This window comes from Euprymna scolopes, chromosome 7, assembly GCF_053919585.1.
Source record: "Euprymna scolopes isolate OS-2025 chromosome 7, ASM5391958v1, whole genome shotgun sequence".
NCBI classification, from domain to species: Eukaryota; Metazoa; Mollusca; class Cephalopoda; order Sepiida; family Sepiolidae; genus Euprymna; species Euprymna scolopes.
Window position 1 is genome coordinate 136,346,740 of NC_136488.1, and position 72,089 is coordinate 136,418,828.

General features: G+C 34.6%; 1 protein-coding gene and 1 pseudogene across 1 annotated transcript; both read right to left on the bottom strand.

The window, feature by feature from the left end:
• Positions 1 to 8,503: 8,503 nt before the first annotated feature.
• On the bottom strand, positions 8,504 to 59,339 carry LOC145279985 (phenylalanine--tRNA ligase alpha subunit-like). The gene is made up of 14 exons (XM_080131582.1): positions 59,220 to 59,339; positions 58,927 to 59,134; positions 50,059 to 50,196; positions 48,977 to 49,075; positions 45,445 to 45,563; positions 41,187 to 41,279; positions 39,540 to 39,668; positions 34,400 to 34,515; positions 30,511 to 30,595; positions 28,516 to 28,615; positions 26,733 to 26,901; positions 17,489 to 17,566; positions 13,256 to 13,370; positions 8,504 to 8,898 (listed from the first exon to the last, which is right to left on the bottom strand). The coding sequence occupies exons 2-14, from the start codon at positions 59,062 to 59,064 to the stop codon at positions 8,781 to 8,783; spliced, it is 1,497 nt and encodes a 498-aa protein (XP_079987708.1). The 5' UTR covers positions 59,065 to 59,134; positions 59,220 to 59,339; the 3' UTR covers positions 8,504 to 8,780.
• On the bottom strand, positions 42,543 to 42,659 carry LOC145280410 (5S ribosomal RNA; annotated as a pseudogene).
• Positions 59,340 to 72,089: the final 12,750 nt, after the last annotated feature.

Consider the following 72,089-nt stretch of genomic DNA (forward strand, 5'->3'; position numbering starts at 1 on the left):
ACTTGATTCACCAAGTGGCAATAGACCAGGCCTGGTAGAATACACTTGCTAGAGGATAGTCTCCTTGGAAGTTACTCCATGATTTGGGGGTTCTTCATTATTGTAGTAAAATTCTAAAATTGAAATATTGAATTTCAAGTGAAACCAGTGGTATCTACTGAATTATCATGTCACAGTAATGAATATATCCAAAAATTATGAAAAACGATAAGATAGAAAATCAATTATTAAAAAAAAGAATTTTTTGAAGAAATTAACAATTTTAGCTTTAAAAGGGTGCCAATATTAGCAGGGGAGGTAATTCATTTTTGAAAACTCAAAATATTTAGCAAAAGCAGTGGATTTGTGTGGATGCGCACAGATTCAAAATGTCACAAGACTTTTTTATATTAAAAAAATGTATACACGTTATGTTCATTTTGAATTAATTCCAGAGGGAAAAAAAAACCAAAAAAAAACGCAAAGTATATGTCATGTTCATTTTGTTATTTGTTACCCGTAATAAATCTTGCTTTATTAACATTACAAAGTATGAGTTATTTCCCTTGTTTTTACATCACATGTCACAAAACAAACATGGCTGAAATCATTTTTTTTTTGTTGTTGAAAAAGAAAAGTTTGTGTTCTATGTAATATTCCAGAAACATTTAACTAATGACATGACAATTAATTAGATAACATTGCTTATTGTTGAAATTGACAAAAAAAAAAAAAAAAAGTAGTTATCATTGTTTTTTGTTAAGTGTTGAGATATTATGTTGAGCAAAGATGGCGGGGAAAAAGCAGTGCAGTACGATCCTGAGTGTAATTGCCAGTAACAAAGATGGCGGCGAACTGATTGAATCCAAAATTCGACAATTTTTATAGTAACTTTGGAAGCTTTTCATTAGTTACTCACCATGACTTGTGGTTATAAAAACGATCGTCAAAATCATTGATGTCATATTCCCGTTAGGAGTCAAAAACATTTAACATTTTTTTTTTTTTTTGATGAAAAACCTAATTTTTCAGCTACAATAAAAAAGAACCGAAAAATCTTTATGACGTTGTACATACCTGTGCGAGCCCTTTCTAATCTCGCACAAAAACACGCGTTCACATCTCAAGCCATATTTCTTGTCATATACATACGCGCACACATACACACACATACATATATTCATGTTTGCGTACATACACTCACATTCACATGCATATACACACATGTACTCACATATACGCACACATGGGCAATGTCACTTCCCCATTAAAGGAAATCCACACATGCACAAAAGACCACCAGAAACAATTATAAAAGCAAGAGCAATAAGCTGCTTCCTCCTTTTCCGACTCACCTTCTGATGCTACTAATAGACTAATAAGCTAATAGACAGTATGTACACTTTATACGCTTTCTCTCTCCATGAACTGGATTGACTTTCTCACTCTTTTTTCCCCGTTTGCTTTGGTCCATCAACCAGACAACTCTTCTACAACTCGTGCCTGAGAACAACTCTGCGTAGTTGACTGCTAACATGGCGCGCAGCTTAACTGATGTCAACCCTCTTTCTCTTTCTACATGCTGGACTGCCATTTCTCCTTTCTCTACTCCATTTCCTTTTCTGGTGACCCGAACGTGAGATGAACACACATTTCCTTTTCCTTCTATACCACCAGTCCCGCAACAAACGATGGTGACACCCGCGCGGACATGAACACGTGTTACACCTAAAACATTCATTTTTCAACAGAAAATAAACGACATGTTTATTTTATCCAGCAATTGAGTTTTGTTTCCTTCATTCCATTCGTTTCATTATTTTCTTTTGTAGTGAGTTAGGGTATTTATATTCTGGTCCGCAACATACCCGGCACGGAACAAAGATGTCATATTCTAAAAATCATGTAAATTGACGAAGTATTTTTTTGTATGTAGTAAATTACTTTTTTACGGTTTTAATAGTAAATTGTATCCATTACAAAGCTGATTTTGATCTTGATTATTCAAATTGAATTATCTCCCTCTAATTTATAAAATATGACGGATCAAAACTCTATGCCTCAGTTTGTAATAAAATTTGAAAAATGAAAATACATGTTTTATGTAATATTCCAGAAATGTTTAATTGTGACATGACAATTAAGTAGATAACATTGCTTATTGTTGAAATTGATAAAAACAGTAGTTATTGTTTTTTTTTTGGGGGGGGGGGCACAAAAACTCAATTTTTTGGCTCTCAGATTTAACTTCAGTCTATATAAAACGTTTATATATATATATATATATACAAGCAAACAGTTAATAAAACATGTTAAAAAACACTTTGAAAAAGAGTTAAAAACATATTTAATCTGAAAAGGAAATACTAGATAAGTGGATAGTTCTTAATCCGCGGAGTTTCGAAAAAATACTTTCCTTCTCATCAGAGGGTAGGAATTAGCAAAATGCGGGATCGGGTTTTGTATGCAAAAGTATTTGATGAAACAGCAAGTAAGTCAAAGATCTTACTTGATAACAAAAAAGTGAAGCAGAGGGAATATGGTGAAGAAAAAGGTGATTACACGTGAATGGATAGTCTGGTGGAAGATAAATAATCCAGTGACGGTAAAATCCAAATATATAACTGCAAGAAAGTTAATTGAATTTCCATTTGCACAAGTAAAATCCAAGGAAATCCCGTAATTGGAAGAAGATGGTCCAAAATAGTACAAAGGCAGAAATTCATGGAATAATTCACAAAAATGTGTACAACGGAAAAAAGGAAAAAATTCCAATAATATTTAATAAAAGGAAAATAAGATATGCTTTTCATTCTATATTTCTGTGGAAATATACTTTATTCACTTCTATTTCCTTTTTATAGATCCCAATCCTTATTTAAGAAGTTCAATGTAATTACAGAGTATATAATAAATGAATAACAAAAATGGCGTAATGTAAGCAAACTATAAAGCATTTGCAGCTTCTCTTCCAATTTTTGGATTTTTTAATCATGTCTAAACGCATTTTATTTTCTTTTGGTGGATTGATTGTTGGTATTTCTTCCGATGAGTTAAGGGCAACATAGATTCACTGATTGATGTATAGGAACATGCCTTTTTAATGTAACATGCATTTAAGCAAACCACACACACATCCATGCATACACCTTTTAACCAACGCATCAGTTGTCGCCCTGTCATAACCTCCGCTTTGCACTCTCCATTTCCTCTTCCGTTTTTTTCTCTCTTCTTTCTCTTCTCACTCGTGACATGGAGCTGACAACACGTGTTTGCCTTCAATTCAAACCTCAAATATGAGTGGCACGCAAATTACGTCCACGCCTCGACAGGGCGTTTATCTTTTCTCAAGATAGGTATGAAATTCATATAAACAAACTCTTACACACACAATGAACTTCCAACATATGCTTCGATGAACTCTCGTATACATTCACGCACACATACATGCAACGAAAGTTTATCTATATGCATGCTAGTTTATAAACACACAAACACTCTATAACATTCGTAACCTTTCTGTGTAAATAAATATTCCTTGTACATAAGTAAATATATGATCCTGTTTCAGCGTGTTTCATTTCGATGTCTTAAATGTACTCATGACACGTGCCATTATTGTTGATTGTTTTCTTCATTACGCTGTCCTAGTAACGACAACCTCCAACTACCCAGCTTATCGAACACGCAACCTATTCCCGTAACCGGTTCATATACACAGCCTACAAGGAAGGGATCCAGCTATACAACCGGTATATAAACTGCATGCCATGTCCCCCACAGATATAATAATTAAGTGAATTATTTTGTGCTACAAAAGAGATAAGATCAAGAATTATAAATGTCAACTGAATTAAAGGAATAAATTGTAAGATGGTCAACATCATGAAATTTGGGATATAGATTTTTGTCATTTATTCATTAGATATATATATATATATATATATATAAGATGTATATTTGGTAAAAAAAAAAAAAGAAATGTGCCTAAATCCAAACGTAGATTCCATGAGCAAAGCTTCTTTCTTAGAACTGCACGCCAGTGGAACTCTCTGCCGTTTGCCTGTTTCCCACCTGACTACAACTTGGACGTCTACAAGTCCAACATAAACGAACTCCTGACAAACCGCCCCCTTAAGTAAGACACTCTATCAAAACCCCCAATACTAATGATTACTACAATACTATCTCATTGATTACTGTACACGCAATAACCCTAAGTGGCCTTCGGGCCTTGATAAGTGGTGACCTCCATGTAAAAAAAAAAAAAAGGATAAAAAGTGCTCAATATGTTAATAGAGCTAAAAGTTTTTTTATTATTTCAACCTCAAGTGTATTAACTTAATTCATTACAAGTTGTTTCAATAGATGAGATAAAGATTTTCCGTCCATATCATCACATGATTAAAGTTAAAATAAAATAAAAAGGAAAGATATTGTTTTACATATGGATATTAAAAGCCAGTAGAGTGGAAGTAAGAGATAGAGGGGAGGAGGGAAAAAGGGAAAAGGAAGAGGGGGAAAAACACTAGAGAAAAAAAGAAAAAATATATATAAATTAAGTTAAAATTTTAACTTTATATATAAAACTTGTAATGATTTAAATTAATACACTTGAGGTTGAAATAATAATTTATATATATATATATATATATATATATATATATATATATATATATATATTATATATATATATATATATATATAAAAGCAGCTTTATTAGTGACATGCAAAATAGAAAAAGTTGTTCACACTAAACTGTTGTCCCAGGAAACAGTTTTCTAACATTTTTGTTAGGAACATCATTCACGGAAAATGAGGACTGAAATGGCCAAAAGAAAAAAGAAAAACACCAAGAAAGATGCAGAAACTTGGCCTTTTGTAGGATCAAAGTATAATGTCCGTTCTAATATCGCCCCCTCCCTTTTTTTTCAGAAAGATGGATTTTTCTCCTCTGCATTAAAGCCTGAACGTTCATGGGGAGGTAATCCAGTGTGCCCCTTTTGAGGCGAGCTGGATTCTCTCACTATTAAAAACTGAACTTATGTCTAACTTTGCATTTATGGGGGAAACAAATAATTAAGATCCACTGTGCACTCAGTCACAAAATAACTGCATGAATATGTAACATTTTTTATTTTATTTTCACAAACATAAAAAAAAAAAAAGTACACAGAAAATGTATCATCATTTTTGATTTGTAAAGAAACGAATACTTTTGTCACCTGAAATGTTATCATTAAAGTTTGTTGGTTTTTTGTTTTATTTTGATAAAATTTGAAAATTGTCCCGATATGCAGATCAAAAGAATTAAACGATATTCAAAGAGAAATACGTTTGAAATTGCATAAAACAATATTTGTTTTTTAAACTTTGACGGTAAAAGACTCCTTAATTCAGTTCGATTTTTAGATGGTTGAATAATTTATTTTTTGTCCAAATTGAGGTATTTAAAAAAAAAAAAATTTATTTTTTCTGAACAAAGTCACTTTTTCATTTTGTTGTTTCAACATTCATAATGAAAAAAGAAATGAATAAAAATCATAATCTGGTTTTACTTATCATTAGGGCTATGACAACAGCATATCATTTTCATTGTTTTGACTCTCGAGTATATATCTGACACAGACAAAAATCAACCGAAGACCACATCACTCTACATAAAAACATAGAAGATATCAATGGATATATAACTGATAATCAAAACGAGGAAAAGAATATGCTGTTGTCATAGCCCTACTTATCATACAAGTTTCTGGAATAAATTGACCTTGAAACCATTGTAAAAGGATTCTGTTATGAATTTCTTTTGTAGTTAATTAAAGACTAGTTTATATATATATATATATATATATATATATATATATATATATATATATATATATATATATATGATGGACTCTCCGTTGATTACGGCGTATGAGGTTCCGACGAATTTTGTGTTTAAATCTAGAGTGACATTTAAGACTCTCCAATGAAATGGAACAAAAACCACAGACTGAGCAAGAGTGTTGGGAAAGAGTGTGCGTTGCTCTGACACCCTTTGAAGCTCTATTTCTTTCTCTTATTTCTCGCAGAAAACTTCCTGATTTCAGTGTAAATTACACTCCTCTAAGCCTTATGGTTTGAGGCAGCATTCTCAAAATCAGTGTGAGCGATATTTGCAGCTGCAAGATTACTTTTCGGCTTATCCTTAAAAACACTTTATTGACAATTGTTTGTTCAGATTTAAGAATTTTTTTTTTTTTTTTATGAGATATAAAGTATCAAATATTTTTGAGGAGGTTTCATCAACCGATAATATTCGAGCAAGGTTGAGAAATTCAAATGTATCCGACAGTCATGTCATTGATAGAAACTTATTTTTCACTCAAATTCCTATATATTAGTTTCGGAAGTTTTTCAACCTTTACAACTACAGAAAAAAAAAATTTTAATCCAAAGTCCTTCGCTGAAACACTCCTTTGTTTCAAGTCAATTAATCTTTCTGCAATTACTGTATTATTTTGCTTCCAAGAATTTGTGTTAGTAATGTGTGTGTGTGTGTATATATATATATATATATATAGAGAGAGAGAGAGAGAGAGAGAAAGACACACACACACACACATGTAATGTATGTCTGATAGCTGACCTGGAGGAATATGGTTGTCACATGGTTGGATCGGCTTAAAAAAATAGATGAGTTGAATTGAGGATGTCAACAGATGATGATCTGAAAGAGATTTCCTCTCAAAGTGGGGGGAGGAGGGGGGGCCTCAGACGTGGGACGTGTAAGAACTAGCCACCTAAGTAAAGATCGTTGATCACTCCTCTGCTAGAAGTCATGTCTGGGAGTGAATAAACTATATAAAAATACACAGCGTCTCGGTATCTCTGTTGAAACGTCTTTAGTTACACAGAGTCCTTCTCCCCAAGAATCGCTGAAAATCTTCCAGAGGCTGACCAGCAGAAACCAGGTATGTCTTCGAATAAATGTGTTTATGTTATATGTCGACCCACAGACACTAAAAGAGTTAATTACACACTAAGAAAATGTTAAGAACACATACCGAGACGATCACAGAACGTAAATTAGAGTACAGATAGTGGAGAACCACCATAGACATTTAGTGATACGTACACACATTCAGACAAACCCTTCGTCACATATATATGTAGTATGATCATTCAGTGTGTATACACACTCAAACCTCTCAACGTAACACTAATACAGTAATTGCAGAAAGATTAATTGACTTGAAGCAAAGGAGTGTTCCAACAAAGGACTTTGGATTAAAAAATTTTTTTCTATAGTTTTAAAGGTTAAAAAACTTCCGAGAGTAATATATCTATCTTAAATTTAAAAAAAAGATTAATTTTGAAATGAAAACCTATTTCTGTCATAAGATGTACATCGTGTCACTATTCATGATGTATCCTTATGTCAAGACATGTTAATAATATATTTAAAGAAGACGTTAGCTGGAAGTTAGAGCAAACATGGCTTTATATTTCGTTTAAGTGATAACAATATTGAAGATTGATTATTATTTCATCATAATTAAAATGATTTCCCAACCACCTGACATGAAAATAGAAGGTAAAAAGAAGAGTTTTCGTACAATTAATAATAAAGCTCTGTTCAGTCTTACAACTACCAGAATATTAACAACTGATGCTAATTATGAACAGCAAACTGAAATTACTGCAATTGTCAGACAAGTTAATTATGCTTAGCAAAGGCTCCGCAAGCACAATTTGAAATTGAGAAGGTGAGAAATTGAGGTATATTATTTTCTGATTTTTGGCTTTGTATGGGTTTTATAATAGAGTGGTAAATATTTTAGTTTTGTAAACATCTGTTTGTACCATATACATATGTTCATTTTTTATTCCTGAAAAAAAAAAAAAAAATCATCATGCTAGTTGCCTGATGATTTCCTTAGGGAATCAAACAAACGTTTATGTGTAGCTTATTTGCCATAAATATATTTTCATTTTATGACTAAGTAAGCTCCAACCCAAACCGCAACGAGAAGTCCGCATGACTACAAATTCACTTCACTTTTTTAATTTTAAATACTTGTTTGTCTAGCCACAACAAAGAGGTAAGACAGAATGTAAGCTGAATAAATATATTTTTCAAATGTCGCATCGAAGCTTCCATCTAACTTTAGTCGTATTCCAGAGAAATTGTAACGATATACATAGAGTCAACAGCACAAATAAAATAACCTTTTTCGAACGTTGAACAGAAAAAAAACAAATTTTAATCCTAAAGAGCTCACGTGATTCAACTTGTTCAAATCACACAGACACGATCATGTAAGTAATAATCACAGAGTCTGAAAGTATTATGGTTTATTATAAACATTTAAGGGTGTAAAATACTTAAATAATATCTTATTTTGTTGAGGGAAGTTTGTTTTAATTTCATATAAATGGCTTACAGGATTTTCAATCTGTCGATATACAAGTTAAGAATGATAGCATTGTTTATTAAAAGCTGTCTAATTCTGTGTATTATTAGCAATAACAAAGGTTAACTATGCATAGAATATACTTTTATTGGACAGACCAACATTAGTGCAGTAAAACTGAGAGTCCAACATTAGTTTTGGAATAAAGTTTGCCAGACATTCAGTAAATGTACCTGCATAATGCGTAATACAGCTTATCGTAATAATAATAATATTAATAATAAAAGTAATTAATAATAATAATAGTAACAATATTAATAATAAAAGAGTCTGTTTTGTTAGGAAAAAAATTAGGCTTGTTTTTAAAAAGCAATTACAGTATATAATTAGTATGAATGCTTATGAAAGTTGCTCAATCCCAACTCTGCAAATTGGATTATTGTAGACCATGTTTAACTTGACTTTTGGTCCAATCAAATCACGAATATTGTTGATGCCGTAAAGGATCATCGTGGGTCTGAAATAACAAAGACAATAGTTTTAGTAAAAGATCAAAATAGCACAATTTTTTTTTTTTTTAAAGTTATTAATAATGCCGCTTTTTGGTGCACAGTGTGGGAAGAAATAACAGATGTTCTTTTTTTGTTTTTTTTTTAAATCATAAAATATAAGATTTTATTGAAAACTAGCGGGGGTACCCGGCGTTGCCCGAGTGTTTGTTTCCGGGACGGGGGGGGGGGGGGAGTTTTAAAAAATGTTATGGTAGGTAAGTAGGAAGGATCAAACCTGGAGTCATGAGTAAAAGTAGGAAAATAAAGTGTGAAAAAAAAAAAAAAAAAAAAACATCTGCAACGTTAACAGTTCGGCCACCAAGAAAAGTCCATTCCAGTTGTTTAGGAAAAAAAAAAAACAAAAAAAAAACGACTACGGTAGGTCGGCGCGAACGTGAAAATATAATGTGAATTGTCCAGCACGCTAACCACAGAGCACTGCAGCTTAGTTTAGTGATTTTAAATAACTTCACATGAAAGAACTACGAAGCCAAACCGGTGTTCTCTTCTCAACTGTTCCTTGTGAATGATCCCCAAACGGTGTTAAGTGGTGGCAGGGGGAGGAGGAATTTATTAGAGAGAAAATATTTTACCACTTCCATTGATCTTAACCGATTTTGGCCGTGACTTCTCAGCAGAAAAAGTATAGAAATCTAAGATTATCGAGGAATTTGAGAAATAATAAGCCTATAACACACCTCAGATATTGTTCTGCCGTTTTTGCATATTATATTTGCATGAAATATCTTGATTTTTAATCCTATTAAGGTCAAAATCAGACGCGAAAAAATGAGTTCATTTTATTTATATAGAGATGAGATCATTTTTTTTTTGTCAATTTATTTCAAAAGATTTTCCATTTTATTAAATCAAGTGTGGCATATGATATCTTTCATGTGATGTCCATTTTCGGTGATGCAAATTTTCAAAAACATCTGTTATTTTTGCCCAACCTTGTGTTAATCTTGTCTTAGTGTAGTAAACATCCAGGCTAGGTTCAGTCGGCTTCCTCCACTGATCCCTCCTTAATCACATGCATATCTGGCTGAGACAAGATGATCATAACAATATTAATTTTTAGCAAGAAGGTATCACCATATGTGAGAGAATGGTCTGCAGAAGTGTGACACAATGAGGTATTTTATTGGTGCAATATTATGTTAATTATGAAAAAACTGATTAAAACAAATTCACATCCATAGCCTTGAGCCCCTGGGGTGGGGGCATAGGCCATCCACAACTTGGTAGATGCTTTTGTAGCGAGGAGTTATTTTTTCAGGGTGAGGGTGCTGGCCTCATACCCAAACTTCTCAGAAAGTACATACAGTGCCTAGCCTTCCCAAATCGCTTAACTTTGGTGATCTGGCAAGAACCGGTGTGTCAACATGATTGGCCATACACTTAAAGCAAATTAACGTAAACAGACTTTTCAGGGTGACAAAAATTGCAAAGAATAAAATCTAATTCCAAAATAAGATATTCAAGGCATTAAAATCTTTGATTTGAACCTCATTTAGTTTCTTTGATTGCCCTGTAAACCATTCATCTGTGAGCCAACAATATTGTTAAACTACACGGCCACTTCAAAAAGTTAATGAAGGAGAAATAGTTTGCACTGAATCATTTTATTTGTGTTCAACACAGCAAAGGACATTTGTGCAAAATTTAAAAAAATAAAAGGTAAAGAAAAATCTAGATGATGTACATACCCAGGGTTTGATTAGCCATTAAGCAAAATAAGCATGTGCTTAGGGTACAAAAGGGGGGGGGGGTACAACAGAAATTTTCGAAGCCAAATTTTCAATGGTCCTTCAGTGTTTAATGAAATAATTTGAGCTGGTCAGTTTTGTTCCATTTCAATGGATAAAATTTTGTGTGGTTTATTATGTAATATGCAGCCAATGTGTCATCTAAGATTAGTTCTGACGATTTGGGGAAAGACTTTGCAGTTAAAAAAAAAATTTAAAAAAAAAAAAAAATCAAGAGAAAATTTTTGAAGGTAAGTAAAAGTTGTTTTCTTTTTTAATGCTAGTTTTGATTTATTTCGATGAATGATATATCTTGCGTGGTTTATTGTGTTTGTATTTTGAATGACACAGAACACCAAAGTCTTGCGTGCTTATGTACCCATGAGTGAAAGAAAATATTGTACATCAAAAATCACCTAAATTAATAAAGTAGTTTCATTTTTACATAAAATCAAATTTTGTTGCTAAATGTGCGATAATATAACACCATTTTGAAAACAGGCTGAAGGAGCACGACAAGTAACTCCAAATCTCTGATTCAATCTTGCAAGCTTTTAGAAAGCCATTCTTAATATGGAGAAGGAGTGGGGTGGCCACTGGAAGAACTCAAATTCACTTAAAAATTATTTTCTTTATGAAAATAAAACTACTTGATCAATTTACATTTTGGTGTAAAATATTGTCTTCCCGTGACGTCTATATACATAATACAAATTTTTCTTTACTTTTGTTTCTCCATATGAGGGGTGGGGAGATACTGGTCAATCAACCAGCACATAAGACTAATATAAGAATAGGCAAATTTATTTAAAATAAAAATTATTTTCATAAATCTTTAGATTTTTATAATTTCCTCATTTTCCCTGCAAAATCTTTGCTCATTTTCATTTACATACACGTATCGAGATTATATAATTTTTTTTTTTTTTTTTTTTACATTTTCACACCAGACACAGCACAGTGCCACTTTGCAGGGATACTATGTAGGAAGTTGAGCAGCAAGATGTCCATTCACATTACACTTGAACTTCTGCATGTCAGTACAATTGGGGAAGCAGGAACACAGAAGGGAATTCCAAAGTCTAGCAGTTCTGAGGAAGAAACTATTAGAGTAGAAGGCTTTCTTATATCTGGGGATCTCTACTGTATAGGGGTGGAATTTTGCTGCTTATCAGGTTTGTCGGGGGTATTTATGTCGAGGAGGTAGAAGGGCTTGTAATTCATTGGATCATCCACCATTAAAATACTTGTAAAACAGGCAGAAGGATGCAACATTTCGTCGATGGGACAGAGGTTGAAGCCTAGATGACAGTTCAGAATCTATCAGGTTGGCGATTTTCTTTTGAACCCTGTCTAGAAGCGAAAGACTAGTAGCAGATACACCAGCCCAAATATGACAACAATATTCCATACATGCGCGAATGGTTGTCTTGTAGAGGTATAGGATACTTTCAGGCATAAGTAAATTTTTAGCCCAATAGAGAAGCCCATCTTCCTCACAGCAACCTTGGCAATGCCCTCAATGTATCTGTTCCAACTCATGTTCCCTGTGAACGTTAAGCTTAGGAGTTTGAATGAATTACTTTCAAGTAACGTATCTTTAGCCATGACTATTGTTTGGTAAGGTTTCATGCAATTATTAAAGGAAACAAGCTTAGTCTTGGCAGCAGTGAACATTACCATCCACTTTTACCCCCATTCTCCTATAGAATGGAGGTCTTCCTCTAGGACTTCCACCATTGCCTTGATATGTGTTCATTCGTTTTCCCCTCATGCCTGTTATAGAGCATGGTGTCATCAGCAAATATGCCTATCTCAGAGACAATTTTTGCAGGGAGATCATTTATGAATATTAGGAAAGATAAAGTTCCAAGGATCAACTCCCAAGGTACACCCACGTTTATATCATATTGTTTAGATGTACAACCATCGAGGACAACTTGGATTCTTCTCTTATTTAAGAAAGATTTAATTATGTTAAGTATTCACCCAGTAATACCATAGAATCTGATTTTCATGAAAAGACCACCGTGTCATACCCTGTCAAAAGCCCTCCCCTGACTTATCAAGTGCATGGTATATATGTTCATCAGACGAAGCAGGTCCGATTGATTTTGTTTTATATAATAGAAAAAAAGTGGTAGTAGGCAGACAGGCAATCTCTAACCTGTACCGCGAAGGAGGAAAAGAACATGAATAAAAAATGTGACGTCTTTGCCGTTGTGTCCATCGCCAAAATGGAAGTGGCAAAGGTTTAAATTAAGGCTAGTCAATAGAAAAGAGGGGTGACTTTCAAAAATATCAGCAAAAAAAGTGACCCCTCCTTATAGAAAAGTAGCCAGTTGAGGGTGAAGGAATTAATGTTTTTAGCCAATTTTCGATCTTTGTTGTCCGAAGGGTTGAGCTTCAAAACAATACCAATCTCATGAAAATCCGTCGCCTCTGTCGAAAGTTTTAGGCAGACATACAAACATACATACATTTAAACAGACAGGTGAGATTTATATATATAGATTATATAATCAAGATCAAAATTACGCCCGTTGTTATCACAATGTGTCCGTCGTTTACTTACCTTTCTAGTGAAAGTCCCCATGCAATTACATTCACACCTTCAGGTAAGCCCATCGGAAGCAACATTTCTGGGCGGAAAACTCCAGAATTGCCAATTTCAACCCATTTTTTCAATCCTAAAAAAGAAAAGAAAAAAAAAATGTATCAATTTATAATTAAAACAAAGATCAAATATCTATAGATTAAAAGTTTATAGTTAAATCAAAGCTCAAATTTATAAACTTTGATGAAAGGGATCAAATCAGTTGGGGGGAGGGGGGGAGTAAAAAGGCTGACTGTGCTGTTATACATCTCTTTTTAAAACTCTGCTGAGAATTAAATAACTTGTTGAAGCTCGTCTTCATAGTGAATAGAATATTGGAATAACATTAAGAACATAATATCACGCACCTATTTCATTCTCTATTTTTTTTTTACATTATATCTTTCTTTACATAAAATATGGTATTTGTGTATATCTATATATATCTATATACCTAGAAAGTTGATTCATTTTTTTTTCTCGCTGACATTGATATTAAAAGTCTACTTTTTCTATTGAAAAATCATTAAAACGAATTTCTTAATATACTCAGTCATGGATATGCGACCTTCTACATAAAGGTTAACTAATTTGCATATTCTTTTTGGAAAACGAGCATACATTAATTATTAATTTTTTATTGGTTTTGTTTCACTAAGTTTAATTCTATTTATGCATAGTTTCTATATTGTGCATAGAATTTAGGATGAAAACGTTCGAGCACACTGACATAAGTAACCGTGTCTCTGTGTATGAAATTTCTCTACCAAACTCCTCTTTGATTATTCAGTCTACAGACTGGAAACTTGATATAAAGAGTATTTGGACCTCAGTAACATTTTCACTTTGTTTTTTATCTTGTAAAAACAGCTGCTACGGGGTCAAGATTGAAAACAAAACTGTTGACCTTGGCAGAAGTAAATTGACTAACTCCTGATCATGCATACATATACATTTTTAGCTTGAAGTTGCTTACTTTTTAGCCATCTTTAGCCATCCGGTAATAGCTCAGATAGTAGTGATGACAGTCAAAGGGCAAAATAATGACGAATGCTGAGTGTTTTGGTTTCGATTCCAGCTGATGGCGCTGAAGTCATTTTTAAACTTTTGAAATCAGTGGGTACAATATAATAATCAATAGAGAATAAACTCTTTAATAATAAATATGAAATCTGCAGGAATTAAAATATATTTAAGCATATCTTACGCCCGGGCAACACCGAACAGCCTGCTATTATTTAAATATTTCTATGAATAGGCGTCACTTCTTAATTAGTATCACTCAATAAGTCCCGGGCCTGACTAATAAAATATCAACTTGTGGACAAAATTTAATTTAATTTATCAACATAGTGTATTCTTTCAGAGCAATACACCAATTCCAACAATTTTTTAAAAGTTTGGTGCTTTTTTTTGCAGAGGAATTTGTCTTTGGCTTCAAAATACCTCACTTTATGATATCACAAGGGAGGGAGCAGAAGGAATTTAAAATGCAATTCATGTACAGAGTGGAACAATAAAATTGTCGCCCTAGAAAAGACGACAGGATTCCATTTCCATTTGATGAAAACCAGATTTCTTTTTTTTTGTTGCAGACCATCTTCTAGTTGGCCAGTTGTGTACAAATTCCAAGAGCAATAGCAGCCTTCTACCTTGTCTGAAAGCAACACAATATTCAACGAGCGAGATCGGAGATGTGCCGCTGTACAACACATACTCTCTACTGATCCAAGTTATGACCACAGGACCATTGCCAGCGCCTTCAAAATGCAAATCCAGACAGTTCAATGCTTGAGGGTGTGCCCAGGATGATGAAAGCAAAGTTTCCAGCCATGGTTATGGTCTTTGGTGAGGTTTCGAGTGAGGACCACATCATGCCACCTCACATCTTCGAAGTCGGCTTGAAAGTCAACACCAAAGTGTACCTGGATGTGATGAAGAGTGTGGTGATCTTCAGGTGCAATCAGGTGGCCGCTGGTAGACCCTGGGTGTGGCAGCAGGACTCAGTGTCAGTCCACAAGTGATTGAGGCTGATCAAGTACAAAAAATAGCTGAGAACAAAGCTATCAGCATTCCCTAATCAGTGTGCCTCTGGCAAACAGCAATAAAGTAAACACTCAGAGGAAAGAGGGGTTATGTCTGAGAAAGTGCATCTCTTAGAAGTGAACTGCACCATGTACTATTCCAACAAATGGCTTAATGGTTCAAATCAGCGCTTGAGTAGTCAGAAAGGAAAGGGGAAATATGTACATAGCAAAAGAATGTTGAGCCACATTTGGGCCGGCGCATCTGCTGCTTGTCTCTCACTCCTGGACAGGGTTCAAAAGAGAGTCGCCAACCTGATAGGTCCTGAACCATCATCTAAGCTTCTACCTCTGTCTCATCAATGAAATGTTGCATCCCTCTACCTGTTCTACAAGTATTTTAATGGTGGATGCTCCGACGAACTACAAGCCCTCATACCCGCTTAATATAATTTACCCCGACAAGCAGCAAAATTCCACCCCTACACAGTAGAGATCCCCAGATGTCAGAAAACTCTAATAGTTTCTTCCCCAGAACTGCTAGACTTTAGAATTCCCTTCCAAATTCCTGCTTCCCCAAATGTACTGACATGCGGAAATTCAAATGTAATGTGAACAGACATCTTGCTGCTCAACTCCCTACATAGTATCCCTGCAACTTATGTCCCTGATAGTAGCCCCGTACATCAAAGTGACACTGTGCCTTGTTTGAGGTGAAAATGGATTTAAAAAGAAAAAAAAGGTTTTAAACTGCAATAAAAACAAAAGTACTTTTTGTCTACATAAAGACAGTTGTCTTATATTCAGTTACCTGAATTGATTTTTTCAACAAAATTTAAAAAATAAAGCTGTAGTGTTGTTTTCTTAAGGGCAACAATTATATTGTTCCACCCTATAGTGTAATTGACTTACGATATGATGCATCTTCTTGATACTTTTTCTTTTTTTTTTTTTTTTGCAATTTCTTTTATTTTTTTGGAATTTCTTTTTCTTTTTTTGTTGCAATTTCTTTTTCTTTTTTGTTGCAATTTCTTTTTCTTTTTTGTTGCAATTTCTTTTTTTTTTTTTGCAATTTCTTTTTTTTTTTTTGCAATTTCTTTTTTTTTTTTTTGCAATTTCTTTTTTTTTTTTTTGCAATTTCTTTTTTTTTTTTTGCAATTTCTTTTTTTTTTTTTTTGCAATTTCTTTTTTTTTTTTTGCAATTTCTTTTTTTTTTTTTGCAATTTCTTTTTTTTTTTTTGCAATTTCTTTTTTTTTTTTGCAATTTCTTTTTTTTTTGCAATTTCTTTTTTTTTTTTGCAATTTCTTTCTTTTTTTTGCAATTTCTTTTTTTTTTTTGTTGCAATTTCTTTTTTTTTTTTTGCAATTACAAACGCTCTAATAATGCTATAAAATATTTGCAAATATTTGCATTATTCAGAATGTTGGTTTCATCTTGAGTTTAATTTGCACGTTTTGGCCGATGTAAGCTCCGACCTTCTTCAGATATATCTGGTTGAATTTATTTTAAAAATTCAAAAACAAAATATTTGTTGTTCATGATTCTTCTTTTAAGATAATCGATGAACAAAAATTCCTTGTAGATCCCAAGATACAGAGGCAAAAAAGCTAGCATGCTGATATTTGCATTTTGTGTAGATCTGGACAGCTTTCCCTGCTGTTGTCCACTCAGCTCACTGCCAATTGGACTTCAGAGGTAAAATGATAAATCCATGTTTCATCAATTGTCACATATTGATGCAAAAATTAGTTGTTTCTTTTTTTGTTTTTTTTGTTTGTAAGTGGTGACTCATTTGTTACAAAAAAGAAAAAGAAAAGATGCAAACTATACCGTTGGATGGAAGCAGATTTTCACCTCAAGAATAATGATCTGTATTCGAAAGGGAAGTAACTCCTTTATGGTCTTACTTCAGATAATGTGCATTTTTGGAAAGCAGAGTTATGTCCCTTGCATTTGTCCAGTTAACATTGCGATCATTTAGCGACTACAATAAATTACGTCCTCAGTACTCTTGCTCAGTTTAATTATAAAATAATTATATTTGTTGATATACGCAGAAGCACTTTCATTCAATTTTATTCTGTATATTCGTGCTTTATTACTCCTATTTTCAAACACTCCGAATATATTTTTTAACTGATTTTGGGAAAAAAAAAAAAAAAAAAAAAAAAAACGAAATACACTTACCTTCATGGTAGCTGAAAATCTCCATGCTTGGCTCTGTGTACGGATTATAGGCAGGTTTAAAGCGAATTTTCTGGATGCCTGACAAATAAGTTCAAAAAGTTTTAATTAATGTAATGTTTTTAGTAATACATAAATAGGTCTAGAAGAATTGAACTTTTTTTTTGTTTACTTGCCTCCCCATGAGGACAGAGTTAGACACAAGGTCGGTTTTAAATGTGGGGGGAAGCATACTCCCCAAAAAGGGGCACTCTGGTCAGTAACAAAAATAAAAAATGCATCAGTCATGAAGGATTTCTCCTCCATTAACCGATACAGAAAAAGTGTGGTGCAGCATCTGAAGAACAGATACTACACTTTGATCCTGGCTCCAAAGCCAAGAATAACAAAAAAAAAAAAAGCAAGCCTTTTTTCTATTTATTTGACATTATTGGACATTATTTTTACTAATTTTAACAGTGTCAGTCTCATTTTTATCCAGAATAAACCCCCCATTAAAAATAAAAAAATCTGGATGATATGCATACCTGTAATGAAACAAACACATCATATTACAAAAATCATGTAAATTGATCAAGTAGTTTTATTGTTAAATAAAAAAATAAAACTTTATAAATAACCAAGGAGGGATTGGCTCACATCACCATTTTGAAAACAATCTGAAGAAACAAATGGAGATAACTCAATAATAATTCAAACTTGTAAAATTTTTGTTATAATGTCTAGGAATTCCCATTAATCACTTAAAAATGATTTTTTTGATAAAATAATTTTATTTTGATAAAGTTACATTATTTTTTGGAATAGGCTATTTTTCCTTTTGTCACAGGTACTTACATCACTCCAGACAAGGTATGAAGCCACTTGATGTAAGGAGCTAAAAAGAATGAAAGATGATTAACGCAAAGAAAATAGATGCCTATTGACCCTAATTTTGAAAAAAAAAAAAAAAAAAAAAAAAAAATCAAGATTTTAGGTAGGAGGCAAACAGTCAGCAGAAAGAGTTCCAGAAGCCTGCAGTTCTTGAAAAAATAGCTACTGGAACAGGAAAATTTATGAAAAGATTCCAGAATAGCAAATTGATGAGGACCACTAGATCAATGAGTTTAACAAGCTGAAACAAAAGAAGTAGGTAATGAATCAGATATTTTCTTTTCTGGTGCATCATTCACCCAGGGAGGCTTTCTCTGCAAAGGAACTTTCTAGAAAATATTAAATTCACAAACCGTTAATGAGTTCAAGTGAGGAGAGATGCATTTGATGATGTTAGTTTCTTACAAGGACGTTTCACTGTGCTCTTACATACAACACCTGATATTTTTAAATGGTCACCCATCTGGTAATGGCCAGGTTCAAAGTTGCTTAACTTTGGTTATTGAATGAGAATGATATACCAACATGATTATGCTATACTGTGTTTTAAATTTGTCCTTATATAAATAGGACATATATAATTCAAGTTAGTTGGTTGTTTTTGTTTTACGGCATATCAACCCTTTCCAAGTTATTTAATGCCGAATCCAGTTATTTTGAAGAAAAATTTTTTTAAAAGAATATATTTTTTTGCAAGTCAGTTTCTATTTAACCCATAGTTGGGACCCTAACAGGTACTACTACTCCAGGTTAGAGCGGACCTGGAAACAATGGCAATTAAAGGGTGGCTCCACACTCCCCAAAGCCCGCAAGCTAGGGCTTCACCATTGGATATAGTTTAAGGTCATATCCAGGACTAATTCGAATTAGAGAATTGGAAGGAAGGTGACAAATAAATACATATGTGAATTAAATTGTTGCCGATATCTATGGTTTCTTTGGTTTTCACAACAGAGGGTGGTAGTGGGAATAAGCTCCCTCTCTCTAAAAAAAAAAGTACCCTCATAGCATACGTCTCAAATAGACTAACAACCTAGTCCAGCTCCTCGCCTTCTTGTGTGGTTTAGCTGCTAAGCCTGACGAAGCTGTTTATACTAACTAGAAGAAAGGGCGAAGGTGCATTAAAACCAGTCACTTTAGGTAGGTGTGTTATGTAATGAATGGCTGGAACCATCATACATAACTGAAAAGAAAAAACTTTAATAAAAGATTTAAAAGAGTGGGCATCGAATAATCGATTGTCTACCTGTTGAAAAGAGGAAGGGCTTACGTCATAAACAGAGAAATCGGACAACGATTTTTTTGTTTACAAAACAAATAAACGTGACATTCCTCGTAAGCTCTGGAATTACAGATATTGGCATGAGTGGGTAATTCACGTGTCGCTCGTTGAAGACAAAATCGAATGTTCTTCTGAGGTCAAAACGTGACTTAAGAACACATGTATCAACCGATTGACAGGACGCGTGGATAGAGAAAACAAAGCGACAAAATGCCAATAAAAACGGTGAATCAGCAGAGGAGATAGATAGAGCAGAGAGAGAGAGAAACACGGCATGTGTTGCTGAAGACCGTATTGTCGAAGCGTCATTTTTCCCTCCTCAGAGCACTGTGAGAAAACTGCTAACTGGGAACTTCAGAACCACCAAAAGAAAAAAGACGATTTGTTTTAAATTGTAACTATATTGTAAAATATAATTTTATACAAAAACAAACACAATTGTGACTTACGTCTTTTAATGCATATTTTTAAGTTACAGCTGATCGTTCTAAGTCGTCAATCGCTTTGTTTTCAGGTTCAACGTTGTTATGACATTCTTTCTTGTATAATTTTGAAAATAATTGTAAAAGATGGAACAGCAGTTTTTCACAGATTTCGCTCAGATCCTAGGGGCTGAACTACACAATGTAGGGAAGGCCATTTCGAACTCTCTGAGGGGGGAGGCGTTGTTATCAAAAATAAAACCATTAGACACTAGACGATCGCAGGAATACAGAAGATGGCTAAATGATATAGATAAATACACTAGAATAGTTAGCCAAACAGAGGAAGAAAAATGCCAATTAGCGTTAATTACGACGGCTGGCCAAATAGGACAGTTTGTTTCAGGACTACTAGCCAACAATGAGAGTGTGGCATGGGTAGACTTGAAGCGAGCTCTAGATAATTATTTTGGAGTCCAGGCAGATCCTACCAAGTTTGTTAGGGAGTTAGCAAATATTAAGCAGGGTAGAAGCGAAACTGTGCAGGACTACATGCAGAGGTTAGTGCACTTGGCTATAGGTTCGTATGGTAGTCTAGATACGAACAATGAAGTAATAAAAAGCCAAGTGATAGGTTTCTTCATCGAGGGGCTATATGACAGACAAGTCAAAATCGCTGTCATGAGGGAAGAACCATCGGACCTCAAGGTAGCCTATGAAAAGGCCCTAATCGAGGATCGGTGGCAAAACCGCATAAGAGGCAATGACCGAGAAGAAGAACCTATGGAAATAAATTATAGTGGGCGCCAGAGGAATATAGAAGCGATAAGGAAAAAAAGATTCCCAGAGCCAGATAGGGGGCAGAGGAATTATAGAGGATTTAATAGGGGACCCGGCTTCAAGGCAAGAGAAACAGAGCGCCCTTGGCCGGGGATTAAGTGTTACAATTGCGGCAGAAAAGGCCATATAGCCAGGAACTACACCTTCCCTAAGTCGGGAAACGAGCAGACCCCACTCGCAAGACGCCCAGCGAGAGGAAGAGGGGTGAACAGTCAAAGATCATAGGACATATGGGCGCCGCTAATTGCATCCCTATTAAGATAGAGAAAAATAAGTTTAGGGCTTTAGTAGATACTGGCGCCGAAATTTCTGTAATAAAAAGTACTGTATTAGAAAGTCTCAGAGAGAAGCCTGAGATAAAGAAAATAGAGATGAATTTAAGGACTGCAAACGGGTCACCTCTCATAGTGCAAGGAGTGGCGCGTTTACAAATTAAAGTAGGAAGCCAGTACATTCGACATGATTTTGTAGTGACGAAAAACCTTAAAAGGAACGTCATATTGGGCCGAGACTGGCTCAAGCAAAATAGTGTTAGAATGTACTTTGATTTAGGAGCAATCCGATTAGGCAGCGAGTACATAGCGCTGCAAGAGGAGGCTTATATTTCGAGTATAGTTAGATTAAGGCACAATGTCACCCTGAAACCGCAGCATTTACATGCGTGCACAGCTCGTGCCGAAATGAGAAATGGTCAGGGTTTAGATTACGAAGTAGTGCAGATAGATAAAGGCTTCCTAAGTGATCTAAGTGGTGTATCCGTAGCGAACACGGTAGTTAAAATTAAAGGTAGGAAAAGTTTTCCTTTGCTAATTATGAATAACACGAACCAGACAGTAAAATTAAAGAAAGGTTACAAGATAGGTAGATGTAGAAGAACAGAAGTAGTAATGGCAATATCAAAGCCAAATAAACAAAAGAAGTCGGGAAACAAAAGTAACCTCAACGGCATAAAAGTGCCGGAAGAAATGAGGAAAGTTTTAAATAAAGTCCTGCAACGAAATACTGATTTATTCGTCACAGAGGATAGATATTTAGGCCGGACTGACACAGTAGAGATGAGGATCGATACAGGAAAAAACGATCCCATAAAGAAAAACCCGTATAGAACACCTCTCAAACAACGAGAAGAAGTTAATGTAGCACTAGAGGAAATGCTACAGGCAGGGGTGATAGAAAGGTCAAACAGTCCGTGGAGTTTCCCGATAGTTTTGGTAAAAAAGAAAGACGGAACAAAGAGGTTCTGTGTAGATTTTAGGGCCCTGAATAAGATAACAAAGAAGTATGCCCGAGCGCTACCAGTAATTGATGATATACTGGCCTCGCTTGGGTCAGCAAAATATTTCTCAAAGTTGGACTTGAAATCAGGGTATTGGCAGGTAAAGTTGAACGAAAAAGATAAAGAGAAAACTGCGTTCACCTGTCATAGAGGACTGTTCCAATTTAATGTAATGCCATTCGGACTTGCTAACGCTCCGGGAGTGTTTCAGGAGCTAATGTCCGTAGTGTTACAGGGACAGGAAGAATTCACCGTGCCTTATTTGGATGATATTTTGATATTCTCCAAAACAAAGGAGGAACATGTTAGGCATATAGAAAAGGTGTTAGGTAGTTTACGTAGGCATAATTTAAGGTTAAAGGCGGCGAAGTGTGAGTTTTTCGGCAAGGAAGTGCAATATCTGGGATTCCGAGTAAGTGAGAAAGGTATCCAGCCGGAGGGGGACAAGGTTAAAGCAATTCAGGCAATTGCGACCCCAACCACTGTGAAGCAGGTTAGATCCTTTATAGGCATGACATCCTATTACAGGCGATTTATCAAGGATTTTTCTGTAATCGCCGAACCGTTAATTCGGTTAACTAGGAAGCATGCACGTTTCTGTTGGGACGATGCGTGTCAGTCTGCTTTTAATCGATTGAAATCGAAGCTTGCAGAGATGGTGATGCTGGCATACCCGGACACTAACAAAGGATACAGGTTATACACGGATGCCTCCGATTATGCGATCGGAGCAACCTTGTCTCAAATGGTCTACGACCCGGAGGAGGGTCGGGAGATAGAGAAACCCATTTATTTTCTATCTCATAAGTTGTCTGATACCCAGACTAGATGGTCAACAATAGAGAAAGAAGCATATGCGATTCACTATGCCTTAAACAAGTTGAATCACTACTTGCATAGTGCTACGTTCACCATCTACACGGATCACAGACCATTGGAGTACTTGCTGAAATCTCCGATACAGAATAGGAAGATACAGACGTGGGCATTAAGTATGGCTGGCTATGATTGCACCATACAGTACCTAAAAGGAAAAGATAACGTCTGTGCGGATCTCTTATCCCGTGCGGTAAATGCGAGTCGGGATGAAGACGATCCTCCAGTAGAAATAGATGATAGGAATTACACGGTGAGTGCGATAAACTCGAATCGTTTTGAACCAAGAGAGTTTGTATCGCATAAGGATGACGAAGGCTCACCGGTAGTAAGCGAGCGTCCTACACTATCAGGTTTGGATATGTGTAAAGAACAAGACGCCGATAGTCAGATCGTCGAATTAAAGAAACGGATGAGGAGCGGTAAAACGTCCAAGATGGAAGAAAAAAAGTACATCATAATGGACGATATCGTATATTATTTATCGCAACCCGACGACGATCCTTTAGTTAGATTATATATTCCGTCTCATTTGAGGATGAAGGTATTGAAACAATACCATGATGAGAATGGTCACATGGGTGTGGAGAAAACGTTCCACTCCATTAAACAGAAGTATTTCTGGCCTGGTTTGTTCAAGAAGGTAAACGAACACATAGGGAAGTGCGTCCCATGCCAGACCAGAAATTTGAGGAAGCAACAACCTCAAATGCAGGAGACCGACATGCCTTCTTTTCCTTTTGCTAAGATTGCATTGGATATTTCCGGACCCTATCCGAGGACTTTGTCAGGCAATCAATACATAGTCACGTTCATCGACATGTATAGTGGTTGGCCTGAGGCTTTCGCTGTACCTAATAAAAAGGCAGAAACAGTGGTGCATCTCTTAATTGAGGAAATATTTCCCAGATTTGGTGCACCATTGCAGTTACTTACGGATAACGGACCGGAGAACGTCAATGGGATCATGAAAAGGGCTTTAGAAGAGCTTAATGTTGATCACGTGACCACCTCATTTTACCACCCGCAAAGTAACGGGAAAATAGAAAGATTCCATAGGACGATGCATGACGTACTAGCAAAGAAAATAGGGGACAATGACCGTTCATGGGACATGTACTTAAACCAGATGCTGGCTGCTGTAAGGTTTCATGTCAGCGAAACAACAAAGTACTCCCCCTATTATTTGCTCTATAATAGAGACGTTGTCTTGCCGTTAGACAACATACTGAGGCCGCGTAGAATTTACTACGGGGAAGAGGATCATGAGATCGCTCTGCAGGACATGCATCGGACCTTTACATTAGTCAGGAACAATGTAAAGAGAGCTAGGAAGAAAATGATAGATAGGGCCAACGAGAAAACAAAAGCAGTCGATTTTCAAGTTGGCGACTTAGTTTATTATAAAAATAATAGAAAAAAGGGAAAGCTAGACGTAAGATGGTCTCCATATTACGTAATAATAGAAAAGACGGGGCCAGTCTCGTATAGAATTAGAAGTCAACTGACGGGGGCAGTAACAAAAGCCCATGGGGAACACCTTCGGAAAGCAGAACTGGAGGAATGGGATATCCCCAACAAGCAAGAGGGCTGTAGAAAAACAACCCTGTCAGCACCGGTAGAGGATAGTAGTTCAGATCAAGAATCCTCTAGTGGGGAGGAAGAAAATTATCCCCAACAGAGCAATCGCCATCAACGAGAATCCCCAAGTCAGGAAAACAGGGTCCCGTTGATGGAACGGAAAATAATCACGCGTAGCATGACGGCTGAAAGGGCTAAAGAAGTTGATGAAATATGGAAGGAAGATATATATAACTTAGTGCCCAGGTCGTGCAGAGTTGATTATGATAGTAGGGATCAGCCAACCGTAGCTAGGGCTAGCACGGGGGTTGGGAACTCAGGTTATAATCGAACTGCGGGTCGGGAGCGCGGAACAGGATGTTTGGATTGGTTAAGAAAATTACTCTGTTGATGTTAGGCAACATCCTTATCATAGGGAGTTCGGAGTTGCCACCAATATTTAGGATCCTGGCGTTCTGGTCGAAATTTTTGTACTATATGCTGCCCACATTTTAAACAAGTCATTAAAATGTAAGACTCGTATTTAGTTAATTAGTAATATTAATTAAAGAGCCGAGGTAGTGGAGAATATTGGACAAATCGACCACTTCGGTAAAATTGGTAAATTTGCAGCGTATATTTTGCTGTTAAGTGCGGCCGATGCACTTATACCGAAGAAGACCTTATGCTTTTCTTGTTGATGTTTATTTTTATTTTTTTTTTTTTTTTCTAAGTTAAACGGAAAAAAAAAAATACAGTAAAAGAGATGAAAAAAAATTGTGACATTAAAAAAAAAAAACATTATTGGAAATGTCGATGGACCGATAAGACGATTGAAAAAAAAAAAAAAAAAAAAAAAAAAAAAAAGAAAAAAAATGGTTAATGGAGGGGTGTTATGTAATGAATGGCTGGAACCATCATACATAACTGAAAAGAAAAAACTTTAATAAAAGATTTAAAAGAGTGGGCATCGAATAATCGATTGTCTACCTGTTGAAAAGAGGAAGGGCTTACGTCATAAACAGAGAAATCGGACGACGATTTTTTTGTTTACAAAACAAATAAACGTGACATTCCTCGTAAGCTCTGGAATTACAGATATTGGCATGAGTGGGTAATTCACGTGTCGCTCGTTGAAGACAAAATCGAATGTTCTTCTGAGGTCAAAACGTGACTTAAGAACACATGTATCAACCGATTGACAGGACGCGTGGATAGAGAAAACAAAGCGACAAAATGCCAATAAAAACGGTGAATCAGCAGAGGAGATAGATAGAGCAGAGAGAGAGAGAAACACGGCATGTGTTGCTGAAGACCGTATTGTCGAAGCGTCATTTTTCCCTCCTCAGAGCACTGTGAGAAAACTGCTAACTGGGAACTTCAGAACCACCAAAAGAAAAAAGACGATTTGTTTTAAATTGTAACTATATTGTAAAATATAATTTTATACAAAAACAAACACAATTGTGACTTACGTCTTTTAATGCATATTTTTAAGTTACAGCTGATCGTTCTAAGTCGTCAATCGCTTTGTTTTCAGGTTCAACGTTGTTATGACATTTTTGACAATTGACGAGAGGCACGATAAGGAAAAAGTGCCAGTCTAAGGTGAGATAACTCACTAGTCTTAACTCGTTGTCATCACAACCGCTTAGTAAACAAGTGAACCTGCGGACGATCGACGTAACTAAAACTGCTATGTACCGCAGCCAGGGAGTCCTACGCACTATTACGATTTCCCAACCTGGGAGCCACACAATAATACAACAGGTGGGGCTTGTCAACTTTGGGTGGTAGCTCATCTAGAAGGCAAATCCAATTCAAAACCTCTGCTGCTTTCAAGAGAAAGGCTAAGGGAGTAAACTCTGACAGAAAATCCAGAGACAGAGTCCCCAAAGCGGCCTGGCTTCATATTGCCATCACCAGCAACTCCTGCAGCACAATTAGAGCCAAGCTGTATCGATTCTGTTCTTCCTTTGGATCCTCTGGCTTTGCAGAGAGGAGGGGGGATTGCTGCATGAGCAACAGCTATCCTCTCATATTACGAAACGGACTGTTGCCAGCAAACAAGTATCTATTAAAAAAAAAAAAAAAAAAGGAAAAAAGAAATCTATTTACCAAGTTTTTTAAAGAATTCATGGATCACTCCCATGAGATCACCGAGAGTCAGGTCATAATCTGCGACGACACCTTCAATTTGATGAAATTCTGCCAGATGAGTGGCGTCTAGCGTTTCATTACGGAATACACGATCAATAGAAAAATATCGGACAGGTTTAAAAGGTTTCTGAAAAAGAAATAAAAAAAGACGGTATTAAACTTTACAAAAAAAAAAAAAAAAAATTAGAAGTTTTATTTTATAATCAAAGAAAAGTTTTCAAAACTTATAAAAAATTTTAAAAAATCATTGACAGGTTTAAGAAACAGTGAATTCTCTTTATGTGAACAAATTCTTGATAAGCTTTCCCCTTAAGTAATCCAATTTACCAAATTTCCATTACTAACAATTACTACAACATGTTCCCCTTGACCACCGTACACTCATTATCCCTTAGCCTCGAGTGGCCTCCAGGCCTTGATAAGTGGTGACTACTTTGGAGAAAAAAAAAATTACATCTGGAAGCATATTGAGAGAAAAACATTAATAAAGTTAAAAAATGATAATTAGCTGAATCAAGGCATGTTTGAAAAATAAACATACCGAGTATGCGGGCTTCCCCTCCCCGAGGGAAAAATTTACTTTCACTATGTTTGGGCAAAATTTTTTAAAAATTCCAAGGCATAGTAATTGAGAAAAGTGCAAACAAATAAACGAATGAACGATTTTGGAACAATTTTATACGTATAATGGCCCCTAGGAAGGCAACCAGAGTTATCCCGGAAAATCCATTCTGGCAAAAATTTACTTTCACCATGGCTAATGTCTATGCAAAATTTTTTTAAAATCCAAGGCGTGGTTATTGAGAAAAGTACGAACAGACGAACGAGCGTGAATTACTAGGTTCCATCTCTCATTTGTTGAGGAACCAATAAATAAATAATAAAAATGAATAAATAATCAAAAATATATAAATCATAAAAATAAATTAAAGAAAAATAAATAAAGAAAAATAAATTAAATAAAGAAAAATAAATTAAAGAAAGAAAAATAAATTAAATTTAAAAAAATAAAGAAAAATACATTAAATAAAGAAAAATAAACAAAAATACATAAACAAAAATAAATTAAAGAAAAATAAATAAAGAAAAATAAATAAAGAAAAATAAATTGAAGAAAAATAAATAAAGAAAATAAAGAAAAATAAAGAAAAATAAATTAAAGAAAAATAAAGAAAGAAAAATAAATTGAAGAAAAATAAAGAAACAAAAATAAATTAAAGAAAAATAAATAAAGAAAAATAAATAAAGAAAAATAAATTGAAGAAAAATAAATAAAGAAAATAAAGAAAAATAAAGAAAAATAAATTAAAGAAAAATAAAGAAAGAAAAATAAAGAAAATAAAGAAAAATAAATAAAGAAAAATAAAGAAAAATAAATTAAATAAAGAAAAATAAATTAAATAAAGAAAAATAAAGAAAGATAAATTAACGAAAAATAAAGAAAATAAAGAAAAATAAAATAAAGAAAAATAAAGAAAGAAAAATAAAGAAAATAAAGAAAAATAAATAAAGAAAAATACGTAAAGATAAATTAAATAAAGAAAAATAAAGAAAAATAAATTAAATAAAGAAAAATAAATTAAATAAAGAAAAATAAAGAAAGATAAATTAAATAAAGAAAAATAAAGAAAAATAAAAAAATTAACAACTAAAAAAAACAACACATATAGGCATAAGGCTTACCAAATCAAGTTATTAATACTGGTGCATCATGTAATTGCCACATTTTTGTTTTACTAACCTGTTGAGCCAATTTGTACAACATTCTTGCACTCACAGCTGTTGTATGCGTCCGCATTATATTCTTACTAGCCTCTTCTCTCTTCCAATCGTATTTATATCTAACAAGAAAGAAAATGTACAAATCAGTCCCCTGAGGATACAAGTATTTCTTTAAAAAATATCAATGTCTGATGATGGCGGCTAGAAAAATTATTCATACTGGTGCAGATTAAGAACTAGATTTTCGAAAATGTCAAACAGGATTAGACCGGAAACTTTTATAAATAGCCAGAATATGCTGAGCGCTGGTTAAGTTAATCAGCCAATTTTTTTTTTATTCAACTTTCACCCCAAACAAGGCACAGTGCCACTTTGAAGTAGAGGCCTATTATTGGGGACATAAGTTGCAGGGACATTATGAAGGGAGATGAGCAGCAAGATGTCTGTTCACATTGCACTTGAACTTCTGCATGTCAGTACAGTTGGGAAAGTAGAATCCTGGAAGAGATTTCTAAAGTCTAGCAGTTCTAGAGAAGAAACTATTAGAGTAGAAGGCTTTCTTACACCTAGGGATCTCTACTGTGAAGGGGTGGGATTTTGCTGATTGTCGGGTTTGTTGGAGGTATTTACGTTGAGGGGGTACAAGTGCTTGTAGTTCGTCAGAGCAATTCACCATTAAAATACTTGTAGAACAGGCAGAGGGATGCAACATTTTGTCGATGGGACAGAGGCTGAACCTGAGATGTCAGTTCAAGATCTATCAGGTTGGTGATTCTCTTTTGACGCCTAGAAAGCGACAACAAACGCGATTAGCCAACGAGAAGTCTCATAAGCAGACAACTTTTGATAAATTTAAAAAAACAATTTAGTTTTTAATTTTAATCATGGAGCGGCACACAGCAAGGAATCTAATTATGCTGGACAAGTCATACAATACTGTACACAGACCTAACAGCATTGGAAATGAGGTGCCGGACATGTGGTAGGATGTGCGTCCTAAGAAACCAAGCTTCTCTTAGCAATGGTTTTGGTTGGAGATGTGCATGTGCGCGCGCAATGCAGAAAATCGACCTCTTTTAGTAGTAAGACCATCTAAGAAAAAAAAAAAAATTAAAAAAGTAAACATTAAAACTTAAACTTACCCACAAAAAATAAACTTTTTTTTTTTTTTTTACATGGGGGTCACCACTTATCAAGGCCCGAAGGCCACTCAGGGATAAGGGTTATTGCATGTACAGTAATCAATGAGATAGTATTGTAGTAATCATTAGTATTGGGGGTTTTGATAGAGTGTCTTACTTAAGGAGGCGGTTTGTCAGGAGTTTGTTTATGTTGGACTTGAAGACGTCCAAGTTGTAGTCAGGTGGGAAACAGGCAAGCGGCAGAGAGTTCCATTGGCGTGCAGTTCTTAGAAAGAAACTTTGCTCATGGAATCTACGTTTGGATTTAGGCACAGATAAAGAGTGGAGAAAATTATTGACAGTAGTTTCAGCCAGACGGGTGTTTCTCGTGAAAGATTGGCGAGGGGGGGGGGCGAGGGATTGGAGCTCAGACGAGCACCTGCCATGGAAATAGCGATAAAACAAAGACAGGCTTGCAACGTCTCTTCTGTGGGAGAGAGGTTGCAGGAAAGAGAAAAGGGCATCCCCCACTAAACCCCGAAGTCTATTTTGTACTCTGTCAAGGCAGGATAGGCTGTTTTTAGCAGCTTCTGCCCAGATGTGGCAGCAGTACTCCATCTTTGGACGTACTTGGCTTTTATAAAGATAAAGAATTGCATCAGAAGTGAGATATCTTTTTCCAAAGTTATATCAATTATACAATTTGTAGGCATGCTGTGAAGTAATAAAAATAATATGGTACAGGACCAAAAGTTATTATAGAAATAATAAGCAAATTATAGGAAACAATTATAGGAAACAATTATAAGAAACAATTAGTATGCAAGATGATAGATAGGGCAATGGGGAGGGATTTTTTTTTTTTTTTTAATGGACAGAAGTAAATTACCCACCCCTGAGATCCATAACCACCTTCAGCATGAACTTTCTTCACACGTTCTAAATAATCCTCAGGAAATTTAGTAGCATTCATGGGTTCTGAAAATAAATAAATTAAAAATAAAACAAAATAAATTTAAAAACAAATTATTTTATCTTACGTAAATAAAGATTTTATCTGTCCGTCCGTCACAAATTTTTTTAAAAGTAATAAATACACTGTAGAATTTGTTCCATTTTGATATCAAAGATTTTAACTACTTTCAGAAATGGAGAATACTGCATTTATATTAAACTAGCAAGGAGATCTAACGTTGCCTGGATTTGAATCATGATCAATGAATGTTTCATCCTCCCATATTTTTACTGTCACCGAAATCGGTGAAATCTATTTTAAAGTCAAATCGATTAATTACCTGTTCTAGTTGAGGACCTAGTGCGGTTCACCAGAAGGAAGTTTCACATGCCTCCCCACACTGACTTAGTTCAAAATACATTATAGTCTACATTGTACTGTAGAGAACCTACTGTTGATTTTATCAAATTATTTTTATATATAAGCTCTTGATTGGTTGGTTGGTTGGTTTTGTTTTACGGCATATCAACCTTTTTCAGGTTATTTAATGCCGAATCTAGTGATTTTAAGGAACAATTTTTTAATGGAGTATATTTGTTTTTTAAGTCGGATTCTATTTAACCCATAGTTGGGACCCTAACAGGTACTACCACTTCGAGTCAGAGTGAACCTGGGAGCAATGGCAATTAATGGGTGGCTCCACACTCCCCAAGGCCCGCAAGCTGGGGCCTCACCATCGGATATAGTTTTAGGTCATATCCAGGACCTATAAGCTCTTGAATTAAAGTTTAAAATGCAAAAGTCAAAAATAAGGGTTTAATTGTGTTCTAAACAGATACATTCATTTCGAATGTGTGGTAATAAAACTTCTCAAATACACTTGTAGAAGGTGTTAACATTGGTCAAAATCGTCTGCTCCTTTTTTCATCAGATTATTTCAATATTTGACTTTTGCATTTTAAACTTCAAACTGGAACTTAATTCCAGCCGTTATATATAAAAATGATTTTATAAAGTTGTACAGTGCAATGTGGACTACAATATATTTTGGCTTACGTCACTGTGGGAAGACATGTGAACTTCCTCCCAGTGCATTGCGATTGGTCCCCAACTACAGCAGGCAATCAATCGATTTGATTTTACAATGGGCAATTTCACCAGCTTTGATGACAATAAAAATATAGGAGTGTGAAACATTCGTTAATCATCATCCTGGGCAACGTCTGGTCTTCCTGCTAGTTACAGATGTGGCCGAGCAGAGTCTTCAAATCAACATCCATATCATTTTGGTTTCTATAACAACGAATCTTCGTTTTATCTTCCTCATTATTAGTAAGCACTCCGAGTTATGAATCTTTGACTTTAGATGGTCACTAATCTTGCGGTCATAAATGATGCTGGTTCTGATGTGTCATTTGAGTCATTGATACACATGATATGTCGCCATCTTCGCCGAGTGTTAGATAGCTAGGGTCAGGCACACCCTTAACAATGAAAATAAATCATCCTGGTTATTGTACTCTGAAGCAATTGAATCAATTGTCAACATGGACTGAACAAGACAGATTGTTTTGGTGAGACAATACAATGATAATAAAAGCAAAAATTATATTAAAAAGTCACTGTAAACTAATGTGATACTATAAAGTGTAACTGAGTGACTAAATGCTGAATGGGGGGAAGGCACTAGACAATGAATAGGAAGCATCTTACAAAAAACAAAGAGATGGGAAGTAGCAAACAATGAATCTGTAGGCATTTTAGATTTGACAATGACAATAGAAACCTACAGAACAGATAACACAGGAAAGGGTAGCTTCCGGTAGCTGGGGTAGGGAGGGACTTCAGATACCGACACAGAGAAGACAGTTGACATCGAGCTGCCAGTTGCGATGGATGGGAGCTGGTAGCGACAACGGTTGGACAGTTTTTAGAGCTAACTGCGAAATAGAGAGAGAGAGAGAGAGAGACGGACGAACTGGGACTGACAGATGAACGTAACATCGATAGAACGGGAAGAAGACACACACTCACAAGTCCAACCATCAAATATATGTGAAACATTGGTGTCTGTGTTTTTCCTGTGTGTTGTACTTTATTCGTTTATTTTGCGGACCCACATGTGTTCCCACTGACAGTCGCCAGTGAGAAAATGACAATCCGGCCATAAGAATAGTTGAACAAAAAATCCACGACACACTACATTGGGGATCGGCGATCTGTCGAGGGCTACACATGCGGTGTCACACTAATAAAAACGAGGAAGGCTGGACGAAATGATCAGTTGTCATTTTGAACTTGAACGAGGGTGATCGCATTCCAACTGATGACAACCCCACCTCCTCCCCAGATGACTGTCACAATAAAGCCGGCTGATTTTATAAACCAGAGTTTTGTTATTTTTTATTCACTACAACATAACATGAGTATGAAGCAGGGATAGTTGACGCTGTACTGGACTTGTTGCAAGTTGGATTCACTCTTTGTGGCAAGCAGAACATTGTCCACATGCATGAGTGTCAAGCGAAAGAGCCGATGTAATTCTTTGGTGATGGCATCCATAATAAACATGAATAGCAACAAAGAGAAGGCTAACTGTGATGGGATTTTCCTAAGACACAACAGCATTCGTTCACACCAGACTCTTCGAAAAGTCATAAAGTAGTCTGATCCAGCAATCAGCTCCATGAGGGGCATTATGGTGTCGCATGTGCACCAGATTACCTTGTGTCGCACACAGCAGAAAGTCGTTTCCAGATCCAGGAAGGCAAAATGCAGCAGTTTTGACCCATTGCCATGCTTTTTCATCAATAGCTGCGCTGCATGGATGGAGTCGGTTGTCACACACTTATTTCGCGTTATCGTGACCATCTCTCATATTCTGACAATAAAGTTTGGTTTATCTGTTTAATGACAGGTCAACTCTTTTTCAGTTATTTAATAGCAAAACAGTACTTCGGTATCCTCATTAAATTCAGTTTAACGTTCATTTTACGTACTGGCATGTGTTGGACAGCTTTTAGAAATTGACTTCCAAACTAACCTATCTTTATCCACATTGTTATTTATCTCTCCTTATCACCTCCCCCCATGTTTTCCTTGGTTTTCTCCTATGGGCCGATACTGCTACCTAAATTATTCTACATCTACTAACCAAGAAACTCTTATCCATTCTTTCAATATGACCATACCATCAGAGTCTCCTGTTCTGCTCATATCTCCCTATATTGTCCAGATTTAGTCTTCCTCTGAGCTCATAAGATCCGAGTTTGTCTTTAAGGCATTATACATTTATATCATTCTTATATCATTTCTTTCCATGCAACACATGTCCTCAACTCTTACTGGTGATCACACTGTCTAACACATGCTTGATAGATTCTTCTCTCAGTCATGTGGTAACACTCTGCTGGTTAGTAATGGCAAACGTTCACTGAACATTCTTCATCCACTCCTAATTCACACCTATTTTACTGTGCAACGCAATAATATCACCAAGGTAACGAAATACTTATTGCAAACAATTCATTAAGTAGCAAATTATGGTGGACAAATACTTTGATATGAGGTCATAATAAAATATCTCTGACTTGCGTCTTGTAATATACGCAGAAGTTTTGTTGACCCATCGCTTTTTCTGGTTTCTTCTTAATAACAGTGGTTAGGTTTATTTTTTTTAAATTGAAATCACTCCATAGCCGAGGGTAAATTACATTACATAGTGCATAAATGATTACAGGCCCGAAATGAGTTGAACGTTGCATAAACATGTCAACATCCATTATGTCAAGCATCCTCTTCCCCGCCTCAAATAAAAAAAAGCTTACTAGAAATGAAGAAGGTGTCATGAGCGTCTCGTGCGGGATGTTGCTGAGGTTGGAACAAAGCATCAAAATTCCAAAAGCTGCTTTCTACAAAATTATTGGTTGGCATTTCAGAAAATCTGAAGAAAAGAGAAAAAAGAAAACAATAAAAATTTATAACATTCTGAATTACCTCCTCTTAGCATAATTTTTTCAGTAACATTCGCAACAGCATTTCAAAAACACACACACACACATATATATATATATATAAATGTTTAGAGGTACAGAATTTAAATACATTTTTTAAATATAATTGGCGGAAGTCTCTCGAGAGCTCTTTCAGCTATCATCTTATCAGGAGAAAATCGATAGCGTAAAAATAATAATACTATGTCGAAAGTAAAGAGTTCTGATGGGGAACTATTGAATGTGCCAAAAATTACGGGGACCCTAAAATAAAGTTTATTAACGTTTAAAAAACGATTAAAATATTGGCACAACAAGGAAAAAATGGGATAAAAGATTCAAAGTTCCCCAAAGAGACACAACGCGTTAGATGTTTCTTTCTGCCGGCAAAAAGAAGGTTTCCGCACCGCAATAGAGACAGACTCCAAAATCTTTAAATGGTTTCTGGAGTCCGCTCTATGTAGCACCTCAAACCATTCAATTTTATATCTATTGGCACAGCACGGGTTGTCAACCAAATGCTGACCAATAGTAGAGTCCAAGGCTGCAGATGTTGTCAATCTCCTGGTAGTCTCCCTCCTTCTGCAGCCTTGGACTCTGCTATTGGCCAGCATTTGGTTGACAACCCGTGCTGTGCCAATAGATATAAAATTGAATGGTTCAAGGTGCTACATAGAGCGGACTTCAGAAACCATTTAAAGATTTTGGAGTCTGTCTCTATTCAAATGGACTCTATCAGAGTCCATTTTTTGTAGGCTGTTTTTGAACCCAGTCAATGACGGGTACTTTTGCTAGCATATATATATATATATATATATACATATATATATATATAAACGGCCAATTTAAATCAAAATTGAAACAACAGCATAGAGAGTTGATCTACATTTCTTATCGCTTGAAAATAAAAGATGCCCATGAAAATATTTGAGGAATATACCATTTACAGTCAAGTTAAATAAATACTTATTGAAGATTATTGAACTCTTTGAATTCTTTATCATTATCTATTTATTCATTTGTTTACAACGACTGAATAATTCCTGCATTGATAAGCCTTCAAACACACAATTTTTTATCCGATAAACAATGCTTCAAGCAAACTACGACATTCTTCTTACTAAAAATATATAACACTAGCACTACATGCTTGAATATATTTTAATTCATACAGATTTTATATTTATTATTACAGATTGACTATTATTATTACTATTGAATATTATATTGTACCTAATATATAGTAATGATTTCAAAAGTTAAAAAGAGAAATGACTTGGATGTCATCAGCTGGAATCGAAATAAAAACATTTAGCATTCCAGCTGCGTTACCTACCGTTTCAGCTAACCCGACAAATAACTAAAGATTTAAAATTAAAATAATTCTAGCCATGATTGAATTTGCGCATATGTAAAATTAATAAAAACATGTCGCAAGTTGAAATTAACATTTTGCATTTCAACTTGCCGACATATTTCTGTACGCGTTATTCATCCATCCAAACAAAGATTTTACTTGTTATAAACCATCCTTGGTGAATGATTACTATTTTCTATTAATTTCAGTGTTATGTGACCAGTAGTTTAAGAGTTTATCGGTTAAACACACACGCATACATGCATACATACATACATCTACTGTTTTATTTACATAAATTATTATTTCTACAAGAAACAAAAATATATGTGCCCTCCAGATGCCAATATCTAATCGTTTTTTATGGCTTTCTCATAAATTATAAAAGAAGTTGGTAGTTTGTTTAAAAATAGAAATCAACAGATATGTCTGTCGTGAGCCTACATGCGTTCACATAAGTTGAAATTTCACCTTGAGAGAACTTGTCATGTTCAAAGATCATGTAAGATATGGGGCTTCATTGGCTACAATATGGGCCACATAGCAAGTCTCCATGATGAATAGAACTGAAGTTATCACCAAAAGTGTGATATTTCCTCTTACTTTGATCTATATAAACTTAAATCAGTTCTAAATTATACGATGAACAATATTTTGAGTTGGTTTAGTGATCTGGATGCAAACAAAAATAGTTACAAATTCGACCAAATACAGTTCACTTAGTACTTCCTACAATGTAGGAGAAACATGTTTTACTGTTGACTGGACGCAATATTGAATATTCACTCAAGACAAAGAACATAAGTAAATATATAGAAAAAAAGCTACCAAGTTCAGTAACTCCAACTTTAACAATAACCTCCTTGGCAAAGGTATTAATAATAGACTATATAATACTACTAAAACTGTGAATATTGTTTGTTTGTCTCCATGCACACTGGATGACATCACAAAATGACATCAAACATGCATAAAAAATAATATAATCCATCAAACCAGAGCGAGAGAGAGAGAGAGAGAGAGAGAGAGAGCGGTAAACAATCCTTTATGATGTTTTATCGAGAGCCTTTAGGTCATGGGTCATCCACTTGATTGTTAGTTGTGTTTGTTTATTCACGTGTACATTTGATGATGTCACAAAGAGAAGATTCTATTGCTTCAAAGAGAGAGAGGAGATAACCGTGCACAGTGGATTACATACTCCATCAAACCAGAAAACAAGTGATGGAAGTTTATTTAATAGCATGTCATCTAGATAAACCATCTACAACTCCAGGTGAGGAGGGCGGAGGGGTCTAGTATACTACTAAAAGCTTGTGAATCTTGTTTATATGCAGTAGCCAAGCACACTGGATGATGATCACAAAAGATGCAAAATATAAATCAAGGGCAAATGATAACAGTAGAGGAAGTGAAAGATCAATAATTAAAGGAAAGATGGAGGACGTTATAAAACAACCATGCTTCATCTTCTCTGGCATCATTTATTTTCATGTAAATATATTTACTTACCTTCTCTTCAGGAAGTTAGCTATGGTCAGGCACCATTTCAAAAAGCTAGCAGACTAGGAATAGTGCACTCTGACCTACAAAACATGCCTGAACAGCCCTGTCAGCATTCTCTAGTAGGGGCACCTCTGGCAATTAGCAATGAACTAACCTCTTCTCAAAGAGGGTGAAACTCCTTAGACTTACCAGAACCATAATTCAATCGAATAAAACAAATGATTCTTTTATATATATGTAGAGATACTGACCTAATACACCTGTGATACGATGGTCAACCTGCAGCTGTTAAAAAAGTAGGAAAACAAATAATGGACAGAAATTTGTTCTTAACATAGACAAGCAGAGGTAGGGGTGTGACGAGTGACCAGGTGACCAATTGTAGAGAACAATGGACTGGGAATCAAACAGTGCACCTGTGGGTATTTTGGAGGAAGGGCTACCGCAAGTCATGGTGATGACAAAGCTGGACATAATGGCAGTCAGTGAGTTTTACAACAGTCAGGAGTTGGGACTTTATGGAATTCAGAGTTGAGAGTTCAGTTAAACTTTGACTACAGTTGGAGACGGATCGTGACTTCGGCCAGGTCGAAAAAGCTTTGAGAGATAGAGAAATGAACTGATGGCAACAGACAAATCCCACCTTGACAGAATGTGGACGAAAACCTTAGCATGTAGAAACACACACCCAGAGTCTAACCAGCATATATGTGAAGCATCAGAGTTTTTTGTGTTTTGTTTTATTTTTCTACTTGTGGACCTTTATGCGTCTCCATCAATGGTTGCCAATGTTAAAAAGATGATGACAACACGGCCAGAACAAGAACGATGAAGATGAAGGGAAATCCATGGAACTTGATTCTGGGATTGGCGGCTTGCAAATTATTTTGATTGATTTATGATAGACTTAATGTTAAAAAAAAAGAAAAATTTTAATTTGGAATTATAAAAAAAAAGTCAATGTGGCATAGAGGACCAAATAAAGACTCACTATTAAAAAGTTGATTTCTAGGATATTCGGGTCTGGTATGAATGAATATCACAGTTAAAATTGTAGCTGGTAAGTAGTACTTATGATATTAAGATCTTCATTATCCTATATATTCCCTATTTTTTTCACTAGTTGGCATTCTTTACATCGAGATGGAGGGGGTATTGATTGAAGTAGGTGTCGAATATCTATCTTCTATCTATATATATAAAAGGCAAAATGTGCATGCGTTAGTGTGGGTGTTTGTATGTCTCGCGAAAAATTTCGACAGAGGCCACAAATTTTCGCCAGATAGGTATCATTTTCAAGCTCGAACCTTCGGCCGACAAATATCGAAAAATTGGCTAAAAACATTAATTTCTTCACACTCAACCAGACGCTTTTTTACAGGGAGGGTAGCAAAAAATCCTTCCTTCATGACAAGATAACGATATACGTATGCGCCAATGACAGCGTCCATTGAATTAGTTTAAATATTAAAAAAAAAAAACGACCCAATTTCAGCGACCCTTTCTTAGCTCAGTTGGTTAAAGAGCAACGTCATTATCTAAAGGTTGCGAGTTCAAATCGTGATGTAGGATATCCTTTTTTTTTTTACCGATTTTTTTAACAACGTTTAACATCATCCACTTCACACACACCTCGATTGTTTTTCGATTATTGAAACAGTTCATTCTTTCTTTTTCCATCACGTATGCTGTTTTTCAGATTTTCTAAAGAAGTTTATCATCGTTTTTTTTAATTGTTTTGATTCAAACCCCCCCCCTCAACCCACACTGTGTTCACTGTTTTTGTTTAACATCGTTTTTTTTTAAATATTGAAACAGCCCATTTTGCTTTCATTTAACCCCTCCCTAACACACACACCTCCAAACACCCAGGCAGTGCCGGACACCCCTGCTAGTGTAACATAAAAAAAAAAAAAAATGGCCGTCACTTTACAGTATTAAATAAAACATGGGAATATAAAGGTCTTAATATCATAGCGATTAAGTGCTGGCGACAAATTTAACTGTAATATCCGTTCATACCATATCTGAATACCTCTAAAAACTTTTCAAAGGTGAGTCTTCATTTGGTCATCTAAGCCGCAATGACCAAAAAAAAAGAAAAATGCTTACCCCATTTCCAAAAAAATGGTCATATACTGAGCTCGAACTTTGAGGAGCGGATGAAGATGGCCTGACTGAGGCATAATTCCAAGAGCATTAAAATTATAAGGTTTGAATTCTTTATTTTTCCAAGAGCCACTGAAAAATAAATGAAGAAATGAAAAAAGAACAACAAAAACATTCAGAGTAATTATGACCAAGTTAATAGATGCCAGAAGATGACGAATGGAAGAAGAATCTAAACTCACAATAATAATTATACAAAATGTCATGAAAATGATTGGCATAATTTTGGGATTATGTTCTATATGCAAATCATAGCCTATTTATGTAAGGGTGCTTTTTGTAATAACACTCCATTAGTAATCTATTTCCTTTACAGTTCGTATAGGATAGTTCTATTCACGTCACTCAAACCAATTGAAGAGAATTGAAATTTTATGTAAAAAGTAAACATTTTAGCATTTGCAACTTCCATGTTCTATAAAAACCACCTTTCATTCCTGGATAATGTTGAGTACGTCTTTTAGCAAGCCATAAATGACATCATCATAATCATATTCAGTTTAACGTCCATTTTACATGCTGGCATATGTTGGATGGCTTTTAGAAATTGACTCGAAAACTAATCCGATTCTTAAAGTTCTGAATTTTTTAGATGATGGCTAATTGTTTATCTTACTTGTATTGATTGGACTATTGTTCTCATCTTGAGTGTAATCTGTGCATCGTTTCAGTCGGATTGTCCTTCGGCCATTTTCAGGCATGTTGGTTGCCATCTTGGAAAAGAAAGGAGGAAAAGGTACTGACTCCGTAGATATTTTCGTATTCTGTGAGTTAACTTTTCTCTTTTCTTTTTCCAAACAAGTGACATGCCTGAAGATGGTCGAAGGCCAAACCAACCAAAACGTTGCAAAAGTACACTCAAGATGAGAACAATAGTTCAATCAAGACCAGTAATATAATGCTATCCTTATTAAAAAAAAACGAACAAAAAAAACTACTTTATTGCAAATAGTGATTAATTTTATACAATGCCAAAGTTGTTAAATTTCTGCTTATTTCAAAATTTTCTAAAAAAAAAAAAAAAAGTATATATATATATATATATATATATAAGCTGTGTATAGTTTTTTTGTACATTAATGTTTTTTTTTATTTTGTTGAGTAAATCTCCACAGTTCTTTATGATAGTAACCATTAGTGGAGTGAAGATAGCATAACACACAAAATCGCACGAGTCATATCAAATATCTGTACTTCACTAATAGGCACTATCAGCACCTTCCACATAAAGAACTCTCAAGATTTACTCAACAAAATAAAAAACACTATATATATATATATATATATATATATATATATATACTCTTCATTTGTTTTTACATAAGCAGTGCTATGTTGCTACACAGTCATGACCATGTTTCAGTCAGTTAGCTACAAGTAACTAGAGACCTCTTCAGGCAATACAGCTTATACAAAATCAAAGTTTGCTTATGTAAAAACAAATAAAGCGTATACCCTGCTCTACTTTGGTATTGAGCACTCTTGTATTAACTTTGTTACACTTCATTGGTTACTTAGTCACTGGAAAACAATAATCTCAGATTATATATATATAAAGTGAGAGGTAGAGATAGATGTAAAAATTCTCACGTTGAAAGCATTTCATCTGTCAAATCTTTTTCTGGTTCTGGAATCGTCAGACTAAAATTTGGACCCTTTCTTAGAACATATATTGTCACTTTCCTGGGAGAAAAAAAAAATTACCATGTACAAAAGATGCAAAAATTAAATATATCAGTTTAAATAAAAACAAAGCATGAATTTACTTGAAAAGAAATAGCTTAACTACTTTCTTGAAGTTATATGAGCATATTAAAACAACCTGACAATTAAATAATTTCATTTATCATTTTTAATTCTAAAAAGAAGCTGAAAAAAAGAAAAAGATTCAGACAAAGGTTTATTTCATTGTGAAATTAGTTATGCCATTTGTAAAGCACAATTGGTGGCAATTTGTCCATGAATTCTTTAGCTGTTAACGTTTAACAGAAATTTTTAATTTTTTTGTTAATTTATATTTAATTTTTATTTGTATTTTTAAAATTTATCTTACATTTCCATGCAAACTAAACCCTGCTAAGCCGAGTTACGAATATTGGGTAATTGATTTAATTCCTATATACAGAGTTACCAAATTCTACATATTTGAAACAACATGTGAAGAAGTACTAAAAATAGCAGACAATCCTGGTTAAATCTTGTATTTGGTGCGAGATTAGTAACCTAATTAGTTATCTAATATTGGCCTGAAATTCCAGAAGCACAGAAAAACACCTTCAATAGAACAGAGCACAACCTGTTGGGCAGACTACCACTCAAAGGTGCAATACTATAGTTAGGTGGAAGGTAGGCATATTTTCTGCTATATCTATAAGTTTGAGATTATTCTTACTGCTGGTTTGCAAGATACGAGCAACTTTTAACCCTTATACATTTTCCTCATTTTTCGCCAGGAAAGCTAGGCATGAGAGCAAGTTAACATGGGAGGTTTGGGTCTGGTAAGGTTAATACCTTACCTAAACGTAAAATCCACCCATCCAAAGATGGTGTACTCTTAGTCAGTCTCATGAGTAAAAAAAAACGTAATCAACTCCAATATATAAAGATAATACACTTACAACACAAATTTTCCAGCATCCTTGGTTACAGAGCTTTGAGGATTAACACGGATTTCCAGGCACACTTTGTTCAACACATTTGTTGATGCAATCCGTTTTATCTTAATAATAATTCATCAACATGACATTAGTTATACACATGAAGGGCTCCTTCAGTCTTTGACAGACTATGGATACTCACAAAGGGGTGCCTGCGCATGAAATTTTTGTGGCCGGAGGTGCACAATCTCCAATCACACCTCTCCTGAGTCGACATTTTTAAATACCAGTGGCAAGTGAAGTGTATGTACAGGATGACTGGAAACAAAATGCCGAGATAAGCAGAGAACACATACAGCACCTAGAATTTCTAAATGGTCACCCATCTGGTACTAACCAGGCTCAACATTGCTTAACTTTGGTGATCTGATGAGAACCGGTGTGTCAGCGCGATTATGCCGTATATCGCTTTACACATACCATCTATCTAAACCACCAGACATTGCAGAAACTTAAACAGCATTTGAATTTTTATTTCATAGAAATAGACCACTGCGACTTGAATTTGCTCGTAAAGCCATAACTAGCAAAAATAATAAAAAGACATAGTCTCAAAATAAAAAAGTGGCTACCACCAGTAGGTGCAGTCTAAACAAATTGATGAGAGCCATTTGTTAGGTACCAAATAAACTAGTCTAGCAGCAATGGGATTATCAAGTTTGGTGTGTGTGACTTTTGCCTGAATTAAAAAAAAAAAAAAAAAAAATGCCACATCCTCAGTTTCTGGAAAATGGCTGAATTTGAACCCTAACCCAATTAAGCAATAATTAGCTAAAAAGGCGATAGGCGATTAACAAAATTATTTGATAACGTATTATTAGAAGGACGAAATACAGACCGTGTCATCTTTTTAACTGTTGCTAGGGCTGATATATCAGCTCTGCAGAATTGGAAGGGTTAAATTGAAGGGAAGTATATCATTTTTTTTTAATTTAATCTCTCATCATTAAAAAAATTGAAGTTTTTTGTTTCTTACTTTAATAATAATTCATCAACACACACACACACCTAACGCACTAATTATACACCTACCATGTATCTTAACCACCAAGAATTGCTAGAAACTTAAATTAAGTGTAAGTGAATGATCGAAAATAAACCACAACTGCTACTTGAATTTGTCTGATGTCCTAACTATGGTTAAAGTTAAACAATAGAAGATATAATCTATATATATAAAAGCGAAAATGTGTGTATGTATGTTGGCTTTTTGTGTATGTCCAACAAAGGCTTTTTTCAGAGAAGCACTCGGTCAGCTCACAACTTCTTAAAACTTTTTATATCACATAGAAATCATAATATCTCCGAGTTAACAACGGAGCTCGCCTGTCCATTTAATTTGCTCAACTTCAGGAAGATAAATATTCAACAGTTTTCGCTCGCCGCATGTGGATTAGGCTTTTTCCTATAATAAAAGCGACACTAATTCTGGCGGTATTTTTCCAGCTATCGCCGGAAATGTCCAAAAGCAATCAGCTTTGATCAATGTGGAAATATTTTCCTTATATCAGACAATTGCTATTCAAATTGGACAAGGGGAGCTGGTCCCCCCCGCCCAACATCTTCGGAAAATAAAAAAAAAAGCGTTCTCGCAGTAAATGAAATACGACCCCGCAGTCAAAGTTGACCTCATTAAGTCATTAAAACGTGCACCTACCAAATCTAAGTAATCAAATAAATTCAAACATGTTTCCGTTAGTATCTCGCGGTGGCCCAATTGTTAACGTCGCACTTTTTTTTTTCACACTTTAATTTCCAACTTCGCCTCAAGGGTTCGAGTTCGATCCTCATACTCACCTACCAAAACTTTTTTTAATTTTAACCCCCCCCCCCCCCCGGAGTTTTGATTTACCTCCAAACACCCAGGCAATGCCGGGTACCCCCCGCTAGTCACAAAATAAAAGGAGACTATCACCAGCAGGTGTAGTGTAAGCCAATTTATGACACACTATACACAGAAACATCCGTTGGCTGATCAGTAAACTCATCTGGCTGCAGTAGGATTATAAAGTTCTTTTGTGATTTAGTCTAGACTAGCATTGGAGGCTTTGCCTAGTCATAAAATACGCTTAATAGCGTGAAAGAATGAGAGTTCATATAGAAACATTGTTTTAATTTGAATAAAATAAAATATGCATCAAATGCGTTTGAAAGCCAAATACAACGTAATATTAGGAAAATAAACAAATATTTTACTTGTTTGAAATTTATCACAAATATATACGCTTAAATATGATATTTCATATATATTATTATAGAGTTGTGATTTCAAAAGTGAAAAAAAAAGTATTTGGGTGCCGTTAGCGAGAATCAAAACCGAAAAACCAGAAGCAAAACTTTAGCATTCAAAGTTGGTGACGTTACCACTGTATCAACGTGACACGCATATGGACCGATTAAAAATTACAAATAAATTAAGATGAATGTACAAAATGCATAACGATTTTTTTTAATTTTGACCCATTTTTTACCCTTTAAAAACTATTTTAACCAGCTAAAGACCCAGAAAAGAACGGTCAATAAAAAATCTAATCATTTGAGGCCCCTTGCGCTGCTCTGCGATGTTTAGTCTCGGAAGAGATAGAGTTTGAAAATATGGAGACAGACAGACAGACATACTGAGTTTTATAAATTAGATTAAAATATATGCTAGGTTATCAACTTCTGGAAAATCATTGCTATACTCTTATGACATTTGGGCAATATAGCTTTGAAAATCTCTACACACTTACAAAGTGGATGCTTCTTCATTATTAGAGTGAAATTCAAAAACTAACGGTATATACTTAATTTGTGTCAAAGTAATGAACATATCCAAAAATGAGGAAAAACGATAAGATAGAAAATTATTAATGAAAGTTTTTGAAGGCGATAAACGATAATTGAGTTTTGCTAAATTGGCCTAATATTTTTAGTTTCAGAAAATAAATACCTCCCTTATTTCAATTCAAGCTATGTTTTTTAGCAGAACTCAATTTTCACTACTTTTATTCAAAAAACTATTTTCATGAACAATTTATTTTCTATCTTATAGTTATTCAAAATATTTGGATGTGTTCATTATTTCAAAAAGACAAATAAGAAAATATTAATGGTTTTATTTGAAATTCAAGATTTCGATTTTTGAATTTCACTCATATAACGAAGAAGCACCCAAAGTCATTATGAAAATAACAAGATTATCTACTTACACTTCAGTTACCAATTTTCTTTTCTTGTAGTCTTTGAATTGAGAATCTGAAAGCTTCGTTATTGTGCCATTTTGTAACTGCTTTAAGGTTTCTTGTACACTGTCCGTTATTTCTTCAACCTGAAACAGAAAATGAATTTTTTCCAATAATTTAAGCAAAGATGCTAAAATGCTAAGATTATGTTTCAGAAATTTTAGTTAAGGTTTGATAATCTGTTTAATTTCGACTACTATTCTCATCTTAGTTGTTATATTCATAATTATAAATAAAATTTCGACTACTATTCTCATCTTAGTTGTTATATTCATAATTATAAATAAAATTTCGACTACTATTCTCATCTTAGTTGTTATATTCATAATTATAAATAGTATATTAGAACATCAGTAAAAAATAATATGCTTGCGAAGTGTAAAAATAATAAATAGTGAAGTAGAAAATAATACGACAAACAAGTACATGTAGAAATCAAGGCCTTTGTACATTATGTCTAAGTGAGAAACTTTGAATTCTAAACTTTAAAGATCAAAATCTATTAAATTATAGAAGTGAAATAACAAACAACTGTATACACAGAATAAACTTTTCTTTTAGATAACAACACATAAGAAAAATAAAATAAACTTATTATTAATAAAAATAGATAAACTCAACTATCAATTCAACAAATTCACAAAAGGAAAAGATGCGTCACCCTATAAAAAACAGAACAATAGAATAGATGTCAGACAAATCTTTGTCTGAGTGAAGCCCAGCCATTGGCCAACGAAAACAATATATATTCCCATAACTTATGATATAAGTAGTAATGCTAAATTTTTAAAAATAAAATTAGATTTAAAGTTCCCAAAATTCATACTAAAATTTTCAACATCAACCTATGGTACAATGTTTTAACATATGGATCAATAATCAATTTGAAGTGATGGTCTTTTCTTTTTTTTTTTACATGGAAGTAACCACTTATCAAGGCCTAGAAGCCACTCAGGGATAAGGGTTATTGCGTGTACAGTAATCAATGGGACAATATCGTAGTAATCGTTAGTAATGGAGATTTGATAAAGTGTCTTACTTAAGGGGGGGCGGTTTATCAGGAATTTGTTTATGTTGGACTTGAAGACATCCAAGTTGTAGTCAGGTAGGAAACAGGCAAACGGAAGAGAGTTCCACAGGCGTGCACTTCTAAGAAAGAAGCTTTGTTCATGGAATCTACGTTTTGATTTAGTCACAGATAAAGAATGGGGAAAATTATTGACAGTGGTTTCAGCTAGACGAGTGTTTTTCGTGAAAGATTGGCAAGGGGAGGACCAGAGATTGGAGCTCGGACGAGCACTTCCCATAGAAATAACGATAAAACAAAGACAGGCTGTTCGATCTTTATTACAAGTAACAATAATAAAGAATAGCAGAGTCTATTGCTGACAGAATGAGAACCATTGCTCCCATAGATTATATAAATGGTTCATGTTTCTGAATTTTTTAGACGAGGATTGATAATTGTATCACTCCGACTAGTGTTCTCATCTTGTGTGTTATTTTTATGTTTTGGCCGATGTAACCTTCAACCTTCTTCAGAAGTACAAACTAAGGAATCTGCATGGAATTTCAGCTCGAACCATTTATTTAATCCACGGAATGAGATTATGCTATCCTGTGGATTACATAAAGTGTTGGGTTCGAGACTCCTAACAAACGGTTCCCCAGTTCGATACAAAACACCTGATGAAGGCCGGAGGGCAAAACGGCCGAAACGTTGTGACTATAACAACCAAGATGAGGAAGGAAGTCCGACAATAAATAAATAAAGTGTTCCGTTCGGAATTCTGTGCGTGTTCACTCATTTGACAGAAAGATATCTGCGTGTGACAAGATAAACGTCAAGATCAAAGTCTACATCGGACAAAACATAAAAATAAAACTCAAGATAAGAACATTCATCCACATAATCCAATAAAGGGTTTGGTGCGTATTCTCTCCTGATGACCCGATATTATCTGGAGGATGCTATGAAATAAGAAAAGAAAGAAATGTTTCATCCAATGCCAATAGGCGCAGGTGAAACGTGAACTAATTCTGCGGAATCTTTCAGGTTTTTTTTAATGGCTGGAAATACTTGATGCTTCGCCAAGAGTATTTTTTATCATGACGCCATCACTAGATGGGTTGCCTACCACGGCTTAAGAGAGGTTCATCTAGCCTCAAGAGAAAGCTAGACTATGCCAGTTTCCCAACCTGGTATTTTTATCTCACAGTACATACAGCGCCTCGCCTTTCCAAATGGTCACCTATCTGGTACTGGCTAGGCTCAACATTGCTTAACTTTGGTGTGTTTACGTGATTGTTCTGTATTATGAAATAATCCCCGCCCCCTAAAAAAAAACATGATTATTATACAAGTCTACGAGTGAATAAACTAATAAATGAAATGAAATAACCCAAGACAAAAATAAAAACGATAAACACGATTCTATACAAGTTTACGAGAAAAAGAAAAACTAAAAAGGAAGCTCCTGAAATGACCTGTTTTCTCTCTTGATAACGGACATTAACTGCAAGCCAAAATGGATTACTTCAAACGTGAAAATAGCTGATAAGCATCATTATATACAAACTTACAAGGCAAGCTGCTTTTCTTTTTTTTTTTTCAAAACACAATATCTTCTGTTGTTTGCTTGCTTCATGGTAAGTTTCTGCTACTATTCTGGTAATAATTTTTATTCTCCATATAAATTCATGAGTTCAAAAAGATGCATTTAAAGAAGACCGAAAGTTACGTTGTGAAAATAAAAACCAAGATGAGAATATTAGTTCAAATAATATATATTCAATGAAATTTTTTAGAATGTTTGTAAAAAAAAAAAAAAAAAATTTTTTAAATAAATACTAAGAATAAGCAAATTTTGAAGCTTACTTAGAATTATATTTATTTAAAAAACAAAGCTACAGAAAAATCTGTATGATATACAAAGATGTCATATTCCAAAAGTTATGTAAATTGATCTAGTAGCTTTTGTGTAACTAAGAAAATCAAATTTTACGATGAAGCGAAAAAATAGGGCTTTGATCGGACATTTTGAATAAATAAAAGACGATATTTGAATTATAGAGGTCAAAGTCAGCCTAATAATGAAAGCAATTTAGCATTATAACCATAAAAAAATATATGAATTTTGATTTTCTTAGTTTAAAAATATTTGATCAATTTATGTGACTTTTGGAATATGGAATCGTTGTTCTGTGATGATTACATATATTATAAAGATTTGTGTTTTTGTTTTTTTAATTAAGTGTAATTTTTAATAAGCACCCCAATTTTTACTGGTTATGCAAAAATCAGCTGCTAGTGACCCCAATTCACAGGAAGACAATTTTTATAATTTCCTATAAAACATTCGACATTTAAACAAGTCATCAAATTTGACACAAGACCATTTCATATTCGACACAAGAATAAAAAAAAATATTTTCATTAAAATTAATTAGCATTTTTCTCTACTCATCCAAGAATAAAAAAATAAACACAAATATTTACCTTGCGTAAGACTTTAGCGGCTCCATCACTTTTATCGATTGTAATCCAACCAGCAGACATGGCTTTATTAAAACCAATTTTGGCATTTGGCACATTTTTCTGGCAATAGAATATGGACGTAAAAATATGTGGTTAGAATTTTAATAAGATTCTTTATGGACTAAAATATTTTTATTTTGTAATGGTTTAATGGAGGAAAAAGTTTCAAACTAAAAAAAATTATTATTTTTTCTAAATAGCATCAAAGAAAATTCATTAACTTTTTTTCTGCTTTTTCACAATCAAATATACTTAGTGTGGAAACTTTAGAGAAAAAGATAGAGAGCAACCTTGCATTGCCTAAAATCATAAAAATCTAAATACAGGGTCCTTTTTATAGAGGCAGTCAACTTTAAAATTAACAACTCGATTTTCTTTAATTGCAGATTTAGCAACTATCAGGGTACTTGTTTAGTTTAATCAAGACATTAAAAAATGAAAATATTGAAAAAAATTATATTTTACATACCCATTATAGAATTAAGTTCTCATAAGAAAATTTCACTTAATTTGATGAAGTAGTTCTTTTTTTTTTTTACAGCAAAAAAACAATTTATGACAGCAATGTCGATGTAGTAATGTCCCGACTTAATCTATAATATAAATCTCACCTGTCTGTTTAAATGTATGTATGTATGTTTGCTTAAAATTTTCATGATCGGTATCATTTTGAAGATCGACCCTTTTGGACGACAAATATCGAAAAATTGGCCAAAAACATTAATTCCTTTACCCTCAACTGGGCACTTTTCTACGGGGAGGGGGTCACTTTTTCCACCAATATTTTCGACAGAACAGCAAACACGTCACTTTTTTCACATTCTTTTCCTCCTTCGCAATATGGGTTCGAGCCTGCTTACCTGCCTGCCTACTACCACTTTTTTTTTTTTTTTGCTCAACACACACCTCTAAACACCAGGGCAAAGTTTAATGCAGACATACAAACATACATACAAACATACATTCATTCGTTCATTCATTCATACATACATACATTTAAACAGACAGGTGAGATTTATATTATAGATGAAAATTAACTTTACCATAATCTCTGACTGCAATATTCCTTCTTCAGGAATTGAATTAAAGATCAAAGCTTCATGGCTTCCAGAATCTGCAACTGCTCGGCCTTCTTTTGTCAATTCCAACTTGGAAGAAACTTTTTGCTCTGCATCAATAATCTGTTAAAAAAAGACAAAAATGAGAATGAAATAATTCAAACTTGTAGAAATAATTACATATTCAAAAATTGACATAATAATTATGATAGTTTCTGCTCTATGAAACAGGTACTGTCAAGAATTGAACATTTTAACATGCCTAAAAAAATAAACGGCAAGATGAACAACATTAAATTTAAAACACTAGTTTTTTTCATAGTATTTTCAAGTTAAATCCAGTTTTCACCATATTTTTGTTCATTAAATTGTTAGGTTATTCGCTAAATTAACTTTTTAAATTTAAGTAAAAAAATGGAAGATTCCAATTTCTTTTCATGTCGTATGTCAGACTTTATAAATTGCATAATATGATGGGAGTCTTCTCAGTGCTTGTTAAGATAGTGTCGATGGATCGATTTTTTTAAAATATGTGGTTTTAAGCAAAAACAACAGTACTTAATTAATCGTCATGTTGAAAATAGTAATATATCCAAAAATTATGAAAATTCATCAAGTAGAACAACTGCTAGTGTTTTTAATAAAAAGTTTATCGCTATCATCTAAAACAGTATGTCTACCATTACAATGGTGTAAAGGGAGATAAGTCAGTTTATAAAAAAAAAAAAAAGATATTCAAACGACAAAAACAGTAAATTATTTAAATTAAATTAAATTATTTTCATCAAGATTTAAAAAAAGAAAAAAAAAAAAAACAAGCAACAGAAACAAATTTCAGTTCTATTTTCGTAAATATATATAAAAATATTTTTGTCCCCTGTATTCACAATCCCCAAGGTGTTTACATTTATGGAAAATGTGATTTCCCCCAATTTTTCATAAAATTTACTTTCAACTATAAATAATTTCCTACTCAATGAATTTTCGTGATTTTTTGATATATCACTATTTTCGACATGACAAGTAAGTACTGTTGTCTTTGCTTAAAACCACATATTTAAAAAGTTTGGATCTGTCGCCTATCTTAACAAGCAGCGTCTTATCTAAAACAACATATCAAAATTAGTGATTAAACTTAGTGTATCTTCATATAAAAGTGTAGATTATTTTCAATGATGACCTCGAAGGAAGATTAAATCTGGATACTATAAGGTTTGGTCGTTTTGTTTTACGGCATACCAATCCTTTTCAAGTTATTTAATGGAGAATTTAGTAATTTGTGAGAAAGTTTTTATGCTTCAAGTTCTTTATAATTTGAAATATTTATTTATGGTGTTTGGTTTGGTTGTTTTGTAGGGAAAAATTGTTTTTGCCTTTGACTTTGCAGAACATGATTGCGTTTTGCAAAGGGAATGAAAAAAATAAGAATATTTTGTGCATTTTAGTTCAGGAAACCAGTATCTTCAGACAGCCTAATATGATAGCAGCACTAGACAGTATACAGAGATGTATGCAAAACAGGAGGCTTCGATAGTATGGTCACATTGCTCTCTGTCTACTCCACTTGCTCTTCTTTTAACTACATGCTAGTTACATCCATCCAACAACTGGATAGTGTCCTAACAATTTGCCACAGATAGAAAATTACTCGTCCACTAATTTCTCCTCCTATCTCCGGGATCTTGTTGTCTCGTCTGAATGTTAGCTTTCCCATCTTTCTTTTCATTAGTTTATAACCAAGTGCTATTTCTTCGTCCAGAGATTCTGGCGATTTTTCTATCAGTCTAAATTCTTTCAAATGTTCCACAACTTCTTTTGTTGACGTCTTCGTTACATCCACCATTACATCATCGAAGTACGAATTAGTCACTTCTTTAGTTTTACTTCCTTTCTTCAACACCGTTTTTAAAATAGCTGCCATAACCTCCAGCGCAACATTCAGTTTGAATCGAAATCGTGTTAGGCAATAATTTTTTTCCTTTATAGCCGAACAACTGGTATTACTATAGTTTCTTTGCTACATGTAGCTGCCAGTAGGCGGACTTAAAGTCCACAATCATAGTTCTTTCCACCAACCGTCTCCATTTCCTCATCTTTTCATCACACACAGTTACTATACTGCTCTATATAACACACCACAAAACAGTTCAATTCTAACACTGGCTTGACTTTCCGTTTTGTGGCTTGAAACACTGCCATCAATGGTAACACACCTTTTCCTAAAAGAATACTTTCCACCACCTTCTCAAACTGAGATTTTCTCACTTTTTTTTTTTTTTTTTTTTTTTTTTACACGGTGGTCACCACTTATCAAGGCCCAGAAGCCACTCATGGATAAGGGTTATTGCAAGTACAGTACGTTAGTGTGGAGATTTGATGAAGTGTTTACTTAAGGGGGCAGTTCATTAGGAATTTAGGAATTTACATTGAATTCTTATATGTCACTATTTCGTAACACTGGAGGCTCACCCTTCCATTTCTCTCCATCGAAATTTGCCTCAAAGTTTTTATCCTCAATTCTACAAACATCCGACTGATGAGCAGCTATGGCACAGTGTACATCTCCAAACTTTACCTCAGTTTTCTCTATAGTTACACTTCCCATCTAATATCCATTTCAAATGTGCTGAATCTCTGGCAAGTGTCATTTGAAGTAGAGCATGAATAGATATGAAAATGCTGGTTTCTTACCCCACCCCGTCCGTCAACACGTTACTATTTATAAAAAAACATGCTTGTCTAAGTAGCGAGCTATGTCACGTGATGACCGTTTTCTTTTCAAAAATGAAAACGCTGCATTTTTATTTCAAGCAAAATCAATTCCTATTTGCAGCCGCGAAAGACGTCTTATATAGCAGTTAACTTATGAATTTTGTAATATTTCTTTTCTAGATGCAAGTGCTAATATTATATTTATTTCAGTTTTTAATCCTTATTTTATTTCATTGTTTTATTAATTGTGTAAATGGTTTACTCGTGGAAAGATGTGCCAAATCTATCTTTTTTTTTTTTTTTTTTTTTTACATGGGGGTCACCACTTATCAAGGCCCGAAGGCCACTCAGGGATAAGGGTTATTGCGTGAGATAGTATTGTAGCATTCATTAGTATTGGGGGTTTTGATAGAGTGTCTTACTTAAGGGGGCGGTTTGTCAGGAGTTTGTTTATGTTGGACTTGAAGATGTCCAAGTTGTAGTCAGGTGGGAAACAGGCAAGCAGCAGAGAGTTCCACTGGCATGCAGTTCTAAGAAAGAAGCTTTACTCATGGAATCTACGTTTGGATTTAGGCACAGATAAAGAGTTCATTTGGAATATATATCTTATTTTATTTTTTTTTTTTTGTCATAGATTTTTCTTGTCCATAAATGTTTATATTTTCCAAGTTGATAGCATAACAGATTTTGCAATTGTTTTCATTTTCAGTTGGCAAGAGGGGAATCTTTCACCTAACTCCCTCTTAAACACACCAAATGGGCTTTTATTAAGTACAATACTTAATTTTTTTTTTTTTTTAGACAATGCATTGTGGATGCGTTATCAGCAGCTCCCGTTACTCTCGCTTCTCTTTATTTGTCCCTCAGTCCTCATTTTTAATGAGTGATTTTTCTGACAAAGGGAAAAGAAAAAGCTGTTTTCTAGGTTGGCAGTATTTTGCGTGAACAACCGCCAGGAATGTCGGAATTTTTCTGTTTCTATGTCTATCCTTGTAGTCATGTCACTAGTAAGGGTGCTGGAGGTAAACGTTTTATCTGGGCTGACATTATCCACCTGATAGTCAGGGACCCGAACCTTTGATTAAACACTAAGGAGGCTCTCCTATCAGCAGGTGCAAAGTACTGGGGCTGCTATATTGCGATTTGGTGAATGGATTCTGGACCATGCAGTAGCTTCTGGTGGGGCCTCTCGATGCCATATTAGTGGGTAATTGTTACGGCTTTACCTTTTCATGTGCTACAAAAAAAAAAAAAAAAATTCTTCATTTCTATTTCTCTCTTACTTTCCCTCTCTGCATCCCTCTGCCTGTTTTACAAGTATTTTAATAGTGGATGCTTCAACAAACTAAAAGAACTTATACCCCCCCTTTCGACGTAAATACCACAACAAACTCGACAATCAGCTAATTCCCATCCCTACACAGTAGAGATCTCTAGATGTAAGCAGGCCTTCTACTATAATAGTTTCTTTCCCAGAACTGCTAGATTTTCGAATTCCCTTCCAGGTTCCTGCTTCCCCAACTGTACTGACATGCAGAAGTTCAAGTTTAATGTGAACAGACATCTTGCTGCTCCACTCCCTACATAGTATCCCTGCAACTTATGTCCCTGATAGTAGCTCTTTGTTTGCAGTGAAAATGTAATAAAAAAAATTAAATTAAAAAAATTATTTTTGTCTGCACAGGTCTTTACACTCTGCACACAAACAGGTTTGTACTAATTTTTTTAGTGCTTAATTACAGAAAAGCAACTTACTTTGCCTCTGGCAGCATTTCAGACCACAGTTTTACAATCCACAGAGGTACGAAAAGTCTTCAAAAAACAAATGTATAACAAATATCTCATCTCTCTCATCTCTGTCGTCTTTCAGGATGCTTCAGAAAGAACGCAGAGGTGTAGTTCCTGTTCGAGTGGCCATCAGGAGTTCCTCAACTGGTCTCCATGCATCCCAGCATTATGTGAAGCGCAATACACAGCCTCTCCATAGCGAATGATTGTGCGTGATGAAGAGCCATCTCCATAGCGAATGATTGTGCGTGATGAAGAGCCATATCCTTCTCAAGGTTACCCTGTTATTATGGTTAGGCATAAACAGAACACGGCGGATACAGAGGAGTAAACATGAGTAATCAATCCTGCTATTCCATATGTAACAGTAGTTCCAGTTGCACTCACCGACAAACTGATGTTGTGGATCTGAGAACCAGATGGCTTTGCAGATGATCAGATTAAATTGGCAATGGGAAAGCGCACAAACTCTACTTAGCAGAGAACTGCGGAACTGCATGTGGCGCAGCGCCCCATGCTTTTATGCAATGCGCAAGCGAAACTTCACTATAACAAATAAATGTTATCAAAGGTATAATAAGTTACTCTTCTACCTATCTGGAAAATATCTTAGTGGTTTTACTTACTTTAAAACGTTTATTCAGTTTGAAAAACATATAGTGTCGAGCATTAGGTAAGAAAAAGAAAAATGGCAGTTGATTTACACATAGATATTTAAAGTTTTGATAATGACTTAAAAATAAAAATTATACAAAATACTGCGAGAAATCCACCCAAATATCACGTTAACATTTACTGAGTGAGTTTCTAACAGTATTTTGTTTTATTTTTAAGTCATTTTCAAATATTTAGGTGTCAATTTGCGACCATTTTTCTTGTTCTTGTCTTATGCTAGACACTATATGTTTTTCAAGCCTAATAAACATGTTTTTCCAGATAGGCAGAAGAGTAACTTATCTTGCCTTTGCTAAAATTTATTTGTTATATTTTTTTCATTTTGGAGCACTTTTACAAATTTTTGTGGCGGATACAAATTTCTGACGAAAATTGACGTTTATAAACCAAAAACGTACCATGCTTTATTTGTTCTCAGAATTTTCAAGGGCACCACTATTGTAGTAAAGAACCAGAACATTTATTTAACATAGTTTTAAATCACGTTTTGATTTAGTCTTTTCTTCTTAATCAACTCAGTGGATTTATTATTTATTTTTTTGGAGTTTTTGACAAATCGATTTTTTAAATATGTCGTCTTAAGCAAAAACAATATTATGTACTTAATTGTTATGTTAAAAATTGTAATATATTCAAAAATTACAAAAATTCAATATAGTGTTTGTAGTAAACTAGCATTTCAGCCCGGCGTTACCCGAGTGTATGTTGAGCAAAAAAAAAAAACGGTCAATTTTTTTTAACTTTGACCCCTATTATGACCCCTTAACATTTGTTTTGGGCTCAAATCAAGTTATTAAGTTAGATCCATGTCCAAGGAACCTATATCTAAGATTTCAAGTGTTTAGACCCAAAATTTGGCAGAGGAGTTTGGTAGAGTTCTCAGAGGTCAAATCGTTGAACTTTGACTCTTTAACAGCAAAATTTCTGGCTGAAAACCGATTACAAAGATTTTCCCAAATCTCAGTACCCTGTATATCAAATTTCGAGTCTGTAGACTGAAAATTGACAGAGATATTGTGTAGGGAAATGTACACAGACATACACACACACACTTTCACAGATATATAGATAAAGTCTATCGCTATAGACAACAAATATTGCAGCCATGAACAAGTCATTTAAAATAAGCATTCCGAGTTATGTTCCCTGTGTGTTAACTTTTCACAGTTTACTTTATAAGGTCTAAGAAAAATGCAATTTTACCCAATTTTCTATAAAAATTACTTCCCCGATATAAATCTCACCTGCCTGTTTAAATGTATATATGTATTTTTGTACATCTGCCTAAAACTTTCGACAGAGATGACAGATTTTCACGAGAGTGGTATCATTTTGAAGCTCGACCCTTTGGATGACAAATATCGAGGAATTGACTTAAAACATTAATTCCTTCACCCTCAACTGGGCACTTTTCTACAGGAAGAGGGGGTCGCTTTTTTCGACAATATTTTCGAAAAAGTCATCCCTTTTTTTCGACTGACTGATTAGCCTCAATTTAAACCTTCGCCACTTCTGGTTTGGCAATGGACACAACGGCAAAGACGTCACGTTTTATTTTTTCACATTCTTTTCCTCCTTCGCCGTAAGGGTTTGAGCCTGCCTGCCTACTACCACTTTTATTTTTTTGCTAAACACACACCTCCAAACACCCAGGCAACGCCAAGCACCCAGGCTAGTTTAAATAATTTCCTACTCAATGAATTTTCATAATTTTTGGATATATTACTATTTTCGGCATGACAATTAAGTATGTAATATTGTTTTTGCTTCAAACGACATATTAAAAAATCGTTCTCAACTATCTTAACAGGCTCCTTTTTTTTTTTTCAAACGTGACATGGGTGATCTTTTTTTAGTCCTTATTAAGATAGAGTTGACAAACTGATGTTTGAAATATGTGGTTTTAAGCGAAAACAACAGTACTTACTTGTCATGTCGAAAATAGTAATATATCCAAAAATTATGAAAATCCAGAGTAGAACAACCGCTACTGTGTTTTTAGTAAAAAAAAAAAAGGGGGGGTACTTTTATAGTTTATCACCGAAAATGGAGACAGCATTTTTTTAGGGCACCTCTCGTTAAAATCAGAGGGGGAAATCAGTATTTTAAACTATGACCGAAGTAGGAAATAACAAAAAAAAATTACACGATTGTTTTAAAATTATATTTTCTGACGCAGACTTTTCAATAAATGTCTTTACAATTATTTGGTTTTCAAATGGCGCTCGCCCAGTTTAAATAATTATGAATATGTCATTTTCATTTTCTGTTTTTAATAATAAAAATATGTATACGTTGTAAGAAATTCTGCAGGAATAAGCAGGCTCCTCATTGGTCAGTTTGTCTACTCACGATTTTGTTTGAACTTACCAGATTGGTTGTACTTACTAACTGCCGAAGCTATTCTTGGCGCTAAATTTATCTTTTCAGCCCGGCAGTTTTCCCAGACACAACAGGTCGGAATGGACGTACGAAAACTCACTCGAGGCTTGTACCCTCAAAACCCCTTTGTCCCATTGAGACGTATTAAAGTCCTAATGTGAGGCGAAATGTTATCATTTGCAAACACCAATGCCCTTATGTTGGGCAAAATATTATATTCATTGCACACTGTTGTGCTCTGTGAATTGATTGACTTTCATCATTACTTATAATGTCTCTCAGTGACGAAATTAAGGTCTACATTTTGACCTGTCATTTGTCTGCCATTCAGACAGTTATATACAGTGAACTCCACGAGGACTGCCAGACTAGCAGCATCCATCTTTGGAAGGCATCACTTAACTCATCGACCTGTTGCCGCTTTTCTTCGACAGCAGAGTACTGTATCCAGCATTATATGAAGATGAACTATGAACTATTACCCTTTCCGGGTGTTACCAGCCCAGCTCGGCAGATAGCTAAAGATGGCACATCTTTTGCAATTTGGATCTTTTTACTTTAATAAAATTTACGCTGAAGTTTAAAGATGAGCCTGTTGTGATTTCTGATTGTTTTCTTTCATTTTGCCAAGGGCAAAACCGAGGTGAGAGAATATCTCACAACGTTTCATGAAAAACTTTCCCGTTTTCATTAATTAAATCGAAACATTTCCAATTAAACAATTACGGATATATGTTCTCTTTCACTTTCTTTATTTACTTTTTTTCATAGTTCTTTCCGGAAGTAAGTATATCTAGTTATATTTTTTTCGTTGTTATTTATTTCATACTTCGGTCATAGTTAAAAATACTGATTTCTCCCTCTGATTCTAATGACAGGTGCCCGAAAAAAATTGGCGTCTCCATTTTCGGCGATAAACTGTAGAAGTATCAAAAAAAAAAAAAAAGTCTATAGCTATTGGCTACAACAAAACGCCAGTCATTAAAATGGTGAAAAGGGAGATAAGTATGTCCCTGGTATTCGCAATCTTCAAGGTATTTACACATGTAGGGAAATTTTTCGCGATTTTTGGATATATTACTATTTTCGACATTACAGTTAAGTACGTACTGTTGTTATTTGCTTAAAACAACATTTTTAAAAATCAATCTGTCGACTCTATGTAATAAACACACATTTAAAGCGATGCGAAAAGTATTGCATCATCTCGCTAGACAACAACAGATTGAACACAAATGCATTAATAAATTTAGAAATAAATAAATTGGAAAAAAAAAAAAAAGAAAGAAAACTTACACCTTCATGGATTTGTAAACTTTTTACGGCTCCAACGATCTTTTGGTGAGTTTCATCCCATTTTTCGGCAAGAAACAACGTGTCGGCGTCTTCGTTGTTTTCTAGATGCGACAAGATACGTTCCCGTATATCTCCCATGATGACAAGTTAATTAACGATTAAATGTGCGGGGAATTTAAGGATTTTCAACTTCCAACGGTTTTATTTTCTGAAAATTATAGAAACAAATAGAAATAAATAGACATTCAATAAGATAAAGACGAGCAAACGAATTAAATCTTTACAATACTCACACGTCATGTGGAAACGAAACTCGTTCTACCAAGGATTGTTTTTAAACCGGTGTCATTCGAAGAAATTCCCTTAAAAATATTCTTCCTATTAAGAAATCATTGAGTTGTCCTTCCCACAGCAGCAAGTTTAGACATGAAGTTGCTTTAATGTGCGGGTTAAAAGCTATCAAACTAGGTGGGAACAGATTATACACTTTGAATTATTTATTTGCAAATAAAAGATTATTTTTGGTCCCCCCGACAAAGGGAGGGTGGACCTGTAAATTCACCCTTGTCCGTTCGTCCGTTTGTCCGCACTTTTCTCAATAACTACGTTTTGAAAGTTTTTTAAATTTTGCACAAACATTAAATATGATATGAATAAAAAAAAAAATAAAAAAAGTAACAGTTCGGATTTTCCGAGAAAACACCGGTTGCCTCCCCCCCCCCCCCGGGGTGCCTTTCACGTTAAAATGGTTAAAATTGACACTTTTGTGCTTATTAAAAAAACTGATGCCTTGGATTTTTATAAAACTTTCCGAAAAGTTGTAACTAATTGATTTTTATATAATTTTGTTTGTTAATACTTCATGATAACTCTTGGTTGTGCCCCAGGGGCTCTTTTAGGGCTAATAAAAACACTCCATTTTTGGGACTATTTTACCATATTTGTTCAAATTTTTCTGTGTATGTCTATTTAGCAGTTTTGCATGGTGCTGAACTCAAATTTAGATATGTTAAGGCCTTGGGAATTTTGGGGGGCTAAATGGGGGGGGTAAACTGTGAATGGATAGGCACAGTGATCATCTTCTGTCTATCCAACTCTAGTTAAGAATTTAGGTAATAATGGCATTGTAACGTTACTCACATTTACACACGGGACTCACACGTAGGCAGTCTACGTCGCAAGGAACATAGGACAAGTAATAACTCGACTCTTATTTTTTTTTTTTTTTGTAACAGCGACATTTATTTCTTCATTCTCCCTCCATACATGATCTTTCATTATGGCTGTGACATCATCCACGTCTCTATCGTGATCGTCTTCTTCTCTTGGACCTCTGTCCTCTCGAACGTCGTCTTGAACGTCATCATCTGTCTATATGCACATTCCTTTTTTATAGTCTTTTTCTTACAGCGACGTCATTTCACATCTGCACTCTGTTACAGCACAGGTAAAATGGCACAATCAAAAATGACACAGTACAAATGGCAGAAGTAAATGAATAGGAAATAATTGCATACGGAAAAAGATAGAGGTGAAAATTCCACAATAAGTAAATAATAGATAAAGGGAAAACATTTAAAAAGTTTGTAAAATTAAAAAGAAAATTGTATTCATATTTAAAAGTTAAAAATAAAATGTAACCCCAAATCCTGAATTCTAAATATGCCCATAGGTTTATTTATTATGTTCGTCCTTTATTTATATGAGAATAAAGACAAATTCCCCCAAAACCAGAGGTGCATAATTTACTACGTCACAGACCGCATTTAATTCTTGGCCGCCATCTTGGTTACTGATCTGAACTACGCCGCCATCTTTGTTCAACACAATATCTCAGAACTTAAGAGGTTAACTACGCCACAGACCACATTTGATTCTTGGCCGCCATCTTGGTTACTGATCTGAACTACGCCGCCATCTTTGTTCAACACAATATCTCAGAACTTAAGAGGTTAACTACGCCACGGATCACATTTGATTCTTGGCCGCCATCTTGGTTACTGATCTGAACTACGCCGCCATCTTGGTTACTGATCCGAACTACGCCGCCATCTCTGTTCAACACAATATCTCAGAACTTAAGAGGTTAACTACGCCACGGACCACGTTTGATTCTCGGCCGCCATCTTGGTTACTGATCTGAACTACGCCGCCATCTTGGTTACTAATCTGAACTACGCGGTCATCTTTGTTCAACACAATGTCTCAAAACTTAACAGGAAAACATTTAAAAAGTTTGTAAAATTAAAAAGAAAATTATATTTATATTTAAAAGTTAAAAATAAAATGTAACCCCAATCCTGAAGTCTAAATATGCCCCTGGGTTTATTTATTATGTTTGTGCTTTATTTATATAAACAACAACTAGTAATATAGAATGAAATACTTAAAACTGGTCAGGTTGCATGATTGGGATCACCTCAGAAAAAAGGTTAGAAATCACTGCTCTATATTATTGCTTTGTGCCATTTTTTTTTTCAGTAATCCATTTGTGTCATTTTTATCTGTGCCATTATTATTGTACACTCTTAACTAGACACATTCTTACCTATTTGTCCAAGCACTATTCCGTTCATTCTTTGACCATCACTTTCACTTCAGCAATCACCACGATACCGCATTCACACTTCTTGAGGAAAACAATCTAAAAATCTCCGTCGATAATGCCAATTTCATAAAAGCAACCTTGAATTTTTGGGCGACAGTGTGAGTACTGAAAGACTTAACCCAGCAGCCCAGAAAGTTGAAGATATAAAAAAAAAAAAACTTCCCAGAACCAACAGACTCCAAAGCACGCTGATGATTCCTTGGAAATGGTGAATTTTTACAGAAAATTAATCTCACAGACTGTAGATGTGCTACTGCCTTTGATTGAAGCCATTAAACACAATCCTGCAACTAAAAATTTGAATTAGGCTCACCTGAAAAAGAAGCATTTGCCAAAATAAAAGACATCGTTGCTGAGATATCTGCATTGGCAAACTCTGATCCAAATGCCACACAATACCACCTGGTTACTGATAACTCCAACCATATTGTAGCATTGCACCAAATAATAGATGGGCATCAATCTCTATCAGGTTCTACTCATGAAAGCTAGCAGAGAACCAAAAGTATTACTCCACCTTCAACAGAGAACTACCCACAACATATCAGGCAGTCCTGCATTTTAGACCACAAATAGAAGGTAGAAATGTTACCATGTTCTCCGGCCATAATCTACTGTCCTTAGCAACTCCAATTTTTAAATGTTTGATTCAAATCGCAATTTAATCTCTGCATTTCATAACGACGACAATTTCCCAAAATCTGACTCTTAAATCTTTACTTAAAATTTTCGATAGCACAACAACAATTTTCACAAAGTCTGACTCTCAAATTCTTATTCAGGATTCTCCCTAGCAAGACGACAATTAAAATAAGTTTGATTTGAATTGTAATTATGGCGAAAGTAATGCAAAACATGACTTACACAATATCTATCTTGTCAGGTGACAGAATCAAGCAAGGAAAGAGAAAAGAAAAACTTTCGTCTATAGACGGCTTATTAATATGCATGTGGCATTCATTTTTATATGAGGACAATGAATGGTGTGAAAAAAAAATGAATTTTTTGCAGTTTTTTGTTTTTGTTTCTTTATTCAAAAATGTAAATTACAACATATATATAGATATAGATATGTAACGATGTGCACAAAAAATATAAATTCCATACCATTTTGTAAATCACCCTTTTAAATCCATTGTACATTAATTTTGGCCACGTTCTTAACACGTTAAAATGTAACTTTCTTTTTACACATGAGACATTTCACTATTTCAAGTAATTTAAATGTAATTTGAACTGAAGTGTATAAAAGAATCCAGCTTTTAAACGAAACAGTAATCAAAAACTGCCTGAGGACGACTGAAGAAAATCAGTTGAAAGTACTTGCAAAAAAAAAACAAAAAAATAGATGGACAAAAATGACTACAGAATTTTCTTACACAAATTCGACCGAGACATAAGAATGGTTATTAGAAAAATGGAAAAATTACAAAAAAAGATCATTAAGCAAAAACACTCTGTGTTATTTTACAATATAAACAATGTCTGAATATATATTTATATATTCATCTTTTTTCTAACGATTTCGTAATTGTTGGTGGTCAAGGCAGAAAGGTTAAGTTTTTCGAATCTCCTATCATAAGTCACCATTTTAGGGTTAGTAATGCTTTTAGGGCACACCCTAATAAAATAAATAATTTGATACAAGCTTCTGAAATGACAAACGCAACAACTTCATAAAATGTCACAGAAAAGGTTTATTGAGGAGAATGTGGTATTTTCCTTGTAGAAAGCTGGACTCCGGCACCTGGTATTATCGCGGTACTTATTCCAGTGGAATCGTCGATACCGTAGAGATAACACCGAGGTGGAGAGAGAGAGAGAGAGAGAGAGAGAGAGAGAGAGAGAGAGAGAGAGAAGAAGAAGAAAAGGAGGTCCGTTCCGTTTGGAGTCCCTCTGCGTAAGAATGAGTTGTTTTCCTTCAAACCGGATGCTGGCCGATCTCCTTTGGGGATAGGAAGTATCAATGCGCCGTACCCCTGACTGGTCAAGATGTGGCCGAATAGCACAGGGGAGAGGCATTTATTCGAGGAAGAAAAAGGTCCCATTTGTTTCTGCTACAGATCCAACAGCCCTTGCAACAATTCGAGTAGCCAGTATCTTAACTCTTTCCAGATGCTGGATATCACGTATTAGATATGGGGAAGAGACCTGGATACCATACTCTCTAAAATTGGCTGGTAGAGGAAGGCATGAAGACTTTTATTTAATCGAATTGCTGTTAGAATATTCACTGGCAATAACTATTGAACACTATTGTTTGATATTTTTTAGCGGCTGTTTGTTTAATGTTTTGTTTATAGAAATGTTACTATATTTTTTTTTTTTTTCAAATTGAAATCCATTTTTGGTTTTAGAAGAAGAGAAAAAGTCTTGTTTCTAAACAAAATGGCAATCGTCAATGAGAGAAGCTTTGAATTGTAAAAGCCAAGATGAAAATGAGGAATAAGGTTTTCCGTTTGGGTAGTCGATCTGCACGAGTGTCGGATTGTAAAAGTTTGTAGACGGAGAACAAATTGCTTCTCGTGTTGCACATGAAAAAATCATGTGCGGGAATGCTGAAAGGTTCAATACTTTTATGGAGCAATTCTGGTTTCTGATTGGTTACTAGCAGAATGTGGCTCCATTTGATTGGTCAGTTCCTATCACCATTGTCTATAACCTTCCAACTTTCTGTAATCATACCTTTCATTATATTCTTTGGAATTATGAGGATGAGTCTCCTGGCTATTTCAGTTGCTTGTGTAGAAAGTACCAGATAGAAATCAGTTCTTGACAATCAATCTGAAAAGTGCAGGGCCAAGAACTGGCTCGGTACCTGTCAGACTGAGGTACACCGCCTGGGCATTAACTATGAGGTCCACTCTCCCAGGCCTTGCCACCTGGCTTTTGGGTGAGTTAAATTTATTGCTTGCTGCCTGAGGCGCCCTGACCGGGGGATACCAACAGGGATGCCCACGTAATTTTTGCTAGGCAAGAGTGTCCTTGCTTTCGGAGAGTTTGCTTGACATCCCCACTTTCCTGGCCTTGTGTCACATCTTGCTGAGGTAGACAGCAAATAAATATCTTCGGGTTTGTATTACTATGCACATAGATTCGAAAAAGTTGTCAAAAAGCAAATATATAACAAATAAATGCAATCAAAGGCGAGATAAGTTACTTTGCTACCTAACTGGATAATTTTTTAGTGTTTTTATTAAATGTAACATGTTTATTCAGTTCGAAAAACATACAGTGTTTACCGATGTATTGGAAAATTTTAAATGGCGCCGGACTCTCTGTTGAACAAGGTAAGTTGGGAAAACGAGTTAAAAATAAAAAAATTATACAAAATACTGTTATAAACCTACTGAATATATGTCAGCCTATGTCACGGTAACATATATGGAGCGATTAAGGAAAAAATATTAAGGAAAATGTTTGAATGCGGAGACTAATTGTTATAGCCCTGTTAAAAGCTTATAGGGAAAACAGAACGTTGGAAGAAGTTAACAGCATGTATTACAAAAACATACAAATTGGTGGGTAGGTTGTATAACGAACAACCTAGGATGGTCCACTGGATATCGACTTCCACCTTATGGCTTGGTCTTTCAGTATTTATTGAGTGTTAAATAGTCTATGAGTAGGTAACACAGGTTAGTTCCACCACAAAAATTACAATTACTGATTCCAGTTCAAATTCTGATTCTTTATTAAAATTTTTACATATCTAGTAAATAAAATGTCCACCAACTCAGAAACTAAGCCCTTTTTTAGCCTCTGGCTCATAGCCTATAGCTATAGAGTTGTTTTTAGGGGTTGAGGTTGAATTACTGTAAATATCCGTTTAATATGTACATATCTATCTATATATCTATAAAAGTGAAAATGTGTGTGTGTGTGTGTGTGTGTGTGTGTGTGTGTGTGTGTGTGTGTGTGTATGTGTATACGTTTCCATACCAAATAACTCTGTCAATTTTTGGTCTAGAGATTCGAGATTTGACATAAGGAGTATTGAGATTTGGGAAAATCTTTTTAATCGGTTTTGAGCAAGAAATATGGCTGTCAAGTAGTCACAGTCCAACGATTTGCCCTTTGAAAACTCTAGCAAACTCCTCCGCCAATTTTGGGTCTAAACACTTGAAATTTTAAATGTAGGTTACTTGGACATGGATCAAACTTTTTTTTAACTAAATAAACCAATTCCCACAAAAAAATAATGGGAAAATAGGCTTTATGGTTAGGTATGAGGTTTTAATAGGAGTAAAAACAAAGAGAAAAGTCGACATGACACATGACATCACGAATATCAGGGTTGTTAGAAACAAGAGTTTTCAGATCAGTCTGTCTATGAGATGTGCATGGGACAGATCACTAATAATGCTGTAATAACTGAAAGGAAAACTTTGATAATTGCCAAGAGCAAAATGCCACACTAAGATCTAATTTATCACATTTGAGCTAGTTCTATATTTAGAACTAGCATGACCTGTTAACCAGCGTTGCCCAGTGGTAGCATCCCCCTTGCCCGGCATGTAAAAAAATTAAAGCACGGTTGGTGTTGGTGTTGTAGTCAAACCACCAACCTCCTCATGTTAAGAACTGCAATCGGAATGGACACCCTCAACCTACCTATGTTAAGAATGGCTTTCGCAACAGACACCCCATTTTGTGAGTGTGGGTGTAACGTAAGGTATGTAATAATAAAAAACAATAAATTTAGCTTTGTGACCTATTTGGGTAAAAAATTAATAACAAAACATTCAATAATAGTTATAATAGATGAAAGTATGCACAAACAGTTTTAAACTTCATTTCGCATTATGACGTATTTGTGCGGAAAAGTTCGCTTATGGCATTATCCATTGCACCATAAGTCCTGTCTGTATGCTTTTCTGTAAAGTCTGAGGAGGCTACATAACGGCCAAAAAACGGTTGGGTAGCTGAAACAATAATGTAACTAAACAGAAAATAAAACGGTAATAAAAATAAAACTCATATTTGCTCTACAACAGTATTGAGCACTTTCTTCAGGTTTTTATCAATTACCATTTCTACTATATATATATATATATATATATATATATATATATATATATATATATATATATTACTGTAGATATCTAAGCATTCTAAAAGCTAAAATTACCACCATTTAATAAGCTTTGATATTTTAACTTATTAAAATACAAATTAGAATAAAATTAAAATACAAATTAATAATTTATTTAGTTCAATCAGTAAATATATATTAAAAAAAATCCACTTGTATTAGCAGCTCTGTTACATCTTGACTAATTGCAAAACTTTCAGAAGCTGTCGATAAACCATCAGTTTCAGTGTGGTTGGTTGGTTGGTTGGTTGCTTTTGTTTTACGGCATATCAACCCTTTTCAGGTTATTTAATGCCGAATCCAAAGATTTTGAAGAAAAAGTTTTTAATAGAATATATTTGTTGTTTTCAAGTCGGTTTCTATTTAACCCATAGTTGGAACCCTAACAGGTACTACCAATCCAGGTCAGAGTGGACGTGGGAGCAATGGCAATTAAAGGGTCTATCTCACAGAAGAGATGTTGCGAGTTTGTCTCTGTTTATCGTTATTTTCATGGAAAGTGTTTGACTGAGCTTCAATGTATGGTCCACCCTCGCCAAACTTTCACAAGAAACACTTGTCTAGCTGAAAACACTATCAATAATTCCCCCAACTCTTTATCTGTGCCTAAACCTAAACATAGATTCCATGATCAAAGGTTCTTTCTTAGAACTGCACGCCTGTGGAATTGTCTTCCGTTTTCCTGCTTTCCAGCTGTCTATAATATGGTTGTCTTCAAGTCTAACGTGAACAAGTTTCTGATGAGCCGTTCCACTTAAGTTAGCAAATTTACCGAACTTCCATTACTATCGATTACTATATTGTCCTTTTGACTGCTGTACACTCTTTAACCCTTATCCTTGAGTGGCCTATCGGCCTTGATAAGTGGTGACGCCTATGTTAAAAAAAAAAAAAAAGTTTTGTACCATAAAACACTTATTTAAATATTTTCAATTATATGATACGTATCACTGAAGTCGTCGTTTTTTAAAAATGTGTCACATGACCCACTTAGACATCAAAATATAAAAGTTTTCAAGATCTGTGATGGGACTCAGCCAGTTCGTACCGGTTCATGTGAACCGGTGCTTAAAATATTATGAGTTCGGCGAACCGGTTGTTAAAACTACGTAAACCCCTATTCATAACAACATTATAGTAGATTCTATATTCTTATTAGCATTTTCTTAGAACCTGTTCTTAAAAAATTTGAATCCCACCACTGTTCAAGATATTGCTTTTTTCCTTTCTACAGAAAGTTTTAGGATTTTATCTGAACCCATAAACGTTTGGTCTACTTTTTATATAGACAACACATTTTGCCTCTTCATCAATCAAACAGAGGCAAAGAAATTCTTCGCTTTACTCAATAGCATGTATCCAGTGTTAGAATATTCTCATGAAGAAGAGTGTGATTCCACTGTAGCTTTCCTCAAAATACCTTACATCAATCACACTATAATGAAAAAGGTCCAAGGCTGAGGAAGCTCAAAAAGAAGCTTTATTTTACTGAGAACTAAGCAGGGAACAAGTCACTACAAATCTACAGTTTTATTTAAAGAAAGAAGGAAAAAGGAAAGACAATTCAAGGGAAGTTACTCACTTCTGGTCTCCAGGTATAAGCGGAAGTTAAAGAGTTCTTTCTTTTTCTTTCAGCACGTTTCAAATGGAGATAATATTAGTAAGATTTTAGGGGTTTTTTTATCACTTTTATCTCAAATTAATTGTACCTATCTGATGTTGTCTGGAGCAGAATGAAGTAATTTTATCTTTTTAAAAATTTTATTTGTTTATGCCCTTTTTTAATCTTATTTAAAAAAAAAATAATAAAATTTAGTTAGAAGGTAGATAACACCTACTATATTCTTCAATTTAAAAGAAGAGTTATTTTCCATTTGGAATTATATGATGCTCATCATTGAAGACATCGTTTTCAAAAGATGTGTCACGCCACTGTCATATCAAAGAGCCTACTGTTGATTTTATATGTTGGGTATTTCGGGCTTGTATGGTAATAAAACTTCTCGAATACATTTGTGATGTTAGGCTGTATAAGGTGTTAACCTTGGTCAAAATCGCCTGCTCCTTCTTTCATCGGATTATTTTGATTATCGATACTCATCAAAGACATTCTGACACAAAACCTAACTAAGAACACTGCCAGGCACATAAAATACCTTTGTGTGAAATTTCATAAAAATCGGCCCAGCCGTTTTCGGGTCCATAGGGAACGAACACACACACACACACACACACACACACAAAGTTCCTTTTATATAATAACAGACAGATAGATAGATAGATAGATAGATAGATAGATAGATAGATAGATAGAGATGATTTATCATTGTATATAAAAATATTAAATTCTCCAACAAACTAATATAAAACATTCGGTGGTGACAAATTTTTCAAGAAGAAAAAAGAAAAACAAAATAACATGCTTAATGAGGTAAAATCCTCAAACACATTTTTTATTATTTCATCCAAGGCAGACGTATACAACAACGTTTACTCCCAATAATATTTGTCATCCAATATTTTCTTTACAAAAAACCAATTATCATCGATTCCACACAAAGTTTTCAAATTATAAAATAAAACTTTAAAAAAAAAAAAAATTACTTTTTCGATTTTTAAAAAGATGTTCAGTTTTCTATGTACAAGTGGCGTTCCAAAAGTAATGTCTCCTATTTTTTATTCCACCCGAATGGATCAGAAGGGATTGCAAATTGCATTGTTATGATGACGGAACTTATACATTCATGACCTGAAAGTTTCATCTCTCTGTTGCAGATATTGACGGTGTGAGACTATCTAAGAAAAAAAAAAAAACTCCTGTCTTGGACGTGTATCAGAAGCAGAGATGCGTCATTGTATTCCTGGCAAAAGGGCATTGAGAATGATGGTGACTATGTAGCAAGCAAAAAGAAAAATTCTGGAGCATAAAAGGTCGCTAGTTTTAATGGTACCACTCCCGTCTTCGTAGCTCTTTTTAAGTAAACAAACTAGAAGGCTTTACTTTTGCAACAACTCTTGTATGACAAAGCGTGCAATGGATACCCATTCACAGCCATCATTCATCGACAACAAAAGTGCATCGAGAATGGTGCTGACTATGTAGAAAAATAAATTCTCAAGCACAAAAGGATCTTCATTTTAATGGTACCACTCTCATCTTCGTAGTTCTTTAACTTTTTGAGTTAAAAAAAACATAGGAGGCTTTACTTTTGGAACTACCCTCGTACAATGAATTTTTTTGTCTTTCATCTCCCTCATCATCGTCATCATCATCGTCATTGTCGTCATCATGTTCGATTTAATATCCGTTTTACAAATGGCATAAATGAGTAGCTTTTAGAAATTAACTTTCAAACTATCTCTGGCCAGGTCTTTATTAATCCCTCTTTCTCTGAAATCCATTATTATCATGTCTTTCCATGTTTCCCTCGCCAAGCAAATATGTGACCTCAACCGTCCCGCATCTATTAACCCAATAACTCTCATCCTTTCTTTCAAACGTTCTCATACCTTGGAAGTCTTTCGTTCTGCAAACTTCTCCTTATACTGCACCAATTTCATTTTCCTCTGAGGTCATCAGATCTAAGCCTGTTTTGAAGACTCATATATTTCGGTTCATTGCTACACCTTGATTAACTATCCTGTTTTAACTTTCTTTTGTGTTCGTTTGTGAACAACTTCTTATCTATTGTTCTACTGATAAACTTATTTCCTCTTTTGTTTGTTATATTTTTTCCTCTTGTTTTTTTTTTTTTTTTTTACTTCCTGACACTTGGGTGAGGAAGTCGTTAATAGTATTACAGTATTTTCAAAACCAGAACCAGCTAACACATTGAGCCTTTTTTTTTTTTTTTTTTCTCTCTTGTTTTTGACAGTTTCTTTTGCTAATAATTAGTCAGGTTAGGCATCTCATCAGACTGTAGTCATTTTTCGTTTATGAACTAAAACAGTTTATGAGCCAAAACAACTTATGATATCAATAAAATGATATTCAAACATTTGCCTACATGTGTCCCTCTTAAACAGTCAAATTGCTTTTAGAAGTCGCCAACCTAATAAGTCCTGAACTATCAACTAAACTCCAACCTCTGTCCCATCGCCAAAACGTAGCATCCTTGTTCCTGTTTTACAAGTATCTCAATGGCAAGTGCTCTGACCTACTCTGAACACTAGTACCCTCTCGACGACAATATCCCCAACAAACCCGACAAGCAGCAAAATCCCACCCCTACACTGTAGAGATCCCTAGATGCTGTAAAGCTTTCTACTCGAATAGCTTTTTTCCTCAGACTGCTGCACTTTAGAATTACTTCCTGGGACCCTGCCTCCCTAACTGCACTAACATGCAGAAACTCAAGTGTAATGTAAACAAACATCTCACTGCCCAACGCCATAAATAGTATCCCTGCAAATCTGATCCCAAATAGTCACCCCTCACGAATAAATGGCCCTGTGCCTTATTTGGGGTGAAATGTCAATAAGAAAAGAATACTATTCGCTCATTTAGTGTTTAGAATTACTTGGCTATTACAACAGCAGGTACATTTCTCTTTCTCTTGTCCTGCAGACATCACCCTTCATCAACACTGTGTACACATTCCTGACAGACTCTTTCATTGGTCAACAGTAGTACCGCTCTGCTGGTTAGTAATAACAGAAGTTAACTTACTCCATCAACTCTTAATTTTTTTAGTGAAAAGAAAAAATTCTATTTTTTTAATTTCAAGTAAGATAATCATTTTATATTAAAACTAGCAAACCGCCCATGCATTACCCGGTCATAAAATATGCTTGCACATGATATCTTAATTTATGCTGATGTGTATTTATTACTACAAGTGCATCTATCCCAGTGAATTCATGCGTCTCCAGATACCAACCTGACTTGGCACGGTGCATAAAACGCCTAACCTTCCCAAATGGTCACCCATCTGGTACTGGCCAGGCTCATCATTGCTTAACTTTGGTGATCTGGCAGAAACCGGTGTGTCAATGTGATTGTGCCGTATATATACGTTAAAATAAGTTAAAATAAGTTAAAACTAAAATATATTGTTGACCGTGTGTATGCTTTGAATAGCAGCAGTGGCTTTTAATATCGGACTTAAGACAGGGCAACCATGAAATAGGTAAGCAGACAAATTTTTTGAAACCGGAAGTCAGAAACCGGATGGACGGTTTAAACGCCCAAGCAAGCAAGCTGATCTGAGTTTTATAATTATATAGATTATAGATTATAGATTATAGAGCCAATTCTCTATTGATTATAGTAGTGATTTCAAAAGTTAAAAATAAAAATAAAATTACTTGGATGCTATCAGCTAGAATCGAAACTAAAACATATAGCTCTGCAGCCTTATTCATTACCATCTGCGCCATGTCCATATGAATATCAAAGCTTAAAAAATAATATTGTAAAAAGTATAAATGCATATTTGCGCATGCAATCCATATGCATAA

What these genes read in the sequence shown, in the direction of transcription:
- LOC145279985 (XM_080131582.1), bottom strand. Translation starts at nt 59,064, where the DNA reads ATGGGAGATATACGGGAACGTATCTTGTCGCATCTAGAAAACAACGAA. An exon ending in TGACACCTTCTTCATTTCTA is followed by an intron (nt 30,596 to 34,399) that starts GTAAGCTTTTTT and finishes ATTTATTTTCAG; the next exon opens with AACCCATGAATGCTACTAAA. An exon ending in TGGGGACTTTCACTAGAAAG is followed by an intron (nt 8,899 to 13,255) that starts GTAAGTAAACGA and finishes TTGTTATTTCAG; the next exon opens with ACCCACGATGATCCTTTACG.